This window comes from Callospermophilus lateralis, chromosome 5, assembly GCF_048772815.1.
Source record: "Callospermophilus lateralis isolate mCalLat2 chromosome 5, mCalLat2.hap1, whole genome shotgun sequence".
In the NCBI taxonomy this organism is placed as follows: domain Eukaryota; kingdom Metazoa; phylum Chordata; class Mammalia; order Rodentia; family Sciuridae; genus Callospermophilus; species Callospermophilus lateralis.
In genome coordinates this window covers 122,419,704-122,491,792 of record NC_135309.1, presented here as the reverse complement: position 1 = coordinate 122,491,792, position 72,089 = coordinate 122,419,704, and the positions used below count along the sequence as shown (strand labels likewise).

The window sequence follows — 72,089 nt, the reverse complement described above, 5'->3', positions numbered from 1 at the left end:
AGACAAGGATGCCTTCTTTCACCTCTTTTATTGAACATTATCCTTGAAACTCTAGTGAGAGCAATTAGAAGAAAGAAATTAAAAGGATACGTGCCGCAGTCTGGCTGGGCACAAAATCACGAGCCACCACACAGCTTGTAGATTCAAACAGCAACTCTTTATTCCCGAACTCACACCTCCACTCTACAAACACGTTCTGGGCAAAATCCACACTCTCCACCGGGCTCTGAATCCCAAATACTCTCTGAATCCCGCGAGAACTCAAGGCGCCTGAGGCAGCAGGATACGCCCTATTCCCAGCAGGAATCACCTTAAACCTGGAACCGCCCTAAACCCCTGATCAGCCCTAAACCAGGATCCACCCTAAACCCGGATCCGCCTTGGTCCTTGAGCAAGGTCACCTTTCATGCAAAGTCACTGCAAATGACCTGGGTCCACTATGGAGAGTCCTTCCTCTAAGCAACATGGGGTAGGCTGACAAAGAAATTGCCACATGTCATTCCTACTTGGCAATGGCTCTCAGCAGATACGAATAGGAAAAGAAGAACTAAAACTATCATTATTTGCTGACTACATGATTCCATATGTAGAAGATTCCAAAAATTCCTCCAGAAAACTTCTAGAACTAAGAAACAAATTCAGCCAAATAACAGGATATAAAATTAACAACCATAAATCAAATGTGTTCCTATACATTAGTGATGAATTCATTGCAAGAGAAATTAGAAAAATTTCTAATTACAAATTAGAAAAAGACTATTCATAATAGTCTTAAAAATAAAATAAAATATTTGGGAATCAATCTAACAAGAGGTGAAAGACCTCTACAATGAAAGCTACAGAACATTAAAGAAAGAAATAGAAGAAGACCTTAGAAGATGAAAAGATCTTCCGTGCTTTTGGATAGGCAGAATTACATTGTCAAAATGGCCATAGTACCAAAAGTGTTGTACAGATTTAATGCAATCCCTATTAAAACCCCAACTTACAAATCAACATGATTTTTGAATAGAAAAGAATGAAGACATCTAATTTTAGTTTATTCCCCTGGTTTAGTCAGATCAAAGATCAATAATTTCAAAAGCCACAAACATTAGGTAAGATAGGATTCAAGTCTCAGATGATGAATGTCAAGAACAATTCCAGGGGAGTAGAATAGAAGAACCAACATTGTACATGGTTAGCGTAAAAAAAAATGTGGATGTGGAGATTGATGTGCATGACTTACTTAATTGAAAAGCTTGTCTATGAGTGAACGTGAAGAGAAGCAACTAAAGGGTGCGTGGACCCAGAAAAAAGCTCAAATATTTAGCATGGCTTAAAAGGTTCTTCTCATGGTCTGGCATCTACTCAACTCTGGCCTCCTGACCTGTCACCCTCTCCTGACTAGAATATTTAACAGCCATGCTGTTTCTTAGTATAGGCATCAATATGGAAAAAAGACAAACCCCAAAAGAATGTAGCCAAGAGAGAAGGAATGAGGAAGCCACTGTCTTTCCCAATGACAAGACAGGCCCAGGGGAGGAGATATCCATCAAGTTTGCAATGACAGTTTCTGGGAAGAGGCCAAAGCATTGATCCCACCCTAAGCAAAGTCTTTCCCAGATACTGACACCACACCCTCCATCTGACCCAGTAAAGACAGACCAAACTGACATGCTCATTGAGTCACTTCTCAGTTTAACCTATAAGCCTAACCACCCACCTTTGGCTAGTGACTAATTTTCCACCAGGAAAACGGGTCCATTGGAGGCATTACTCCATTCCTGAACAAAAGCTGTGCTGAGCTGATCTGTGAAGTTTCATCCAGCCTGGTCCTTTTGTGATAACAAGGATGGTCTCTGTTGCCATCACATGCCTATACCAGGACTCCTGTCTCTCTTATCACCTGACTCCTTCCTACTTGTTCTTCAAGATTCACTCTTAATTCCTCTAGGAACTAACTCAACCCTACTCAATGTGAGTTGATCTCCTGTAATGCCTTGGCATCCGTGGGTCAACTGACTTGGTCCTTTCTCCACTGCACCATAATGTTGGGGCTACTTGTTTCTTACTCATGAAGCTGTGAGTTTTGCAGCTATAGAAACAGTATCTTACTTATTTCTGCACCCTCTGTGACTAATACAGAGACTGAAACATATTAAGGTTAGTTGAACTACATGGTAAGAAGAAACCATCCACTATAAATAGTAGTTGATTTCTAATATCAATAAAATATCTCTAGCTTAAATAACTGAAAAGATTTCTAACTGTATACTTTCAGTGGGACATAGTCAAAGTATAAAAATTGAAAAGACAAATTTGGCTTTGGTGATGGTATAATTTTGAAAGCATTTTGTGTATAGTAGAATAGAGTGAATAAGTAATTATTTTGGCATTTTGTGTATAGTAAAATAGAGTGAATAAGTAAATATACAGATGTTTTTGGGAAACAGGTTTTCTCTGTGGAAGAATAGGAGATACAAAATATGAATGTGAGAAGGTAAAGAAGAATCATATGGTATTTTAATTTTCAAATGAAGATGGACTGATGAATTTCAAAATATAGTTCCTGGTAACAATGAGCACACCTATTTCTTAGAAACTGGCTTCTAAGTAATAAGAAATAGGGCTCCTTATCTAAATAACTGTTCCAGGTCTGAAGCAGTAAAATATGAAGTAAGCCTGGTATATTTTGTAGTTCTAAAAACACATGGTACTCAAAAATTAATGGGAACATGTCAAAAGAACACAGCTTGATAAGACTTGTACACAGCAATTTGGTGCAATTTGATTCTCAAGTAGAATAATGCTAACATGTTGACTAAAAAAGACCCATGTGACAGAGATTCAAGATGGTGGATTAGAGGAAGGCTGCACTGCCAGTTACTCCATGTCTCAGGATTCAAGCAGCAGGAGTACTCTTCTCAAAAATATGGGTGAAAAAGGGAATTCACTGAAATCCAAGATCAGATAATCAGAATCTCATAAGAGATTCAGAAATTTGGGTGCACTGAACAAAGAACAAGAAACAATACTTTGGAGCCAAGCAGATTGTTCACAGCAAAGGGGTGGGATAATCCAAACAGAGAAATACAATGGACAAATTGGGCATGGAAAATTCTGTGGATCAAAAAAGCAGCCTGAACTTATCTGATCCAGATGCTACATGGCCACCTGGTATCTTTCAGTGCTCTGTGTTTCTCAACTGGTGAATGGAGAGCTGAAGTGGGGACCATCTTGAGGAGGCCATGCAGCAGCTTTCTGCTGCAGGAGCCCGGGAGATCATAGCTAACTGTCTTGGCAAGTGACTACCATACTGTCCTGGCAATCAACTACCATCTGGCCTCCAGTGTACCTAGAAGAATGTGAGTGAAACAGGCCCAGAGAAGATTGTTCTTGAGAAGAATCCAAGTCAGTAATACAGAGGAAAGTATGATTCACTTTCCCTTTGAGTCTAGCAGTTCACATATGAAGGACAGAAATCTGAACAGGCAGGTGTGAATACACTCGGGGACTAAAACTGGGAGGGCCATATTTGTGGGCAGCACAGTGTATGGAGAGTTGGCTTCCCTACTCTGCAAGCAGAATTCCTGAGATTACTAAAATCCATATTCCCAGTAGAGATCAACTTCTGCCTGACCTAAGGTTGTATTGCTCCAATTTTTTTTAGAACAAATACTACCCAACAGAGTCCCTAAGGCCTGATTAGACCTCAGCTGCTGGAACTCCATTCTTAAAAATCAGCAGCAGCCCCACCCTGGGAATGCATCCATTTGGTCTGTCCAAACAAAATCTCCAATCAACAACACCCATTCTGTTCTACCTTATACTGGTGAGAGGTGAGAGATATTTCAACCAGTTACAGTTTCAGATCACTCCAGTTAGCAGCTTGGTGAGCAAACACAAAGAGATGAAAGTAATTAACCACCCCAACCCTTGTGCACACATGTGAGCTGCTCTCTCTCTCTCTCTGCCCAAGACAAGCTCCTCCCCGCCAAAAATGGAAAAGATAATTAGGCATAGACAGTGAACATTCTCCTCCTTGACAGTTTTGACCACTTCGCTGGAGATGATGCTTTCATTTTTTATTTAAGAATCTTTTTTTCTTTAATTTTTATTTTTAGTGTCTTGCTGTGCTGATATATATACACAAATAATGTTCTTTTTACACACACATATACATATTTCTTTTTTTTTTCATGTTTAGCATTTTTTAAATAATAGTTTTCCCTGACTTTTCAGAGTTAGGGTTTTTTGTTTATGTCGGTATTATTTTGTTTCTGTTTGTTTCTCTTTTCTTCTTGGCTAACAGTCATTTTCTCTTTCTCTCTCTTTACTTTGTTTTTTCTACTTTTCTCTACTTTCTTTATGGCCATCACCTCCTACATTTCTTCTGCCTTGTCACTCACTGCTCAGATATTGAACATTCTAAACTTTCTTTTACCTTCCTATTACATTTGTTTGTTTTTGCTGTTGGCAATTGCTTACCCCACCACTTCTTTTTTTGTGGTAATTAGTGTTGATGTCATAGCAGGAACTATTTATTTTAATGCTATATATTGTTGGCACCCTAGGCTGTGGCCATATACTATACAACTCTATAATGCACACTGCAGTCCTACTAGATTTGTGTACTTATTATAATTATGTTCCAGTAGATGGCAGTAGAGTGGCAGAGGAAGAGGGGCTTTTGCTAATTCACACAAGAGCTAGCAGAAAACTCCCCCCCCCCCCAACCCCCTACCACCCACCCCCGACCCGTTTTGATACAATCTTAGGTCATTTGTAGCACAAAGTAACTTAAAAATACTTTGGTCTAATTTGACTAAAATTTACAATTATGAAATTCGTAGAACTGGCATTAACTTCAACATCAGATAAAATGCCTTTTCACCTACTTTCCTTCTTGAAATTTTGAATTGCACTGTGTTGTTTTAGAACAAATTTTCTTTTTTTATCTGCAGATCACATTACACTTTTAAAAATTATTGGTCTAGGGTTGTAACTCAATGGTAGAGCACATGTGTAGCATGTATAAGACCTTGTATTTCAGTCTTCAACACCAAAAAAAGAAGTCTTTCTAGAAAGTATCAAGGGTCCCTAGAGAATTTTTGTTTATATGGCTCTTATCTATTGATATTCACTGTTAGCATAAAAAAATGATAGATTTAAAAAATATTTACTTATTAATTATGAATAATAGTGAAAATGTATTACATATTAAAATGGATAACATATCTTTATGAAAACAGCTACATTCATCCCACCAAAATAGTGACATTTTCTTATATTTTCAAATCTGCTTAATTTCTGTGTTAATATTAAGACAGTTGGATTCTCATATCTGCTTTTGTGTTATCATGCAACCTCTGAAAAATCATATTTTACCTTTGTGAAAGAATAAGAGGAAAAAGAAACAATTTCTTGGTATTATTATAAAAGTAATTTTGTCCTTGTAGATTCCGGAAAAGATCCTAGGGACCTCTAGTGTCCCCAGGCCACATTCTGAGAACTACTGGCTACTGCTTATTCCTTCCATTCCACTTCTCTTCTACTTATTTCTCATTGAAACATTCTCTAACTCCATTCACACTAAAAATATTGATAATTAATATTTAATTTTTCTAAAGTATGTTTTCCCATTTAAACTATAATATTTTGAAGCCACATGTAGGCACACAGTTGTCAGTGAATAATTTTTTGCCAGTCATGTCAACCCTATTAGACAATACACAGCTATTCAAATAGTCTACAGAATGTCCACCATCTCTAAACATCATCTCTTCTCAAACATAATTGTGAAATTCAAGTCCTGTCCCTACTCTGCCTGTTTCCCTGCCTCCGGAGACACACACACACACACACCAACTTGCTTATTTATTTCTGGTACTGGGATTGAACCTAGGGGCGCTAACCATCAAGCTACATCCCCAGTTCTTTTTTTATTTTTGAGACAAGATCTTGCTAAGTTGCTAAGACTGATTTTGAACTTCCAATCCTCTTGTGTCTGCTTCCTGAGCTGCTGGAATTACAGGTGTGTGCCACCACATGCAGCAACTTTTTTTAATTTTAAATTTTTTACCATTTTTATTAGTGTATGATAGTTATGCATAATGCTGGTGTTCAATTTGACATAATCATAAAAGCAGGAAATATAGTTGACTCCACTTCAGGCCCCAGCATTTCCCCTTTCTTTTCCCTTCTCTCTCCCTTTGTTTCCCTTCCTCTAATCTATTGGTTTTCCTTCTATTTAACTATAATTATTTTTTAAATTAGTGCTTTATAGATATACATAAAGTTGAAAATCCCTGTGGTATATCCATATGTGTACATAGCACAGTTTGGTCAATTTCATTTCATGGTTCCTCTTCTCATGCCTCCTCTCCCCTGCTTAATCATCTTCCCTTCTTCCACTGATTTCCCTTCTCTTATCATGAGACACGCTCCCCATCTTTTTCCTCCTTATTTTGATCTAGCTTCTGTGTGTGAGAGAAAATATTTGACATTTGACTTTTTAAGTCTGGCTAATTTCATTAAGCATGATGTTCTCCAGTTCCATCCATTTATTAGTAAATGCCATAATTTCATTCTCCTTTATGTCTGAGTAAAACTACATTGTGTATATATACTACATTTCTTTATCCATTCATCTGTTGATAGGCACATGGCTGATTCCATAACTTGGCTATTGTGAGTCACACTGCTATAAACATTATAAACATTGGCTGTATCTCTATGATAAGGTAATTTTAGCTCCTTGGATAATTACCAAGGAGTGGGATAGCTGTGTCATATGGTGGTTCCATTCCTGGTTTTTGGAGGAATCTCTATTCTGCTTTCCAGAGTGCTTATATTAATTTGCAGTCCCACCAATAATGCATGAGTGTACTGTTTCTCCAACATCCTGACCAGAATTTATTTATTTGTGTTCTTGACAATTGCCATTTCGACTGGAATGAAATGGAATTTCAATGTAGTTTGATTTGTATTTTCATGATTTCTGAGGATGTTAAACATTTTTTCCTATACTTTTTGGCCATTTGTATTTTTATTTTTAGAAGTGTCCGTTTAGTTCTTTTATCCATAATTGGGTTATCTGGAGCTTTTCTGGAATGAGATTTTTGAGTTGTTTGTATATTCTAATATTAATTACCTGTTGGAGGAGCAGCTGGCAAAGATCTTCTCCCATCCTGTATGAGGTTTCTCTCATCATTTGATGCCATCCCACTTATTCTTGCACTTTAGGAAGTTTATAAAGGAAGTCACGTGCCAGAACCAAAATGCTGGCATGCTAAATCTGTTTTCTTCTAGTAGTTTCGAAGCTTCTGGTCTAATTTCTAGGTCATTGATCCACTATGAGTTGAATTTTGTGCAGGATGAAAGTTAGGGATCTAGTATTGTTCTTCCACATATGAATTTCCAGTTTTCCCAGCACTATTTGTTTAAAAAGGCTCTTTTTCTCCAGAATATGTATTTGAAACCTTTGTCAAATATCAGATGATTGTATCTACGTGGATTTGTCTTGACCATTCCATTGGTCTTCATATCTGTTTTGGCAGTAATATCTTGCTGTTGTTGTTACTAAAGCCCTGTAGTAAAATTTGAGATCCAGTATTGTGATGATGGTAGAATTGCTCTTCTTTCTCAGGAATGCTTTGGCTATTTGGTGGGGGGGGGGTCTCTAATTCTTCCAAATGACCATTGGGACTTTATATATATATGTATGTATGTGTATATATATATATATATATATATATATATATATATATATATATATATATAATGTCATTGGTATTTTGATGGTGTTTGCATTGAATCTGTGTAATACTTTTGGCAGTTTGACCATTTCGAAAATATTATTCTGCCTATTCAACAACATGGGAGGTCTTTCCATCTTCTTAGGTATTCTTCAATTTCTTTCTTTAATGTTTTATAATTTTCAATGTATAGCTCTCTCACTTCCTTGGTTATATTTATTTCCAAGTTTTTTGTTTGTTGAGATGATTATGAATGGGATGGAGTATAGATAAGTGATTGTTTTATGTATGCTAGTTTTGTATCCTGCTACTCTGCTAAATTTATCAACTCTAGAAGTCTTCTAGCAGAGTTTTTTTTTGGGGGGGGGGATTCTAAATATAGATAGGATCACATCATCAGCAAAGGGATAATTTTACTACTTTTCCTATTTGTATCCCTTTAATTTCCTTCTCTTGCCTGATTGTTCTTGCTACAATGTCAAGAACTATGCTGAATAGGAGTGATGGGAGTAAATATCCTTGTCTTGTACCTTATTTTAAAGGAAATGCTTTCAATTTTTCTTCATTCAGTATGATGCTGGCCTTGGGTTTGTTACATACAGACCTTACAATGTTGTGTTAAATTTATTCTATCACTGTTTTTTCCAGTGTTTTTAACATGAATGAGTGCTGGATTTTGTTGAATAGTCTTTCTGCATCTATTGAGTGGATCATGTGATTCTTGTTTCTAACTCTATTTATGTGGTGATTTATATTTATTAATTTGCATATATTGTATCCCTGGGATGAAACCTACTTGATCAGGTGTCCTATCTTCTTAATGTGTTTTTGAATGTGGTTTGCCAATATTTTATTAAGGATTTTTTGCATCTATGTTAATCAGGGATATTGGTCTGAAGTTTTCTTTCCTTCATATGTCTAACTGGGTTTTGATACTGGCTTCATAGATAAATGTGGCAGTGTTACCTCTTTTTCTAGTTCATGGAATAATTTGAGAATCGCATTAGTTCTTCTTTGAAGGTCTGGTAGAACTTGGCTGAGAATTGATTTGGTCCTGGGCTTTCTTTGTTAGATTTTCTTTTAATTGCTGCTTCAATTCCATAGCTTGGTCTGTTCACATTTTCCAATCCTCATAATTCAATTTATGTAGGTCATTATGTGTCTAGAAATTGTCAATAACTTCTAGATTTTGTAGTTTGAGTATAAATTTTCAAAATAGTTTCTAATGAGCCTCTGGATTTCAGAAGTGTCTGTGGTGATATCTTTTTTTTAATCACTGATTTTATTAATTTGAATCTCTATTTTTGTTATTTTGGCTAAAGTTTTATCAATCTTGTTTATCTTTTCAAAGAACCACTCCTTGTTGCATTGATCCTTTACACTTTTTTGTTTGTTTTTGTTTTCTCAATTTCATTAATTTCAGCTCTGATCTTAATTATTTCCTGTCTTCTACTGATTTGGAATTAACTTGTTCTTTTTCCAGGGTCTTGAAGTGTAATGTTAGATTATTTATTTAGGATCATTCTTTTTTTTTTTTTTTTTTTTTTGGTACTGGGGATTGAACTCAGGGGGGTACTCGACCAACCCTATTTTGAAAGGTCACATCCCCAGCCCTATTTTGAAAGATCACATCCTCAGCCCTATTTCTTATTTTATTTAGAGGCAGGGTCTCACTGAGTTGCTTAGCACCTCACTGTTGCTGAGGCTGGCTTTGAACTCAAGCTTCTCCTGTCTCAGCCTCCTGAGCTAATAGGATTATAGGTGTGTACCACACACCTGGCTGTAGGATCTTTCTATTTTTTTAATGTAGAAACTCAGTGCTATAAACTTTCCTCTGTCTTCATATACCTCCATACTGTCCCAGAAATTGTGATATATTGTATCCCTATTCTCATTATTAATAAAAATTATTTTTATTTCTCCCGATTGCTTCTATGACGCATTCCTCATTTAAAAATGTATTAGGTGGGCTAGAAATGTAAGATCAGTGGTAAAATCACCCCAGAACTGAAAAAAATAAAAAAGTGTTTTATGTAATCTGGGGGAATAAATTTTTTTTTAAAGAGAGAGTGAGAGAGGGGGAAAGAGGGAGAGAGAGAGAGAGAGAGAGAGAGAGAGAGAGAGAGAGAGAGAGAGAGATTTTAATATTTATTTTTTAGTTATCGGCGGACACAACATCTTTGTTTGTATGTGGTGCTGAGGATCGAACCTGGGCCGCACGCATGCCAGGCGAGCGCGCTACCACTTGAGCCACATCCACAGCCCAGACAGAATAAATTTTTTAATCATTTTTTTGTTTTCTAATTCAATTCCATTATGATCTAATAGGATGCAAGGAATTATCTCTATTTTTTTTTTTTGTATTTGCTAAGACTTGCTTTGTGCCCTAAAATAAGATCTATTTTAGAAATGTTTCACTGAGAAGAAAGTGAATTCAGTTTTTAATGGATGAAAAATTCTATAGACATCTGTTTGGCCCATGTGATTAATAGTATTTTTTTAGTTCTGAAGAGAATTCAACAAATTTATATCTGGATGACGTGTCTCACAATGAGAAAGGTTTGTTGAAATCACCCAGTATTATTCTATTGGGATGTATTTAATTCTTTTTTTAATTGGTTGTTCAAAACATTACAATGCTCTTGACATATCATATTCCATACATTTGATTCAAGTGGGTTATGATATTTAATTCTTAATATTGAGAAGAGTTTTTTTTCCATGTACATAGGTGCACTGATATTTAGGGCATAAATATTTACAATCATTTAAATGAGCTTCTTCAATTTCTACTTAAATTCTACATTGTCTGATGTGAAAGAGTTACTCCTGCTTGTTTTCAGTCTCCATTTGCCTGGTGTATCTTTTTTCATCCTGTCACCCTCAGCCTGTGGATGACTTTGCCTGTAAGATGAATCTCTTGTAATATCTTGGTTTGGATCTTGTTTTTAAATCCAATGTGCCAATCTGTGTCATTTGAAAGGTCATATAAATAAGAAGACAGAGATTGTGAAAAAGAATGAAATAGGAATCCTTGAAATGAAGACTCAAAAAATCAAAATAAAAATTCAGTGCAAAGCATCACCAATAGATAATTCTGAAGACAGATTTTTAGGCCTTGAATACAAAGCATATAATCTCAAAAATAAAGTACACAATAAAGAAAACATGACCAGAATATTACAGAAATCTGGCATAACAGTAAAGAAAAACAAATGTAAGAATCATTGATATAGACAAAGGCACTAAAATACAAATTAAAGTAAAACACAGTTTTTCCAATAAAATAATATAAAAATTCCCAAACTTTAGGAAAAAAAATGGGGAAATCTAAGAACAGGAGTCATACAGAATCCCAAATATGTAAGATCAAAAAAGATTCTCTCTAAGACACATTATAATTAAAATGTCTAATATATACAATAAGAATAAAATTTTAAAAATCACAAGAGAAGGGGCTGGGATTGTGGCTCAGTGGTAGAGCACTTGCCTAGCATGTTTGGAGCACTGGGTTTAATCCTCAGCACCACATAAAAATAAATTTAAAAAAAAAAGTCACAAGAGAAAAACAAGCAGGTCACACTTAGGAATAAGCTAGTTAGGATTTTAGCTAGTTTTTCAACCCAGACCTTAAAAGCCAGGAGGTTTTGAAATAACATATATCAAGCCCTGAAAGAGAACAGGTGCCAACCAAGATTGCTATAACCAGCAAAATTGTCTTTCAGAATTTAAGATGAAACAAAAACTTTCCATGAGAAGCAGAAATGAAAAGAATCCATAACCACTAAGTTTGTACTGTTTTCATTACGTTCTTTGCCATCTCCCTTTTATTTCTTGATGATATCTCCCTTCCTGTGGCTAAAGACTCTTAATTTTATCTCTAACTATAGCTTTGGAGCTCCAGATGTGAATATTCAATTAGTTATTTGACATTTCTTGATGGCATTTCAAAACTTCACCCCCTGCCCCCCGCCCCAACATCCAATCCATCAGCAAGTCCTATCAGTCCTCTTGCAAACTATATCCTAATCCATCAACTTTCTTCACCTCCACAGTTTCCACATGAGTACAAGCTGCCATCATCTCTTAACTGAACTACTGTATTAACCTCCTACCTGGACTTCCTGGTATAGTGTGATTGTCCACCTATTCTCCACCTGATTCTCCAATCTTTTAAAACTATGAATCAGATTGTATTACCCCCAGGCTTAAAATCCTCCGGTGGCTTCACATTACACTAACAACATTATACTTTTTTAAAATTGATTTTTAAAAAAAAATAAATGACAGCGGAATGCATTACAATTCTTATTACACATATACAGCACAAATTTTCATGTCTCTGGTTGTATATAAAGTATGTTGACACCAATTCGTGTCTTCATACATGTACTTTGGATACTGATGTCTATCACATTCCACCATCCTTGCTAGTCCCCCTGCCCCCTCCCTTTCCCTCCCACCCTTCTTCCCTATCTAGAATTCATCTATTCCTCCCATGTTCCTCCTCCCTACCCCACTGTGAGTCAGCCTCCTTATATCAGAGAAAACATTTGTTTTCTTGGGATTGGCTAACTTCACTTAGCATTATCTTCTCCAACGCCACAACATTATACTTTTAACTCCTCACTAGAATATACAGGATTTGGCCTCCTTTCTTTTACCTTGACTTCATGTTTCCCCTTTTCTTTACTTAGTACGTTCCTGTCACACTGGCCTTCTTTCTAATGTTTGAACATGTCAAACTCCTCTACCTTAGTGCCTTTGTGGTTCCTATCCACCGAAATCTTTCCAAATTTGGTGACTTCTTGTCATTTAGATCTCAGTCATTCTTATCATCACCCTATCCATATCATCACCCTATACCACCCTATTTCCACCTCAGCTGACCCATCTAAACAGAGTCAGGTCCAGCAGTAAACAGATGACACACAAAAATTATGACAATGTGAGAAAAAATGTATAATGGGAAACCACAAAAAGAAGGTACTGAATGATAATGAAAATGTAACACATCAAGATTCCTGGAATTCATGAGCTGGGGTTGTGGCTCAGTGGTAGAGCACTTGCCCAGCATATGTGAGGACCTTGGCTCATTTCTCAGCATTGCATATAAATAAATACATAAATAAATAAATAATAAAAGGTCTATTGACTAAAAAAAAATTTTAACTAAAAAAAAATTTAAAAAAAATGATTTCTGGAATTTAGCTGAAGAATGCTTAGAAGAAAATTTATAACTTTAGATGCTTATGTTAAAAAGCAGAAAGGACAAAATCAGTGACCTAATATTCTACTTTGAAAAACTGGAGAAAGAGCAAAATAAATCTATGATAAGTGGAAAATATGAAATATTAAGAACAAAAAAATCAACAAATAGAAAAAACTAATATGGAAAAAAATTAATAAAGTCAAAAGTTTCTTTGAAAACCCCCCAATGACACTGATGATGAAAGAGAATACAAATCACCAAAATCAGGAAAGAGAGGGGTTATCACCATAGATAATATAGACATTAACGAGTATTTATGAACTACTTCATGACAACAAAGTTGAACTGCACAAAATAAACAAATTTCATGAAAAATAAAAATTACCAAACTTGATTCAAATCAAGATGAACAAAAGTTTTGAATAGATCAATATCTTTAAAAAAATTAATCAAGAATCCAGATGGCTTCACTAGCAAATTCAATCTGAAATTTTAAAATCATTTCAAAATAAATGTAGAGTGACATAATAACATAGAAAAAGACAAAATGTATAAATCTGATAACTGCTGAGGGATCAGTGGAATTTCTAAGTATAAGTTTTAGTTAAAGGAAACTTTAGCTTTATCTACCATGTTTCTATTTGTTCTAAAAATATTTTCATAAACTTCTTAGTTAACTAAAATTAATTTTAATACCGTAAATCTAGTAAGCATGGGAAATAAATTTAAAAGTGTTCTTTTTAAAGACAAGTACATTACTATAGGAAAAAATTCAACAATTCTTTTTGGTTCTTTTTAGATCTGGACACCTTAAAGACTCTTTCTTTGTCTGAAGCTCAACTGACTCCATTTAGCAAATCAGGTAAATATGAAGAATGCCAAGTTACCAAGCAAAGAGTCCAAGGGAAAAGCCCTTAGACTTTGCAAACATCCTACATGATATTAGGATTGAAATAAAGAGAGATATTAGCAAATACTTTATTTCCCATTATTTCTTTTAGAATAGAACAAAATATCCCTGAGGCCACTGGCATCTGCCTGGATTTTCACTATATCTGAGATGTTCAATTTCAACTTTAGGTTGGGATTTACTCTCACTCTCAGGCAGACTATGGAAGCCAAGGAAATGGCATCAACACATTTATTAGGGAATAAATTTGAAAATGGTTAAGGGATACTTGTAGTTTGTCCCCATTTAATTGCTCTGTCCAAACCTGGTATTTGTGTGTGTGTGTGTGTGTGTGTGTGTGTGTGTTTGTGTGTTATGGAGAGGAGTTGTAAAAGTCTTTTCTAATATCACCTGTAGAGGGAATAATTCATCCCATTATTTGGTAAGTATTATTCTAAATACCAAACCTGAAAAAGGGCATTACAAAAAAAAAAATTGTGGTATATATGTGTATTAAGAATTGTAATGCAAAAAAAAGTACATGTATAAAGGCATAAATTGCTGTAAACATATTATATACAGAGATATGAAAAATTGTGCTTTATATGTGTAATAAGAATTGTAATGCTTTCCACTGCTGTCGTGTATTTAAAAAATAAAAAATGCAAAAATAAGCATTTGTTAAATGAAAATTAAATAAATGAATAAAAAATAAATTGAATGTGCAAGCCAAAAACAACAAAAAAAATCAAAACTTCTAAACAAAATCTTACCAAATGAACCCAAGGACATATTAAAAGGATAATGCATCATTATCAAACTAATCTAGTGACACAAAACAGATCAATGGTTGCTTGGAGTTTGGAAAGAGGGGCTGGAAGAAGGGCTTATAGAAGGTCATGAAGGATCTTTTGGGTATGATGGATATGCTCATTATCTTGATTGTCGTGATAATTTCACAGATGTGTATGTCAAAAATTTATCAAACTGATCCTTTTAAACGTGTGCAGTTATTCGAATGCCAACTAAAGCTGCTTTTAAAAAACCATTTGTCTATGTAGATTTGCCTTCGGGGTTTGGGGAGAATGAAGAGAAAAACTAGAGTGAAAACAGGCATCATCACACTTTGTCCCATTAGTTAAATTCATATACTCGCGAAATTCCCACATTGATAACTTTGTGGTAACGGGTTGGCTGGGATGGAAGGACCTGAGGTCTGCGGTACCACTGAAACTGGTTCAGGGAGGCTCAGGCTACTGGGACAGGAGCTTGCGGAACAGAGCAGACACGCTCGGCAAGATCAGCAGCCAGGACCAGCTGGACAATCCGTGAGAAAGAAACCAGGAGCCCACTCCTCGCACGCCTTCCTCCAGGGCAGGATGCCCCTTGGAACCCCGTGACCCTTCGCGCACAATCAGGTCTAGCGTGCGTGTTTACGAACGAAAATACACAATGGCTGGAGAAAGGGAAGGGGAACAGGTCCCCCTCCAGCTCCACGCGATTGATTCAGTGAGCTGGGTCAGTCAAGGGGCCGAACCCAGCGGGCAAGAGGAACTAGGCGGTGCCCGGGACGCCGAGGACGGAGTCCTGTAGGGCGGGACAGCGCACCCCGCTCCTCCCCAGGCCGGGCGGACCCGAGACCTCGACCCGCCTCTCCCGCGCGGTCCCCGTCACGGGTAGCCATGACGGGCCGCCTGCTGCGGGGCCTGTGGCAACGATGGCGCCGTTACAAGTACCGCTTCGTTCCCTGGATCGCACTGAACTTAAGCCACAACCCGAGGTGAGAGAGCGGAGCGGCCGGACCAGACGTCTTCCTTCCGCCCGCGGCGCCGCTAGGGCCGCCGGGCCTGAAGCGGGAGGAGCCTGAGCCTGAAGAAGCCGAGGCAACCGAAGGGCCTAGGGCTGGCTGGCCAGCGGGGCCGATCCTGAGGCCCGGTACTGGTTTGGCGGGTGCGAAGCAGAAGGCAGGCAGGCCGAGGAGGGCGGAGTTGAGGTCACTCGTCTGGGATTGAGAAGGGCGGAGCCTAGGTGGGCGGGGTCGGGGTGGGCGGGGCCTGCTGCGGGCGAGGCTGAGGCTAATTGGAGTACTTGGCGGGCTGGGGCTCTGAAGCGGGCGCTGGCCTTAGGAGGGCGGGACATGTCACCGCTTTCCCGGTAGGCGCCGCGTTGCTAGGCCTGCGAAGTCTGCAAGGCTGGCGTGGTCCGCGTCTGTGGTGGCGCGTATTCTTTTCTGGTGCGAGCTTGCTGGAATGCTGTATTTGGACAAAATTAGAAACTTAAAAAGTCTTTACCTCGTCAGAGTGCTGGCCTTTTCTCCGCCCGGGGATGGTTAGATTGCTTGAAATTCAGAAAAGCCCAGGTTATTTTGAATTCTCCGTATTAGTAATTTATGGGGTGAAAACAACGCAGCTGACTGTAAGGGTAACAAGCTTGGAGTAGCTAATGCATTAACAAGTGCACGAAGCAGCCGAAGACACGACGAAGTGTTGGGTTTATGATAGGAGGTCAGTCTTCATGGGGTCAGTGTGGTGGCTGGTGTTAAGATCGTCCTGGTGAGCTGCAAGAAGCAAGCACCGCGCTCACCCAAATAGGTAGACTGGTAACCGAAGGCCAGTTTCTGAAAAACTGGCGAACAGAGGAGCTTTCCCAAAGATTCATACTACAGAAGCATGAATTCAGGTGCATCATTCCTATAGAATGGTGAGACCAGATTTGATACATTTTTCTTCAGAAGTACAATTAGTACAAGAAACAATACAGTTGTGGAAATAAAAGTGATGTCATTAAAGCGTGTACTCCCGGAGGGAGTAGGACAAATGATATAAAGTTTGTTTTTGAAACTACAAGCCTGAGAAAAAAGCAGTTGCAATGCAACGATTCTTATAATATCCAAATGGCTATTGGGTGTAATGAGGAAAAAAAGCTGAGCTACATTTCTGTTTCTGACTCTGCACTCTCGGTAGGACGTTGGGAAAGTTCCCTAACATCTCCAAGCTTGTTTCTTTGACTGTAAAGATGGAATAAGGACCCAAAAGCCTGTGACACAGAATGGGCCTGTCATAAATATTGACTACTTTTATTGGAGTTAGGTAACTAGAGCTACCCCCCCAAAAAACAATTCTTTTTTACTTCAGTTGCATGCGAATAAGCTTGTAGTTCATTAAGGCTAGTAATTTAGAAAATAAAGTCAGTCTGGCTTCTGTCAGTTGAAGGGTAGTGAATGAAACTTTTCCCATTTTCAGGACTCTTCGATATGTTCCAGAGGAATCCAAAGACAAAATTATCTCAGATGAAGATGTCCTAGGAACATTACTGAAAGTTTTCCAGGCTCTATTCTTAAATGATTTCCATAAACAATCAGATATCTTGACTATCCTTCCAGAACCCGTTAAGTCAAAATATCAAGACCTGCTGGCAGTTCAGTATCAAAGGGTGAATCTACTTGAAAACAAACATCAACAGCAAAATATCTTTAAACCAGAAGAAATTCTTTATAAGACATTGGGTTTCAGTGTTGCTCGAGCAACTAGCTCACTGATTTCTGCTGGAAGAGGTGTCTTCGTTACTAAAGGATTGGTACCAAAAGGCGCAGTTGTATCTATGTATCCTGGTAACAGCTCAACTAGTACTGCCAAGAGTTTCTTATAGATCAATGCATAAAAGTTCAGCAAATATCTAGCCCTGTAATACTTAGAGTAGGGGGTTGAACTGGAAAGATTTCCATTTATTTTTAAAATTCTAATTTGGTAGTTAACTATTCATAAATTGTATGTTTTAGAAAGTATCCTGGAGTATCTGTTGAGATAAAATATTTTTATTTTAAGGAAATCTTTTTTTAATATTTATTTTTAGTTTTAGGTGGACACAATATCTTTATTTTATATGGTGCTGAGAATTGAACCCAGTGCCTCACGCATGCTAAGCAATCGCGCTACCACTTGAGCCACATCCCCAGCCCCTTAATGAAATCTTTCTAATCAGTGTTTAAATTTAAAACACAGTATGGCCCACTTTGACAAGTTACTTAGAAAGCATTAGAGAATAATGCAGTTTGACTTAATCGGTAACTATATAAGTTAAAACAAAAGAATTCAAACTCACAAATCACTGAATAAAGACTTTCCTACTGTTTATACCTGTGAAGTATACAAGTTAAAGCAGCTTCTTTGCAAAACATTATTTATTAGAATGATCAGTAGAATATGTTATTTGTTAAACTAACTTTCTCTTATTTGGTATATATAGTGAAAATGTGTGTGTGAATATTTGAGTTGGACTTATGTTTTTAAAAAGTCATTCTATTATTTTCTTACTTTATATCCCTAAACACACAAGTCTCAGTTTCCTCCTGTACAACTAACCCAGCTGTAAAGATTCAACAGAATAGGTCAACAAATTAATAGTAAAATAAATTTAATAGATTAATGTGACTGGCACCTAGGAAACATTCAGTAAATATTAATTTTCTCCTTTCCTCTTTTTTTGCAGTGGGGTTTACCGAGGATTGAACTCAGGGATACTTAACCACTGAGCCACATCCCCAGCCCTTTTTTTTTTAAATACTTTATTAGAGACAGGGTCTCACTGAGTTGCTTAGGACCTTGCGAAGTTGCTGAGGCTGGATTTGAATTCATGATCCTTCTGCCTCAGCCTCCTGAGCCACTGGGATTATAGGCATGCGCCAACACCCCCAGCCTCCTTTCCTCTTTTGCCAGTAAGAGGAGAAAAAGCCTGAATGTCAGATTCTTTTATTCTTGTATGTGTCTACCTTATTTATTAGCAAACTGTATTTCTTAAAATACCCTTTAGTAGATGTATCAAATCCCATTCTACTTTAAAATACATATTTATATATGACTTTGTAAAACTGAATCTAATATGTAACAGTTCATATTTCTAATTAAGCAAGATAGTTATATTTTTGTTCTGAGGTGTGGACTGTTGGTTCTGTGCTCCGCCTGTCATTGAGTGAAGTCTCTTTAAAGAGGGAAAATAACCAAAGAGAATGTGAAGGAGAAATTAAAACAGATTTTTCTTTCTTATGTTCATGTTCCAGAGAAAGGAAATCCTGCTCAGGATTTTTATGATTTTTTACATGTTGCTATAATATGTCTTTATTTTATTGCATAATAGGTACAGTATATCAAAAGTATGAGCCAATCTTTTTCCAGTCCATTGGAAATCCATTTATTTTTAGATGCCTGGATGGGGTACTCATTGATGGAAATGACAAAGGGATATCAAAGGTTGTGTACAGGTAGGTGATGCCCATATTCAAATGTAATTATAGGGTAAAGAACCACAATTACTGGCATAATTATAACCTCAGCATTTGTACTTTAAATGAAAATCTATTTGGGTGACTACTATGTAGCTACTCGGGTGTCTTGACAAGCATTTTTAACAGAGAAATTCCACTTGTTTAGTTGTAGTATTAATTTGGTATTTTATTTGAAGATACAAGAGTTCCTTAGCTGATGCTTTCACCTGTTTCAGATCTTGCAATGGAAGAGATCGACTTGGACCTTTAAAAATGAGTGATAGTACATGGCTAACATCAGAAATTCATAATCCACTGGCCATCGGACAGTATGTCAACAATTGTTCAAATGGTAATTTTACATCATGGGGCTATGAGACAAGGTACAGCAATGGCTAATTCTTTGCCAGATGATGAGTGCCAAAGGCATTTGTGGCATTACAGCTATTCAAAGTCCTTAAGCAAATATAAGTTTTCTTTTTTAAATATATTTTTTTTAAACTGTAGATGAACACAATACCTTTTTTCTATTTGTTTTTATGTGGTGCCGGGGAAGGAACCCAGTGTCTCACACATGCTAGACAAGCGCTCTACCACTGAGCCACAACCCTGGCCCCAAATATAACTGTTTTTAAGAGAAGATATCACAGAGAGAATTTGGGGAAATAATGATATACAGTATTTGGAAATCTTTAATTTATGATTTTTGTTCTGATTTTTCAGTGAACATAGACAATTGACTGTAACCTTTTGATCATTATTATTTTAGCATTTTTGAGTAGTTAATTTAGAGATTACTTTATCACTGTTGATATAGCCTTATTACTAGACCTATATCCCCCTTTTGTTGCTAAATTTATGAGTCACTTTTTTTAAGACTTAATTTTCTGGCTACAACTAGCATGTAGACTTTGGTGTATGGGAGACATGAACTCAGAGCCTGACTTCTTTGTTTAACCATTAACGATTTTGAGTGTTTATTTCATGATATTTTAAAAGTAAACAGTAAAACACATAAATATTATATAGGTTTATATATAAGATATAAATATATATGCTTTACTTTTAAAATTTTATTTTATTTCCATTATATTATTTATTCACTCCTTTTTCAATATTTATTTTATATATTATTTGTTCATATATATTAGATATACATGTAAAATCTAACAGTGCCTGAAACATAATAGTAATTATTATTTTGAGCATGTTCCAATAATTTTGAAAACCATACATTGGATATCATTAATCAATACAGTTTTCCCTGAGCTTGTATCATGCATGGATGGCTGTTTCTCAAAAATATGTGCCTGTTCCTAGACAGAGCAGCTAATGTCTGTTATCAGGAATTTGATGTGCCTGCAGTTTTCCCTGTAGAACTGAAGCAGTATCTTCCAAACATTGCCTACAGTTATGAAAAACAAAGGTTAGTATTCTAAGAGCATTTTCTATTTTCTTTCTTTTACTGTACTTAAATATAATTTATAAGAAAAAGCTATAAAGAATTTGGGGTAGAATTTTTTTTAGTGAAAAGTAAAGGACTGGAGATGTAGCTTAGTAGTAGAGCATTTGCCTAGCATGTGTGAGGCTCTGGATTTGATCCCTACCACCACTACCCCCCCCCCCAAAAAATATATATATTTTATACATATACACACATACATATACATTATACATAAATTATCTATATCAAAAATATATGCAGATGCTGGGCACAGTGACACATGCCTATAATCCCAGCAGTTTGGAAGGCTAAGACAGGAGGATCACAAGTTCAAAACCAGCCTCAGCTAAGCAACTCAGTAAGACCCTGTCTCAGAAAGCAAAATAGGGCTGGGAATGTGGTTCAGTGCCCCTGAGTTCAATCCCAATACTCCCCACTGCCCCCCACACACACACAGATACACACATATATGTAATTGATATTTTTATGTCCACGACACCTTAGTGTGTTAATGTAGGCTTATATAAAAGTAAAAACTTTTCTTTAACTTAGTTCATTCCTTTATTTTATTTATTTATTTTTATGTTGTGCTCAGGATCGAACCCAGCGTCTCATACGTGCTAGGTGAACGTTCCACTGCTGAGCTACAACCCCAGCCCCTCATTCTGTTTTTTATTACCCATTTTACCCATAATCATAAGAGTGATTATGCAGTACTTTACAGGTCTTATCCCTAGAGGTATTGTTATTTTCCTACCCACAAAATCTTCAAATATATATATTATATATTATTTTGTTTTAGAGAAAGAAAGAGAATTTTTTTAATATTTATTCTTTAGTTTTCGGTGGACACAACATCTTTATTTTATTTGTATGTGGTGCTGAGGATCGAACCCAGTGCCGCGCGCGTGCCAGGCAAGTGCACTACCGCTTGAGCTACATCCCCAGCCCTTAAAATATGTTTTTACTTTAATCTTTTTAAGCATCATTTGCTCTACCATAGAAAAAAGTTACTACCTGAAGAAAAGGGCCAAATTACACTATTGTTTCCTTTCTTCATTTCACAATTAAATCTAATTGTGAAAAAAAGGGTATATCTAGAAGACATATTTTTAGAGTAACATTTATTTTCTGTTAAGTGGGAATACTCAAGTTTAACAATTTTAAATATAAGTAATCTGGAGAGCTAAGAGTTCTTTTTTTTTTTTTTTGTAGTTGTAGATGGTCAGCGTGCGTTTATTCTATTTATTTATATGTGGTGCTAAGGATCGAACCCAGTGCTTGACACGTGCTTGGCAGGCGCTCTGCCACTGAGCTACAGCCCCAGCCCAGAAGATATATTCTTTGTCACTTCACTGAGTTGCTAACAACCTTTATTTTATATGAGACCTGTGTGTGTGTGTGTGTGTGTGTGTGTTACGGGAGACTTGAACCCAGGGCCTCATGCACAGGTTCTCTACCACTGAACTACATCCCTATCTCTTTTTTTAGAATTTTGAGACAGGGTCTCACTAAATTGCTCAGGCTGGTCTTGAACTTTCTTTTATACTCTTGCCTCATCCACCAGAATAGCTGGGATCGCAGGTGAGTAGCTGGGATTACAGGAGAACAGTTGAGATTCCAGGCATGTGTCATCACATCCAGCTATAATGGGACCTATTAAATTGTCCTTTTACAATGATGTTGAAAACTTGGACTGTTCACTATACTTAAAATTTAATAACTTTATGTCTTTACATGTGTATATTAGTGTTTAATAATTAGGTTTTCTTAGCCTTATACTCCAGGAGGTTTGAAGGCATATAAGCATCTTGTTGTTTCAGAAAAAAAGTATTTTAAAAGTTTCCAGTTATGTTTTTTGTTTTTGAGAATATGAGATACAAATTAATAAAAGAATGGCTAACTGTAATCTTTTTAAAAGGAGTAAAATCCTTTATGTGATACCAGTTTTAGAGACCCATAGAAACAATTTCAGAAGAGTTGGTTGGTTGTATAAACTTACTGATTTGTGGTCCTAAATATTATAGAACAGACATACTCTATTTTAGAATACCTGCATCAGGAAAAGCACTATTTCCTCAGGCAAATTGAATATATAAACTAAAATGTAAGGAATCTGAGAGAAAGTTATAATAAAAATGTGATCATACTTATTAATACTTTGTTTTTTTTGCTTATTTTTCTCTTTTCAGCCCACTTCGATGTGTTGTTCTTATTGCACTTAGGGATATTGAGCAAGGAGAAGAGCTTTTTTCAAACTACTACACAATTGTCAGCTAACTTGGCAAATTAGAAATTAGGTTTTTTACTTAGCTATTAAATCTAAGTGTATTTTTGTTAATCACTTCTCTGAGTTCTACCTGTAGAACAAATATTTTGAAACTTAATGGAGTATGTTTCTATTAATATATATTTACGTTCCATTTTCAATGGTAAAAGTTATTTGCTTCATTACAATTTCAAACTTGTAATGCAATTTGAGTTCTAATTGATTTTCACCTAAATACACAATAACTTATTAAAACTACTTGGACTTGTAGTTTCAATTTTTCTTGTATTTATTTTGTATACCTCTATGATGGTTTATAAAATTTAGCCAGGCATCAGCAATTCTTGTAGTACTGTTAATGTTTACAAACTTTTGTAAAAACATTTATTTTTATAGGACAAAGTAAAACATACCTTTGGTTGCTATAAGTAAATTGGTATGTACATGTGTAATTTTAAAGGTCGTTTCAGCTGAGTAAGGGGAAATGTAAGGTCATTATTTATTTTCTTACTGAAAAATTCCACACACACACACACAAATTTCTGGCAGTGTGCAAGAAAGATATTTTAGCCTGAGAATACAAGGATAGTTGTTAGGAATCTCTCTCTTCTGCATGGCTCATAGTTCTGTGTAGGGCTTCCTTTAGTAATGCTTCTAAATTCTTTCCACTCATTAGAGAAGACCAGTTTTCTGAGTGTCTTCTGGAGAACTAGGCACCCATAGCCCACTTCTTCAGCTCTTTCTTTGTGGAGAAAAAATGTAAGCCTGTACAGTTGCAGCTCTGAGGCCACCTGCCTGATTTTTATTAGTAATGTTACTTTGATCTTCATCCACCTAACTCCTGTTCAAACTATCAATTCCAAACTTGGGTAGGAAGGAGGATATTTATTGATCCCCGCAAATTCTCATGGAAACTGTATAATCAGATTCTGACCACCTTCACTGCTGTGCTTACCAGCTTTACTCACTAGTTTATTGCAATTTCAATGGCTTCCTAATTGGTTTTCCTTTTTCCACTCCTGCCCCTCACAGAAATCTCCAAGAGTGATTATTTTAAACCAAAGTCAGGTTTTTGACACACTCCTGTTCAAAACTCATCTAAGAGTAAATGCTGAAGTCCTTCACATACATGATCTAGCTGCTTATTATCTCAAATTTCATCTGTTCTTCCTCACTCATTCCATCCCAGCCACACCTGCCTCCTAGCTACTCCTTGCACCTTCCTCAGGGAAATTGTACTGTGCCTGCAGAGACCTTCCCCCAGATAGTCTGAGACCTTCCCCCAGATAGTCTTGTAGTTCTTTCTCTCCCTGTCACATTCTCAGTGAGGCTTACCTAACCACCTTATTGAAATTCACAACACCCTACTCCCATCCAGCATTCCCCATTTTTCTGAATACCACTTATGACCAGAAAGCTCATATTACAGTAGAGACACAATTAGGAAATTCCAGAAGTGGAAACAGGGAAGCCAGTTAGGAATATCTTGGCCATGAAGTCCCTAGAAGTTACTGGAGATTATTCTTTCACAGGGCTTCTCCTGAAATCCCATGTAGCTATCTTATAGCACTTGACATCATTTTTGGCTGTGTTCTAAATACTTGTGGTGCTTCTGTGCACACATGGACCACAAATCTCTCACAGGAAAGCCCTTTGGTGTCTAAGAATGAAAGAATGTAGTTCTAGACAAGTAACCAAGGCATAGTAGAGGTGTTTGCCTTCATTTGTCCCTTTCTTGACCTTGTACAAAATCTGTTATGTGCAATCTGATAACTGCATTGTAACACGGAGACCAGCTGGTAGGTAAGGGCATTTTAAGAATGGAACTATGGCACATGCCTGTAATCACCAGTGGCTCAGGAGGCTGAGACAGGAGGATCTCAGGTTCAAAGCCAGCCTCTGCAATGGGAAGGCACTAAGCAACTCAGTGTGGCTTAGTGCCCGAGTTCAATCCCTAATACTAAAAAAAAAAAAAAAAAATGGAGCTAGAGAAAGCTCTAGTCAGAGCACATGAAATACAGGGACATACATGAGAAATTAGGCTAAATGAGATCTATGGCTTGAAAATATGAAGGCTTAGGAAAGATTTGAGTTGATGAAACTGAATAGTTTAGATAAGGGAGAGTAGTCAATCATAAATACTAGTCTGCCTATCATATCTGATCAAATTTCAGATACTATGTTTTACAAAAAGGCACATTTGCCTAGAACAGTGTTTGAAACATGAGACATTCAACAAATGTTTTCTGAATTAAACTAAAATCTTTGCTTTGGGATAATTAGAATTTTATTATAGATGGAAAACTATTACAGGGAATTTAAGAAAAATTTATCTACTGATTTTATTACTTACCTATCAAATACTTCTTTACTGCATCTAAAATCAGTTTAAAACTGGTACAATCTACCTATTTTGGTGTAGCTTAGGATTTGTTAAAAAAAATTTTTGATAAGTATTCATTCACACGAACCAAGAAAAAAAAGATTTCCAGATTTTTATTTCTGGAACTGTACACCAGGTATTAAAGTACAACAAATACAAAATAATGCTCAAAAAAATCAGTGTTTATGTACAAATATTAAAATCAATGCAACAATAGCAACTTCCTCTTGAACATCGGATACTAAAACTTGTTCTGATTGTCACTAATTTATCTCTGACAGGGTACTTATTTCAAACTGGGACAATTGAAGCCACTGGTCATCTAAGAGGAATATTAATATCTACCATATTTAACAATAAAACTAATAGTTTCCTCCTTTTAGTGAAAAAATTAGGAACTTTTTAAAAAACATAGTAATGTCAATATTTTTTATAAATTATTTCAATTTCCATTTGTAGACAATGTGCTTTGAAACTCTGGGCAAACAATCTCCTTGGTGGTCAGGTTTATTTGTTAGTTTACATTCAAAGTTGAAGTATTTACTAGAGACTTTGGTTAAATTAAATAGTATCACTACGCTCTATTAGATCTGACGTTCTCAAATATTTATGACCCTCAATTTTAAAAATTAAAAAGGAAACGATTGCACAATTCTTTGACCTAATTGTACAGACTTTAGTATTTTTAAAACAGTATTCTACATCTTTCAAGTAATTCAGCAGTTGACCATGACAAGAGGAAAACTAAACATTTAAAAAGCTAGCATGGAAAAGATGAAATATGACTAACAAAAGTAAAGTATTGCTATAATCACAGCACCAATTACACTTCTAAATGAATCCACTGTCCTCTTCAAATTCCCTGTACATAAAAGATACATCAGCCAACACTGCAACTGCTCACCATGAATTTTTGGTTTGTTCATATGAAAATAATGCGGCAAAAGGAAAAAAAAAAAAGAATTTATCACAGTTTGTTATAAGAATTGTGCTTTTAACACTTGATAATAAAGGTGTTATTTCTTCGTATGATCGTAAATCAGATATTTTCATGCTTTGAAACGCAATTCTTTTAATAAACAGTAACAAATTCTCTGTTAAGATGCTTAAACGGAGAGGAAAAAAACCAGTAAACCCAGCTTTTAAAAGAAAGTTCAATAAATAGCTATTTTACATGAATAAAGTCATAGTGGTACAATTATGAATGTCACATCAAGCATGCACAAAATGGTATTATACATGACAGAAGTAGTCAGAAAATATTGAGTTAGATCTAAAAAGATATGAAGGATTTACACATATATACAAAAATCTTGCAAATTATTGCCTCATTTTAACAAGGAATTAAAAGTAAACGTTACCAGCTAGCTAGCACTCTCTAAGAGGCTAAAAACAGATTGGCATTTAAAAATCTATTAAACTAGCTGGAATTTATTTTTCTCTCATATCATTTTCTGGATTTTGGTCAAAAATATTTAAATAACTAAAGTGTCCATTCAACTTGCTGATAATCGAAACTTTAGATAAGAAACACTGTTTCCATCTTATATCAAGATCCCAGCAATGCATAGATAAACTGAATATATTACTGCATCAGCTAATGAGAATGGGCATGTTCATTTAAGTGCAACTGGTATTAGCATTCAGTCATCTTTGTGTAAATTATTTATACAGACCAGCCACTGTAAACCCAGAGTGAAAATGAAAATTATAACAATGGAAGATTATGGCCAGTATCTTACTAAATAATAGAAAGTATTGATTTTTTAACAAAAGAAATAAGGTTCAAAGTTTAGCACAACAACACAGCAATAAGAAGCTGATAACTTGGATACAAATATGAGAAAGCAACACAGAGCCCAGGCTACCCATTATTTACTGTGTGCTACAAGAATGCTAGACTTTAGATGTATAAATTAGAGACTGATTTTAAGTTATTAATTTAACTACTTTTGTCCACTGTGCTAAACTAAATTGTATAGTAAATGTGCTACTGCGTAAACACTTCAAAGCAATCTTCATTAAAATGCTGCAAAGAAAAAACAAGAATACACATCATCCAAAACTAAGGATGTCATTGCAGTTCACAGTTTGTATAATAAATACCCTCCCTTTCAATTTCTAAGACCACTACATCCTATCTACTCATCAGCACAACCTTGAAGCGATTTACACTTACAAATATTAGCAATGCAGCCAAACAATTTTTTTGCAAAGCGACGCGACTAGTAAAAATCAAAAATATTAGTTAAGACGGTGCAAATAAAAGGTAATTGTTCTAACTGTACTATAAAAGCAAAGCTTATTATATCCTAATACTGTATTACATATTGTCTGATTTACCTTATGACTTAAAGATGCATGTCCACAGAGCAAAAATGGCCAAAGTTTTTGACAATGGCTTCTCATTCACAATGTTTGGAATAAAAATAAAACCAAGTTTGAGATGCATCTGAACGTCTATCACTTTTTAAAACTTAAAAGTGTAACGTACCATTCTATTTCAGGTAGGCACTCACATTTTTCTTGCCAACTGCTTAATCTAAACCAAATAGCTTAAATATACTTCAAGGTTCTACTGCATTATGCATAAAATCTAGAAGTCCCTCTAAATATTAACACTTTGAACTGCAGTGCTACAAACTTAAGAGGTGTCCCAAAATGTAAACCATTGAGTGGCAACATCCTAGGCTTTGTAGACTGTGCCTCTGCAAGTCAACTGCCTCAGGATAAAATAAATTATCAGTGACCGGTATGGTTTAAGATTACAATCTTTACAACGGTGGACAAAACCCCATATGAATACCACATCTTCAAATGCCAAATTTTTAGCCAGTAAATGAAATTACACAGAAATCTCCCGGCAGTAAAATAACCAACTCTGTGTAAGGTAGCCCTGGTCTAGAATTTTTAAACAGGATCCAAGCAAGAGTCTTCATAATTTGCACGCGGTTCCTCATTCGTGCTGGCTTCCATAAAGATGTATTTGCTGTTTTGTAAACTGAAGTGCTCTAGTTGAATAACATGAGAGAAGTTTCCATTTTTAAAAAATCCTTGCATGTTTGTGCAGTTTAAAGAAACCTACCCCTGCTTTTATTAAGAAAGAAAACAAAAACCAAAAAAATGCTACATTGAGCAGGGACTGGGATTGGTACCTGTAAACATTGTTATTCCACTGCATCCATTACGGCAAAAGGAATTTACACGAAAAGAAGCCATACCATTCAGTTCAGAACATCTGTGCTGGTTTTGAGCTGGTGGCCTCTTGTCTACAGGTTTTAAAATTGGGTGTGGGGGCAGTGGGGAACAGAAAAGAATAGAAAAAATAAGGGAGAGGGGAAGAGGTACTAGGGGATGAGGAAGAGAGAAGCAGAGCTTAAAGCTGCACCACAGAGTTCAATCTTAGTTCCCAACTCTGCTGATCATAGTTCATTTCCACATTTATGGATTGAAAAATGAAAATACTCTTGATAAATCAAGATATAGTTCTATACATACTGACATCACTGATGTCATAGTGAAAAAGGTTCAAACTTCCAGTGAAAGACTATGCAAACCTGATAGCTCCCCTCAAGTTTACTGGTACTGCACACCCACTGTCTCTGGGCTCCTTGTGTCACTCGGAGTGAAGAGCAGCGTGCTGATGCAGAGTGTGGGCACTGATGAAACCATTGGTCTCGTTGGCAGACAGACTGCCAAAGTCAGCCACAGAGACTGCCATTTTGGCACTGGTGATGTGATGTGTGTGATTTTCAAAGTCCACACCCAAATTATTTACAGAAACCTCATTCATAAAGGATTCAGGGACAGCAATGCCCATTTTCAATCTCTTTGCTGGCCTTTCTGATTCTTCACTGCACATGTTCATAGGGTTTAGCTCCGAGTGATAAAATCCAGTCTCAAATAAATTAAAACAATCACTTTCCCCATTGCTAGGCAGGGTGAGTAACTCTTCCGTTACAACAGGCACATGATTTACTTGTCCACGGGGTGTGTTGCCCAGTGGAGGAAAGCTATCATCCAAACAATTCACATCCGTAGGGTTGCAGACCGTTGCTACACTGTTGGTCAAAGCTAAAAAGAAATGGAAAAGGTTTAGGTAAGTGATCCTTTGATGTGAAACAAACCGCATATAATTTTGCATCATGCTATCCTAAAGTACACAAAAAGACCTTCACTTTACCTGTCAAGTCGCTGGCAGTGAAGGAGTTGAGAATGTTCAGCTGTTGATCAGGAATAGGCTCAGGCCGGTTAGACGTTAAGGCTGAAGAATTTACTGTCCCACCAAGGGCTTCTGTTTCATCTACCAAACGATCCATATAGTCCCTGAAAAATACAGGTCAATAATTTTATGATTGCTTATCACAGTTAAAAACTACAAAATCACTGAAGTCAAGCCCATGATACTTACGTAACTCCAGGGTGATGGTTATATCGTTTCTTGCCAAATCTTGTCTGTTGAGCAAAGTAATCATACCGTTCAGATTTCTTCCACATATAATAGAACGCTACACATTCAGCAACTGTTCTAGTTCTCACCTAATGAAAAAAGGTAAAATTTTAAATAAGCCAATACAGCCAACTCTTTTTTTTAAAGCAACTTTCTCCCCCGCAATAATGAAATTTCCATTCATGGATTTTATTATGTTTCCTCCCAATTATGAAATTCTGAACACTTTTATTAGTGAAATGTCTTTACATGTAAAAAGTTTTCAAAGCCCAAGGCTATTTAAAAAAAAAAAGATGTAGTATTTTATAAAACAAGTGTGCATCAAGAAATTATCTCCTACATTTAATGAAAATCCTAAAATAGTATAATCCTTTACACCTTTCTTTACTGAATTCTATAATTCTGACTATAGCAGGAATTCTAAATCTTAGCATTAATCAATCCCCAAGGGTCCCATGAATGGTTTTCACTTGCATCTACTAATTCCCCAAATCATATGCAGGTGTACTTTGCTGGGGAGAAGGAACACAGCCTCATTCGATTATCAAAGGACTCTGTTATCCAAAAGAACCTTTGGCAAAGGGATAAGCAACATATAGCATCTGGAATTTAAGATGATTTCCTAGCTAAAGGATGTGCTTTTCCCCTCCAACATGTTTTTGGCTCTTAGCTCCAACATATTTTGGTAATAACTGTGTGTGTGTGTGTGTGTGTGTGTGTGTGTGTGTACACCAGGGAATGAACTCAGGTGCATTCGACCACTGAGCCACAACCCAGCCTATTTTGTATTTGATTTAGAGACAGGGTCTCACTGAGTTGCCTAGCATCTCACTGTTGCTAAGGCTGGCATTGAACTTGCAATCCTTCTGCCTCAGTCTCCTGAGCTGCGGGCATTACAGGCATGTGCCACTGCACCCAGTGGTAATAACTTTTAAGCCTTGCAAACTTGGCTCCATATCCAAACTAGGTCTCCTCTAACTGTTAGATATAGCTACAGGCAATGAATTAGATATATTATCAAAATTCATTATGCTTATCCAGTATACATTTGCTTTTTCCCTGAAGAAGAAATTTAAAGTACTCAATTAAAGAACTTTAAGATTCTCTATCCTGACTCCTGAGTGAATTGTGATTTTAAGATAACTAAAATAGGGACAAGCTTTTTAAACAAGATACTGTATACCTTTCAATATACATCATTAACTATAAGTCTTTGAAGAGAATGTAGGCTTCTTGGAGCCACAGACCTTTTCTGTCTTATTCACTGATGTATCTCTAGTGCCTAAGACAATATCTGATAAGTGGAAGGACATAATTGTTTATGAAATGAATGGACAGAATAAATTTCACAAATCAAAGGACAACCCAGAATTCTGTAAAAACATTTACTTATCCACTACATTAAAGACTTCATCTCATCTTTGAGAAAAATTAGACTTTCTTCTATATAAAAAGCATGAAATTTTCAACTCACAAAGAGAGGTGTAGCTAATGCAAAAAAAAAAAAAAAAAAAAACCAAGAAAAATAAATAAAAGGTGTACAGATTGGCAAGGTAGGAAAAAAAAAAACTGTTCCCAATGACATAATTATCTATATAGAAGATCCTAAAGAATCAATGAAAAACTGGAGCTAATAAGCAATAATAATAAAGTTGAAGGATTCAAGTTAATACAAATCAATTACTTTCCTACATAGTAATAATAAACAATCAAAATTTTAAAAATACAACATAGCTGGGGGCGGCGGTGCATGCCTGTAATTCCAGCAGCTTGGGAGGCTAAGGCAGGAGTATTTTGAGTCCAAAGCCAGCCTCAGCAACAGCAAGGTGCTAAGCAATTCAGTGAGACCCTGTCTTTAAATAAAATACAAAATAGGGGGCTGGGATGTGGCTCAGTGGTCGAATGCCCCTGATTTCAATCTCCAGAACCAATAATAATAAAAAATACAATACAACTTTACATTAGTAACCCCCACAAGTAAATACTTGAGTATAACTCTAACAAAATATGTTAGGATCCACATGAGGAAAAGTACCAAACTCAGATTAAAGAAATCAAAGTACATATTCTACGTTTATGGATAGGAAGACTGATCACAGTTAAGATGTCAGTTCTTCCCAACTTGATGTACTGATTCAGTGCAATCTCAATAAAAATCCCAGCAAGTTATCTTGTGAATGACGTACTAATTCTATATGGAAAATCCAAAGACCCAGAATAGCCAACACAATATTGAAGGAAAACTCAAAGAACTGACACTACCTAGTGTCAGGATTTATTATAAAGCTACAGTAATCAAGACAGTGTGGTATTGGAGAAAAAATGGACAAATACATTAAAAGAAGAAAAAACCTAGAATTATACCAATAAAATTTAGGCAACTGATTTTTGACCAAGGAGTAAAGGCACTTCAAGGGAGGAAGGATAGTCTTTTCTACAAAATGGTGCTAGAACTGGACAAACACATGCAAAAAAAGAAAAGAAAAAACAAACAAAAAAAGAATCTAGACACAGTCTATAGATAGAAGCATTAAACTTATGCTGAAATTGGGCAAAAAAGTAGAATTCCCATATCTCCTGCTTAGATACACGCATAGGTTCCCTCACTATCATAGTTTTCCTGCAGCTATCTCACACCAGAATGGTATATTTGTTAAGACATCAATGCATAATTGCCACCCAAAGTCTATAGTTTACATTAGGATTCACACTTGACACTGTATATACTATGGGTTTTGACAACACATGTGACCATTACTGTATTATACTGAATAGTTTCACTTTCTTTAAAATCTTTTGTATGATATCTATTCAAACCTCCTTTCTGCTTAACCTCTGGTAACCCACAATCTATTTACTACACTATAGTTTTGCCTTTCCCAGAATGTCATACAATTGGAATTGTGCAGTATGTAGCCTTTTCAGATTAGCTTCACTCATCTAATAATAGGTATTTGCGATTCTTCATGACTTCTTGTGGCTTAGAGCTCATTCTTTGTTAGTGCTGAATAACATTCCACTATCTGGTTGTGCCACAGTTTAACCATTCACCTCAAAGGAAATATCTGCTCCTTCTAATTTGGGGCAATTATAATTAAAGCTACTCTAAAGGTTTGCGTGCAGGTTTTTGTGTAGATAAAAATCTTCAATCCATATGGTAAATACCAAGAAGCAGGACTGCAAATAATTTAGTAAGACTTTAGTAAGTTTTATTTAAAACTATCAAATTGTCTTCCAAAGTGGCTACAGCATTTTGTATTCTCATCAGCAATGAATAAGAGTTCCTGTTATTCCACATTCTCCTCAGCAATTGGTGTTTTGGTCAGAATATATATTTAGTCGCTTTTAATAACAATATTTATTTCTTCAGCAACTGCAGTTCTCACTGCCAAACAGAAACATTTTTGAGGCCACAAACCTCCAAAAAGCTTGAAAGAAATAAGGAAAAATGTGGAACAGTGAGTCTTTCTGGAAAACATAGTGAATTCATTTTCTGTGAGTACAATATTATTTTAACTGTTTATACCAAAAGATGTGACTATACTATCCTATGAGCAGCTGTGGTACTTATGAGCAAATTTCAATCATATTTAGAGTAATATGAGAAATGTTACTATCAGGGAAAATTAACAAAATTGTTGTTTTATTTTCCCATACAAATGACATAAGTTAGCTGCTTATATTCATTCTAATTACTGAGTAAATTCTTTAATTTCTCTAACTTACCTTATTCTTCTGTATAAGATGAAAATCTTTTCCATAAAGCATGAGTGCATGTTCAAAACTTCGGCATTCTTCTTCTGTCCATGCAGTCATTCCTTCTAAAAAAATTTTTAAATGAAATTCACTGGTCTCAAAACTCTTTTATGTGAATCAATGATATATTTTCAGTACATTTCTCCTGTAAACAGGCCATAAGCTCACTCTTCTCTCATTTCTGAACACAAATTCTGTATGTAGGAAATTTCATGTAAGATTATAAATTCTTTTTTCCCCACTGCACCATGTAATAAGAATTTAATGGGTTTTAAAAGATAATTTTATGCTTTTCTAATTAAAAAAAATGAACATATAATGTTCTTATGAAAAAAAGGTGTTATTTTCTTTATGGAACATAAAAAGGCCTCATTCTGGTCTTAGTCAAAACCATATGTTTTTTAGAGACCATATATAAAGTACAATCAACACATATTTATTTAAAGTCAGTATGTGAGGGGTAGGCTTAGAAATATAAAGGAAATAAGAAACAGTCCACGCTCTCAAAACACTAAATCCCATTAAATTTCCTAGCAGATGCTAATGATGATGAATTAAAAATGTAGTTGGGCAAGAGACCTGGCAGATCTTCACAAGGTCACAGCCTATGCCTAAGAATTAGTTTATTATTCCCTTTTATTTCTGAAACATCTTACTTAATGGTACTAGGGACCAGTTCCCCAAAGCCATAAACAGTAATCTTACAGTAAAGGTAAAAAATAATTTGAACTAAGGAAAAAAACAGTATTTAGATTTTGAGAATTTTAATAGCTTAAAATAATTACTTTTAAAGAAGCAACTTTTACAAGGGAAATATTTCAATAGCTATCTCAACCTATAAATTTAAATGTACTATTTTCAGTTTTTCTATTTTTTCCAACCTGTTTATATACTATTACTTAGTATTACTTTCACTCTACATATACTTAGTGAAAGATATGGTAATGCTTATCCATTAAAAAAATTTAAAAATTCTGAAATTTTTAAAAGTTAACCATTTTTCTTGAAACACATGACACAAAACCTAAGCACTATAAAAATGAGATTACATTATTTACTAAAAATATATTTCTTGCAATAAATTCAAGGAACTATATACATCTTTCCTTTTTTATTAAATCCTCAATCTCCTTTTCATTTGCTGCCTAGATTTTAAAAAAAAAAAAAGAAAAGAAAAAGCCCAACTTTTCCTTTTAGTGAAATCAAAATCATTCATTTCAATTACTTTGGATATACTGTCATCTTTGGTGTCTGCTTTGTTCTGTAACTATTTCTTCAAGAAAATGTAAGTGATAGGGGGTAAATAATCTGTACATGAAAATCTCTAGAATGTCTCTAAAAATAGCAAGAAAAGGAAAAAATTATCTGCTACGAAGATGAACACAGATTTTACAAAAGTGTTATAAAACTGCTCCGCCCTTTACAATACTTTACTTATTCTAATCCCCAATGAGCATCGCCTCATTTCCATTTCCCTCTCTTGAATCAAAACATTTCTTACCATGAGATGCCTTTCCATTGCAGCAGTACCTTTCAATTGCTTCTTTTATATTGTGGTTACATTTGAGAAGTTCATACAATGCCTAGGAGAGAAGGAGGGAAAAACAAAAATCAGTGATAGCTCACATCTAACAGCATTTTAAGAAACAGGTATATTGTAAAAGTCTTAACAAACTCTGGCCGAAATACTTTCTAATTTCATATGACATTTGAAGATATGTAACTATCCTGCAATTTGATTCTGGTACCTTTTGCATTTATTCAGCCTTTTTCTGCCTCTCAAAAGTCATCTATCAATATCATTCTTGACTTTTTTTTTTTTTTTTTTTTTAAATTTCTGGGCCTTTTGAGCTGGGAAGTTCCCCTATTTTAGCTGAGTTTTTCTAGTTGAGAAAAATTAGAATTATGGTCTATGTCTTGATGTCATTCTCTGCCTTTTAGTTTTAATAAAGGGGAACAGGAGCAGGCCTGGAATAGGAGTGATACTTCAGTGACTGGGGTTTATAATGGGCTCGGTTATTTTCATCTAATATGAAAGGTACCATTTATTCCGATTAGAATTTCTATCTGTTGGAATTATGAATATAACAAGTAGAAGACGATTCAATTGAAGGTTTAATAATAACCTTTCCAAGTATGTTTCAAGAAAGGTAAGGATGGCTCAATAATAAGAAAAATTTTTTTAATATATCAGTAGATTGTATTAAAAAATAATCACTTCAATAGCTTCCCAAAAGCACCTAGGTCAACACCCATTTCTAATATTAAAAAAGACAAAAGTATTAGTTAAAAATAGATGGATATTTTCTTGCTATACACTGAACCAATATTATTCTTAATGAGAAAATTTTAGATACATTACTTCCTTGAAAAACAGGCCCCAAATCACTATTACTACTAAATGTCTCTGAGAGTTACTACTAATGCACAAAGACATGTAACAGGAAAAAAAAGAAATAAAATAATGGCAAGGAAGGAACGAAAGTATAATTTTATAGTAACTCTAAAACTAGAAAACCACCCACAAATGTATGCAATTATGATGCAATCAAAATAATTTCAATTTTCAAAGAATACTAGAAAAGCAAAAACAACAGAAAAATCAGTTTCACTAGCTTCAGATAAATTTTAAAAACTGGTTTGTCTATAAACAATACACAATTATAAATATAACAGATCTTGTTTAGATCAGCAATAAATAAAACACATAGACATAAAATATATTGAAGAATTATGAGATGCAAATTATATTCAAAAACAAAAATATTTGAGCAACTAAAAAAGTAAAGTAAAGGGAGACTCAGGTATTTTCTTGGAGTGAAAGGCTTAATGTTTTAAACTTAATAAACTATCAATACTAAATCCCAATGAGATTTCTTTTTGATAGCTGACAAAAAAAAAAAACTACTTTTAAGTTCAGCTAGTATAATTTCTTTTTGTTACTTAGAAATTCTTATTTGAGTCTACCTATCTCTGGATTCCCACTAACCAGAATCATCTGGTTTGTAATATAGAGTGAAAAAAGTATCCAAAGGGGCAAAATAATGTCAGAGAGTCAAAATGTGGAGTATTCAAAAAGCCCTTAATAGGCAAAACTCCCTTTCCCCAATCCCACATCATCATCGGCAGAGTTCTGCAATTATAGGTACACAAGTGTTTAGCAAACACTCCTAAATCAAATTTATACAGCTTTAAAAATTTTTTAATTATTTTTAGTTGTAGTTGGACATAAATAATTTTTATTTATTTTTCTATGTGGTGCTGAGACTAGAACCCAGTGCTTCACATATGCTAAGCAAGCGCTCTACCACTGAGCCACAACCCCAGCCCCACACAGTCTTAATAGACATTACCTTTCAGTCACCTCCTGAGTAAAATTCAAAAATAACTCAATATCTTTATCATGAAATCTTAAAGTCCAACTATAGAGAATACTTAAATAAGATATTAAAAATACAAGATGGAATACATTCATCAAGAATGAGGTATTAAAGAATTCTCAATGGCAAAGGAAAATACAAGTGTAAGTGATTAAAAGGATATAAAATGGTATATAAAGTAAGATATGAGTACAAGTATAGACAAAAACAGAAGACATAAAACTATTACATAGTTACCTCTTAAAATAAAGAGGAATTTTTTTTTAAAACAAGTATTTTGCAATCAAATATAAGAAATCAAGAAGTTAGCTGTTGTTTTGAACAGAATGTGAATTATACCTGTTCATTGTCCCTTGGGTGTGTTCCCACAGAAATCCTATCCATTATTTTTTCATTTCCAGTTCTTAATGAGGTCTCAACAAGATACTCCTTAACTTTGCTCTCCAAAACCACATCAGGACGCCAAAGTAACTGGTCTTCATTTTCATACACTGATAAAGAAAATCCCATTAACACATTAAAAATAGTGAACATATTAAAAAAATGCACACAAACTATTCTTCTGTCTTTATAGGCTAAACACAGGGACTAGTAACTTTGAAGACACTAGTAATTTGACTGTGAGACAAGAACTTTTTGCTGGTACCAAAAAAACCAACTTTAACTTTCTTATCTGGGTTCTGGGGCCAGAGCAAGAAACTATTTTTGTGGTTAGATTTACTGACCAATCAAAAGGTTTCCCATGCCTAGTAAAGTCTAATGTTAAAAACTCCACACTGGTATCTTATACTCTTCTTATAAAGAGGTAAAAATGACCTGTTAAATTCTTTAATAACCTCACTGGAATTTTCTCTTGAATTTTCTATATGACTGTATTATGAAATAAATAAAAATCAGATAATGAAACGATAAAAAAGTCACATTTTTCCTTTATTGATTTCTTCCCCCCAAAATAAATTTTATTTAAAGGAGGAATCAAGAGTACTTAAATCTTCCTATTTTGGGAAAGAAGGGCAAACAATAGTCAGAGAACTAAATGTTCTATACTATTTTAGTGACTGAAACATTAATAAACAAAATGTCACTAAAACAAGTTTCATATCTTATTAATGCATTCTACCACCTTACTCAAAGCTTCTACTTTATAGATGGCATATGTATTTACTTCAGTGCTTCAAGTGCAATTCATTCTTCAAGTGTATAATATTTTATAAACTTAACTAATAAAAGTAATTTGTCGATAGCTAATTATATACTTGGACCATGGCAAATATTTTACATTCACAACTGCCTAAGAAGGTACTCATTCCTAGTTAGCAGAAAACTTAAAAACAAAGTGTGCCTGTGCATGAAGACTGACTTTTTAGAGAAGTTTCTTGAACAAGTTTCTTTCCTCTTTGGTCACAACTGAAATATGTAAAATAGTTAAGATTAAGTCTCTTAACAGAGAAGGTACACCTTCCCTCCTCAATTTGCAAAACAGAGACTATTTTCTCCATTATGTTTGATCTAAGAACCTATGGCTGCTGAACAGATACTTGGTTCCCAGGTTACGTGTGGCTTGGGTGGAAGGCAAGAGGCTGGTACAGTAAGATCATCAGCTATTGTATGCTCCCTGATGGACAACTGTCTTCCATCAGTTTGAAAACAGTGTAGGAAAATGGTGTTGCTAGATAGCAGCCAAGGCTAAGGACCCCAGGGTAGCCTCCTTTAAATGGTGGATGATCTGGCATAATGGAAAGGAAGAAAGGAGAACCTAGAAGGCTTTGTGTTGACTATGTAGCTTTTGCCCTTGTGACTTCACAGCAAAGAATCGTCTCAATTGGGAAAGGACCAAATGCCCAGGGAAATTTTTCAAATCTACTTGGTTTCCAAGATCAACTAGGGAAGGATACCTGTATTTTTATTTCCTACTACCTCTCCTCTCCATACTTTTAGAACCAACTACAGTTGAAATCTACCAAAAATGTGAAGAAAGACTGACTGCAAAAGCAAAACAGCAAAATCCTTCCATTCCACCTCCTGCTCTTTCAGAGCTGAAGCAAAAGAATTTCTTCTAATCTCTTTTTATCTTCAAGAGTTTTCACTCCACAGACGGCATCTATAACATTCTCACTACCTCAGATGATGAGATTCTACCAACATATACTAAAGCAAGATACAGGTTAAGGTGCTAACCTTCAAAAGATTCTCCACTGTTTGAACAAGCATTGAGTCACTGGCTAAGAAGCCCCTGTACGTAGGAAGGGCTTTGAGACTCATAGTTGGTTACTTTTGATATATTTTCCCTAAGTGATGCCTAAATATCCTCACTCTAGAAGTTCCTCCAATCTTAAATCTATCTATTTTTGTCCAGGCCAGTATATAATCAGATATTTAAGTAAACACATTAAGTAGTAGTTCAGCCTACCAAACACTATTAAAATCAAAAGATTTTCTTACCTTTTTCATTACCATCATACTCTCCAAGATAAGGGGGAATCTCTGCCTGATATTGTAAACCAATCATTATTTCCTACAGGAAAATTCAGAAAAACAATGTATTATAAACACTTGGGGGGGGGGGAGTCTTAAATCACTAATTTGGTTTCTACAGGTCCAAAGAAACTTTCTCTTGAAACAACAAAATGACCATAAATCACTTCACAAATGTTTTCAAAAGGCAATTTAGCCCAAAATGGTCTAATAGATTATAATGGTAATTCAATTTACCTTCCTCAAATCTTCAGGTGAGTTACCACTGTCCGTTTCAACATCTTCTACCTCTGATTCCTTATCACCATCACATGTAGTATTTGCTTTAAAAGAAAAAAAATTTCAAGATTTTCATTGCTACCTTTTGTAGTAGCTTGGAGAATACCCGTTATGCTGTATTTTATAAAAATTGGTTAAATACTTTGTCAACAGAAAACTAATAAACTTCCACTATTTTCACAATGGACATTAGTTAAAATAGGATTGTGAAAACTCTAAATATAAAGTATATATAATATCCTTACAATTATTGTAGCATACCAATAAATAGATTGGGAGATAAAAAAGAAACTACTGTGATCAACTTAAAAAGACAGTATAGCACTAGAGTTCTGTCACATTAATTAGTAAATATATACAAAGAGCTAGATTGAGTCTATCAAAATGGTTTCTGTGTGCACACTCATATAAGTGCATTTGAACTTATTAATCAAGTAGTTTTTCTACCACAAATATACCTAAAGCAAATAGACTGCATTAAAAAATACTTATTTTAGTGTAAAACTTTTTTAATGTTACTGATAAACATTGAGGGATAACTCCGAGAACTAACAGGAAAAAAAGAATGAACCACTAAAAATAAAAACACTTTTTAGCACTGATAAGTTTTCAAAATCAGGAGAGCAAGAGCCTTTTAACAGAAACCGAAAATTTGTCTCTTAAAACTTCATGGTTGAACTAAGATAGAAATAGGTGAGCCTTGGGAAAGAATGCAGCCTTGTAAAACTAAGTCAATGTTTCTATTTTTAAACAGCCTTTAGTTTACTATCTCTATCCCAACAAAAAGGTGATAATAATATTGTTCCAATTATAATAATATTTTATTTAAACTATGTAAAACACATCATTCTAGAATAAACAATTAAACATAAATTACTGTACTCACACTACCATGGGTTCTGGAGTTTAATTCTCAGCACTGTGCATGCACATACATGTTTGCGCGCGCGCACACACACACACACACACACACACCCCCCCCCAAAAAAAAACCCAAACAGTAATGTCTGGGTTTCTTACATCTTAAAGGTCTAGGGAAAAAATCAGAAGTTTCATGAGACGTCACCGAGGGTGTCAGATCATCTGCAGAAGACTGAGTTTCCTCATCATCACCTGACAAGAGGTCTTTCGCTATTTCTTCCTGGAAGAATAGGAAGGCAGTACTAGTTAGAAAGGATTATATTTCATCAATTAAGAAAAATATCTTCTTATTTTTAATAAAATAATACAATTAGTAACCAGTTGATGTCTTATTAGTTTTGCAAAGTAATTTTGAAATCTCCTATAATTTACTTCATATAAATATTTGGACATTTAAAATTTAATTATACACTTAATAATATACTATTAATAAGAATAATACAAATGCAATTACACACTTAAGACAAATAATTTGCCTAATTTGTGAAATGTGGGGAGAACTTAAATAGAGTTACAGCTAATTTTCAACAAAAATAATCTGACTTCTAGCCAGGTATGGTGGTGTGTACTTGCAGTCCCAACTACATGGGAGGATGAGGCAGAATCACTTGTGTGCCCAGAAGTTTTGTGGCCAGCCTGAGCAATATAACAAAATCTCATCTCAAAACTAAACAAACAAACAAACAAAAAAATAAAGCTGGCATATAGCTCAGTGGCAAAGCGTCTGCCTTGCATTCGCAAAGCCCTGGGTTTGACCCCCAGTTCCAAAAAAGATTAAAAAAAACACACACACACACACACACACACACACAAAATAATCTAAGTGGTTAACAATTATATTTACTTTCCATCAACAATAAAATAAAAATTTAAAAATGTTTTCAAATTCCACTCTTTTAACAATTTTAAAAGTCCAACTAATGATATAATTTTAAAAGCAAGTTTGAATTAATTTTTATATAAGTGTACAGTTATCCTTATGCCTAGAATGCAGCATCACTCAATACTAAGTGATAATGGAAACTAAGGTTTGTGGTACATTTAACATCACATTTAACTCAAAATGGGAAAAACATAACTCATAGGACTGGTTCCAAAATGTATATTCCTCTCCCTGCCTAAGACCTGAAAGCCAAGGAAAGCTTTCCAGGGAACTGTTATGTTAGCAAAGCATAGGCTGTGTGGATTCTCCTCTGCAGGTAGTGAGCCTCACCACAACCAGGTATTGTGTTGTGTACCTATAGTCCCAACTACATGGGAGGGTGAGGCAGAATCACCAAGGTCACCACATCCTTGGCTACTATGGCTGCTGTCACTTCTGAGAGCCCAGAAAACAGAACTTTTCTTCAACTACTCCATGCCTAAGCAAGCTGGGTTTGAAGGCTTCTGGGGGTTTTATTAACCAACACATTCTTATGTTTGTAGATTGAAAGAAGTTAAAGCAAAATCTACTTAAATACAATATATCTATCTACAAAAGAAAAATGAAAAAAATACTAGAGAATAGTTAGGTATGCAATAAATTCCTATTTCCCACTCTTAAAATAGTAGGTAGTATTATTATATTATTAAAAATAGTGTGATTAAAACTATTAAACAAAGTTTAAATCAAAATGATAAGAGCTATGGGTCAATATAAAGTTTATATGCCAGCATTATAAAATGCTTTAAACAAAGGGAATTCTAATAAAACAATCAATAGAAATGGATCCTGAATTTTTACTTATTTTTTTAGTTGTAGGTGGACATAATGCTTTCATTTTTATTTGTTTATTTTTATGTGGTACTGAGGATCAAACCCAGTGCCTCGCCCATGCTAGACAAGGACTCTACCACCGAGCCACAATCCCAGCCCTCTGAATTTTTCTTTTAAATGTTTGTACTTACTTTGTCCAGTGTCATATCTGGTAATTCATCAGCAAGTTCACTTGGAGAGCTATTTGCACTGGAATTAGTAACTGCTGGAATTGTAGGTTCATAGCCATAGAATGCCAGTAAATCTTCTAGAGGCATGTTTCCTTCCTATTCAGGCCAGGACACAAACATGAACTTAGCAGATGTCACAATTATAGCACAACTTAGCAGATGTCGCAATGCTCTTAAGTTCATAAAGCACATTATCAAAATAGCAGTTATCAATCAAAACCAAGTTTTAGTTTTTCTTTTTGTATTACTGTCAGAAAACAAGACAAAACTTCTAGAGCTCTAATTAATTAATAACAAAAATCAGTTTTTATTTCCCTTTTTTTTTTTTAAAATATTTATTTTTTAGTTATCAGCGGATACAACATCTTTTGTTTGTATGTGGTGATGAGGATCGAACCCGGGCCGCACGCATGCCAGGCAAGCGCACTACCACTTGAGCCACATCCCCAGCCCAGTTTTTATTTCCTAACATCATTTCATTCTTTAAAAATTCTCCAAGAATCTGCTTTGGTGAAGATCTTTAACTTTTACATTATTATAAAGATGCATTGAAAATATTTTCATTCACTTACTTCATGTAATTTGTTGCTTGTTTCCTTGCAATTAAATAACATGTGATTACTTGTTTATTCCTCCTATTAATTAGAAGACACTGATAATAAATCTTTGACTGAACACTAACACTTGCAAAATTTATGTTAGCGTCCTTTAGCATTCTTATAACAACTGATATTTCATACCAGTCTGTCTGACTTCTTCACAAACATCCAATCAAGATTGTATTAATCTCTCTCACAGGTGAGAAAACTGAAGCTTAATTCTGGGTTTGAATCCCAGTCCTGCAAGTTGTCTTACTAATAGCTTTAATAAAATCACATATTCTGGCTCCAGTGCTACCCATGTTATAACTACCTATGCCATCACTCAGAATGACACCCAGTCACTGTTTCCCCCTCAACTAATTCATCTGAATATAAGTGTTATATTTCCCTTTTAAATAGATTTTAGTTTAAAAACTAAAGTATTAAAAAAACTCTTTATAATTATCAAATAAGTAACTTCAAAACTATATACTCATGAACTAATTAATGCATTAAACATTTTAAAAGATGTCTTTGTCCATGAATTTAAGTGACTTATTTCTATAGTTGCTTATTGGTTTAGTTTTTTCTTTTAGACAAAACATCTAAGTCATGAAGCATAGACAATGAAAATGTTAAAACCAAATGTATAAAACATGCCCACATGTGATCACAAAGTGAGCTGATAGTAGCAGTGATTACTCCTAGACAGATGCTGGTTACTCACCAGGGCCCAAAAGGGATAAAGGCTCTGAAGATCCCCAAAATATGGCCTTCACTATTTCAAGTATGAAACTTTCATACCACTGTGCTTGACTGGGACTGAAGCATTCTAAATGAACTTAGAATACGGGATATGATAGAATATGAATTCATAAATTTGCAGGAGACATATACCTTTCTTTGCAATTATCTCCCCCCACTCCACCCATAGTGCTAGGGATGGAACCCAGGGCCTTGAACACACTGGGCAAGAGTTCTATTACTGAGCTACAACCCCAACCCAGACATATGCCTTTCTAATGACTATAAAATCATGTCACTCATGAAATCCTTTCAGCTTGGGATTAAAATCAACTTAAACAAACAAACAAAACCCTGCTTTGGGAGCCTAGAGTCAGCACAAATCGAATTGGATGGTCAGGGCAGACATAAATTCACCCACTGTGGAAACCTTCAATGAATTATTCTTTTCTTAAACCAAAGAACCCTCAAAGGTGACCAGAATCCAATTTAGAGTCTCTTATGACATGGTGGGAAGATAGCAATTTTCACTTATTAGCACTGATGGTCCACCTTCTCATCATGTATTGACTTCTAGGTACTTTGCTGAGGGTTACCGTCTATGGATATAGAAATTCATAGTGAAATTCTTACACTAAAATAATTCAGTGCTGGTGAGAGAAACTGTCAAGTCAACAATTATAATACAATGTAATGGCTGCAATACCCAATTCTAGAATTAGTGCTATGAGTTTGTAAATACAAAGAAGGGAAACCTACACCCCAGGAAAAATGATATCAAAGTAGAGATATACAGAGAGGGAAAGCAATGAGTTAACTCTTAAAAAAAGAAGAGTCTTTTGACACATAAGGGACATGTCCAAGGGAGGTGTGTCCATGACCACTGAGCACTGAGTATATGCCAGAAGGCCATCACGCCAGATGCTGGTATGAAACACAGGCCTTGCTTGCCCTGTTATAGCTTATAGTCTAGAGGGTACTAATAATATATATGCATATAGAACTGCCAATTATGATCACTAAAAAGGAAACACAACAAACCCTGAGATACAGAGTAACATTAGAGGTCCATTTAATAGAGTAACATTAGGGGTCCATTTTATAGAGCAACAGAGAAAGACAGGAAAAGATCTTCAGATGAGGCTCAAAGTCTGAGTTATGGCCAATCTCCTAAAGAGCATTTCAAGCCAAGGAAAAGACCTGTGAAGCCTGAAGATAACTGCCACTAAACTGAGTGGCCAAAACTCAATGAGTAGAATGAAGAGGGACTCAAGAGAAGAATGGCAAAAGAGGTTGGGACAGATCAGAGGAAGACCTGTGGCCAGGGAAAGGAACTTGGACTTTATTCACAGAGCAATGAGAAACCCCTGGAGAATTAAAAAACTGGAGAGATATAACATTTCTTTTTAAAATACTGGGCAGCTACATGAAGAAAAGTCAACAGCGTGGGGAATGGAGAGATACAAAGATCACTTAAGGAGCTTCATGCTGATCTAAGGTAATGATATAGACACAAACAGAAATGAATAGATGAGATATATCCTGGAGTGGAATCAAACAGGTTACTAGATGTAGGAGTGAAGGGTGAGGGAAAGACAAATCTGCAGATTTCTATTTGAGCAAGTCTCCAGAGGGTAGTAACCTCTAGATAATAAGTGAGACAGAAAAGACTAAAGGAAGAAAAGGTTTTTGAAGAAAAAAAAAAATAAGAGTTCTGCAGAAGACACAAGTTAAGTTTGAGAGAACTGAGACATCCAAGTAGAAAAGTCAAGTTGGCCATGAGCCTGGAGCTTAGAGAATCAGGCTGGGCTAAAGATATAAATCTGGCATTCATTAGCATCTAGATGATATTTAAAGCCACAGGAGTTGATGAGCTCACCCACAGAGAGGGCAGAGAGAAAAGAGAGGGGATCTATGCTTTATTAGAAGACCTTTCAGACCTATTACTCTATAGGCAACAGGATATATGTCTAAAAAATCTTGAGCATGATTTGCATTTTGGAAAAAACATTCTAGGGAAGGAGAAGAATAAGAATCTGAACTAAGGAAGATAATTATTTTCTAAATTTAGAAAAAAGAATTGATTTCTTGACTTAATTGACAGAGGAAATGAAAGCAACATAGGAGTATAAAAGAACTGCAAGATTTCTGGCCCAGGAAGTTAGAGACCTGTAGCACCATTATAACATAGAAACACAAACTCAAGGGTTTGACATGGTAATGAGTTTAAGGCAAAAGCTGAAGCTGTAGGCTTGAATGAGATCACCCAGAAAGGGCAAAAAGCTAAGGGTTGGGAGAATGTCATCAACTACTATGTGGGCAAAAACAGACAAGTCCATAAATGAGAAAGGGAAATATCTGAGAGAAGAAGCAGAACTAGGAGAAAGCAGGATTTTATGAATAAGCAAGCGTGGAGAAACCAGGGATGGTCACTTGGGTCAAATACCAAAGAGAAATCAAATGAGATAGACAAGAATTCTTAGTATCTGGCAGTCAGTGACTTTATAGTGAGGTGGAAGAAGTCAAGGTAGGACTGGAATGGGAGGAGAGAGAGTACATATACATCTCTGAAACTGGAGAATGAGGGCAAAATGGGGTCAGAGATATCATCTTCCAAATGTGGAAAGCACATCAGTAAGGTTCTATGTTTAAATAAAAAAAAATTTTAAACTATAATAAACTAAGGGCAGGACGGATGTGATCTGGGACAGGAGGGAAAAGAATAAAAGTTTGTGTGGAAGAAAGAGGAGATTCTTGGTCGTCACTCGTGAAAAACCCTCCTTTCTCTGCAAAGACACAGGCATGATGATCTGTTGAAGGAGATGATAACCACCTTAGTGGTAACCTCCTTACTAAGTTCAAGGAATGCCACTCTGTAGATTCTCTAGAGGGGACTGGTTTTAAAATACAAATTATCTATTATAAAACTGTTAAAACTGGAAAACGTGAATCCTATCTCTGAAGCACTTAATATATGAACTTTCTATCGCAGTCTATCCATAATGTACTCAGTCCTCTGAAGAATAAAAACATTTTTTTTCAAAACTGAATTAGTATATTTCAAGGGCTTTAAGGATCTGTAGTGGTGAGATTCACTTAGAAGTTTTATCTAGCACCTCATCCCAAATAGAGATTTTTCTCTCCTTCCTTATTTTGGGGGACATTTTATTGAACCTACTTAATTCTAAGTGACACAGTTAGTCTAATCACAATTGTCAACAAACTTCTTTATAAGTGGAAAGTCTATATTAGAAAAGTGTAAAATTTAGAGACAGAGGACACAATAATTGCTAACAATTACCCTGAGCAATCACCTAATCCCTTTCACCTCCATTTTCTTATCTGTAAAAAGGAAAATACCATTATTTCCTTCATTCTATGAAGCACAGCCTCAAATTTCAGAAACTAGGATGCAACTCATTATCAACAAATTGTATTCTTCCTTGAACCCATCTACACTATTTCTAAAGCAATGGTACATCTTACACTCAATAAGGCCTCTGAGCCAAGGAAATACTGACAATACTCATCTGATATATCTGATGGCGTTGCTGGATAGGTCAAACATCACTGTGAGGTGCAGATCAATTTTAGTAACTAATGTAACATCTGTTTAATACCTTGTAAAACAGTACTTAATTTTCAACTTTTTAAAGCATCTATGCTAAAAAGTTTAAGTGGCATTAATGATAATTTTTTTTAAACTTTCTCATTTATTTATACTTTTCTGAATTTGGGAGGAATTTTTAAACAACAGGGAGAAATCTATATTTTTATTAAAGCAGGAATGGTTACGAACAATTTGTTCTAGATCCACTGGGCATTTTAGCTCACATCAGGGACTCAGGAGGTTGAGGCAAAAAGATCACAAGTTTGAAGCCAGCATCAGTATTTTAGTGAGACCTTGTCACAAAATAAAAAATTAAAAGAACTTGGGAGTAGAACTCAGTGGTAAAGTGCCCCTGGGTCCAATTCCCAGTGGCAAAAAAATAAGTAAATAGAAGTTCTAGATCTTACCTAGAACTATTAAATTAAAAGCATTCAGAAAGCAATAATATGAAAAAATTAAAATATATAAAATTATGATAAACCCTTTAATATTTTTAAAAATTACAATCTATTTACATAATCTAGTCACATACTTACCAAAGAGCTACTATAAGAAAACTGATTTTGTACCTCTCTTATTTTCTGTACCACATGATATGGAAAAATTTCCACAAGAGCCCAAAATTTACAAGCTGACAATCAAATTTATTTACCATGACATAAAAACTTATTTATAATTTATTTAAATATTCACATCATGCCCAAGACTGTTAACATGCACCAATACCTAAATCATTGTTCTAGTAATAAATTACGATATATAATCAAAATAAATAATTTCTTCTAAAAATTTAATACTCCTCTCAATATTTGTCTTTTATTCATGTTCATTTTCATTACAAATCAATAAAGAATAGAGATTACTGTTATGTTTACTACAGATAAGAAGCGTAAATCAGAGGAAGTAAGTAGAAAGTCACTCTTAGAAATAGCTCTTCTTATTCACTGCTCCATGAGAAGGATCAGCTTTCTGAATGAAGACACAGCTCTTGGGTCTTTCTAGGATTTATTTAAAGGTCATCTTATTTTGCCAAGAAGCTACTATCCAAGTACATACTGAGAAGCTAAAACACTTTAAGGACATAGGATTTTTCTGAATATATAAACTTAGTGACATTACAAAAAATTTAATTATCAATATTTACTAAACAAAATAAAAAACCACAGGAGGAGGGACAATAGCTAAGCTAGTAAATTTACTGTTGATTACTTCAATCTATCTTCTATTTTACTTTTTGTGTTTACCTATTCTTTTTTTTGAGACAGGTTCTTGCTATGTTGCCCAGACTGGTCTCAAGTGATCTTCCTACCTTTGCCTCTCAAGTAGTGGGACGACAGGCATGCACGCAATTCCCTTTTGAAACTCACTCAACACAGACCAAGGCATATATTATTATAGCCTCTCAAAGAATAAAACTTAAAAATCTAAAAAATAAAATCTTGTGTAGGGGTATAGCTCAGCTGGTAGAGTACTTGCCTTACCTTACATGTATAAGGCCCTGAGTTCAATCCCTAGCACCACATAAATATAAACAAACAAATAAATAAATAATCTTGCCATCCTATAAACATCATCGATTATCCATGCTTGAGTAGTAAGTAATTTAACATAATAAATGTAACACAGTTCTATTTTATTGACAAATAGCTATTTTTTTGCATACTAAAATGTAGTCTGACGTCTTTTTTTTTTTCCTGGTACTGGGTATTGAAACCAGAGGTGTTCTACCACTGAGTTACATCTCTAGCCCTTTTTTATTTTTTGAGACAGGATCTCACCAAGTTGCTAGGTCTGGCCTCAAACTTGGAATCCTCCTGCCTCAGCTTCCCAAGTAACTAGAACCAGTTGTGAACCACTGCGACCAACTGTATTTCTATCAAACATTTCTTACATGATGTTGAACTAGATTGCTATCTGTATGCTTTTAACAACAAACACATTATCATGAGACCACTTGAGACTTCTGCCCCATCCCCATAAAACATGCCCACAGCAGCAATTCTAATTTACAACATAGGAGAGAAGTATTATCTATGCTTCCCTGAACTTCCATACAAGGCTAAACATATTTTATACAATCTATACATCCTTCCTCCCATACCGCTCATTGCTTCCTTCTTCCATAGTTGTCACAAGGATATCATGTTAAAAATCTTGTTCCCACTGCCATCCTATACTAGATTGTAAGCTCCTAGAGTTCAGGAACATTGTCAAACTATTCACTTTTCTAACTCCAGGATGTACCACAGACCCTGACTTAGTGACAACATCAGCTAGACTGTTAATTCTCAGTTATTCTAGGCTGCCCATTCATAAGAAGTAAGAAGGAATTGCCTGAATAAAGGCAAGGTAGAGTTTGAGACTCTTTGGCATCTTTTGTCATCAACAGGTGACATTTTATCACCACACTGAAAGGAGAAGCAGGCAAAAGACTTCTTTTTCAACCAAGTATTTCATGGTATTTTTAGTTTAATACTCATAAATTTGGCTTTTATAGGATATACTATTAAGTGAATAAGTCTAAATCTGAGATCATGTTGAATAACTAAACAAATGACTGAATGTGTTTAGAAAATGTCAGGCCCTGAAGAATCTGCCTTCTGTTTCTCTGTGCATTAACATGAAGAAAGAAATGCAGTAACACCCCACCCCTGACTCACAAAGATACTAAGTAGAGGAGATTATATAAGAGGGTGCTTTACCTTCCATAAAAAAGAGAGATATAAGAACTTAGAAGAGCCAGGCACAATGGTGCACACCTGAAATTCTAAAAGCCCAAGAGGCTGAGGAAGGAAGATACCAGGTTCAAAGCCAGCCTTAGCAACATAGTGAGGCCCTAAGCAACTCAGTGAGACCCTGTGTCTAAATAAAATACAAAAAAGGGCTGGGATGTGACTCGGTGGTTTAAATGCCCCTGGGTTCAATCCCCCCCCCCCCCAAAAAAAGAGAGAGAACTTAGAGGATAGTATTATTCAATATTATTCCTGAATAATAATTTTTTTGAGCTAATTAGAAATTTTCAGTAACATTAATCTATAGGCAAGTATAATCCTAGAGTTTTCAAGCTGACTACTATGAAGGCCTTTCTCTATTGTCCTAGTATAAATATAGATTTAAAGTACAGCTCATTTCTTTGTATTGATTTTGGGTTTATAGAGTTATAAACCAAGCCAGGCACAGTGGTACATGCCTATACTCCCAGCGGCTCAGGAGGAAGATCACAAGTTCAAAGCCAGCCTTAGCAACTTAGCTAGGCCCTTAGCAACTTAACGAGACCCTGTCTCAAAATTTAAAAATTAAAATAGAAAGTGCTGAGGATATGGCTCAGTGGTTAAGTTAAGTACCCCTGGATTTAATCCCTGGTACTGAATAAATAAATAAATAAATAAGCTATATATACATTCAATCCTAACAACTTTTTAAAAGATGACTAGAGGATAGGGGAAGGCATATCACTGATCTACATTTGAAAATACAGTAAAATTTTTCCAGTGTCTTTTTAAGTTTTATGAAGAAAAAGACTTCTTCCTGTATCTACTATACTACTTAGTTTTACCCTCAACAGAATGGTATGGATATAATGAAAAGAAGGCTGGATGGGATTCAAAATTGAGTTTAGGGTCTAGATTTCTTATATTTCACTTTTCTCTTGTGTTAGAGGACTGCGTATACCTATTTCACTGTGCTGATAAGCTAAAAAATTAGTTTGACAGATATAAATTAACTTTGAAAAATTAAAAAATATTTATTATGATACTCTCAAAATGAGAAAACCACTGACATTCTAAAAAGTGAGGTTAAAAAAAGAAATATGCACATGCTACTTTTATTTCAGGTAAATTGCAAAATAATTTACAGGAGTATTTCAAAATTTTTACCAAAAGTTTGTGTTAAAATACTAAAGTAAAACCTTTACCTTTTCTAAGTCTTCAATTTCAGAACTGAAGTTTTTACCCTCATCCATCATCTCTTCTTCTTCAAGAGTTCTTTCATCATCATAGTCATGGACCAACATCTCAGCAGTGGGGTCAAAATCATGATCCTCAGAAGACAAAGACCCAACTGGAATAAAACAAACTGAATCACTTAACATATTCACAAGGTTATTTACAAAATAAAAATGCGTTCCTATAAATTTACTATATATTTTATAGGTTATAAAGTAAGACCATGTGATTCTGAAAAGATATTAAAATCAGGAAAAGAACAAGGCAGAATAATTTACAAACACTTTTACAAGGGGTCCAACTTACAATACCAGTAAAGTGATTTAAATGGCGTGGTCTTAAATAAATATTCCAACAGAAAAGCAATGAAACTTGCTTATTAGTTAATTTAAGACATTTGTTTTAAAAACAAAGGCAAATGTCAGAAGAATTAAATTTCCAAGAATGGAAAACTTCTCAAGAATCCACTAACCATGAAGTCTAACACTTCAGAAAAGAATGTAAATTTTACCAAATTTTAACCCTCAAATAAAGACACAAAACTCAACAGAAATTTTGCTTATAGGACAAAAATCAAATTTCTGTGAAACAGCTATTCAGAAATTTAGTTTTTAAAAGCACTGTATCATTTACATATGTATAACAGTATTTCAAGCTCCCCAGCATCAGTCAGTCAAGTATTAAACTACAAATCTATGCTTTACTTTAGATTATTAATACAGTTGTTAGGATTATACAAAGAGACCACAGAAAATCATTATCTGAAAGTTTTAGAAGACATAACCCATTGCCAGTTGTTTTGGCCAATTCACACTTATTTATAAAATTATAATAATTTTTAATAGCAAATAGGAAGTCAATTGAATATTCCAAAAACAAAAATAAATGAATAAAATCCATAATCCCAAGAGAATGAAATATGATTTATAAAAAACAGCCCTTCCTCCATGTTTTATTCTAACATCTAATTCAATTAGACCAGCAACTTTCAAGAATATGGAGGGAAAGTAATATCAGAATTTGGAGAAGAAAAAGTTAATCTACTTTGAGCCAAACTAATATTTTAAAATTTCAAACATTTAAACACAATGTGAGATCATTACCAAAACAGTGAAATAGGCTAAAATTTTTTCACTATGGAAAAACTACAGATAAAATTCAATGTTTCTGATTCTGAGTTCAGAAAACTCTATTAGTCCTAAGAAGAATACAATTTATGGTACTTAATTCTTTAGAAAGCTTACATTATGATGCTATTTCTTTGCAGTTGAAAATATTATCTGCTCATCTGAAAAACATGATGAAGTAGGTGTGGCTTAACTTAAAAGACAAAGATGAGCATTTATTAACTAGCTCAATAACAGAACATGCACCCATTACAGATTTTCTTTTCTAAGGAATTCCTACAAACTACTATTGCTTTGTCAAAGTGTCCTGCATAAAACAGAAGGGCCTGAGGACCTATTCCTGGCTTTGTCCTTGACTTTCAGGGACCTATTTAAATTTACTGGGTGTAGCTCAAACTTTTCATTTGTAAAACACATAAGGTTGGCTGAATTGACTTAAGAATTTCTTTTAGTTCCAAATTTCTCTTTAAAAATTGGTGAACTGATTAAAAACAGGTTATAAGTGTCTGTTTAGACATCAACAGCACACTGTGTTTTGCCTTTTTATTTAGATCACAACTTCTAACAAACAGTGATGCAAAATGGAAAATTTCCATTATCATCCAGATGTTTGGCATCATGTACATAAATATTCTTTCCCTGAAATCAGTCATAACAAAGAAATGTTTGTCTCAAAATTAGCAAAACTTTTGAAAACAATTTTTAATGTATAGATAGCTATTTTTAAAGTAATCATAAATTCCTTCAATTTAGTGTTAATTATAATACCCAACAGGATAATCAAGTAAGACCTTTGACTAAATACAAAAAGTAATATTGCAAAAACAATGAATTGTTCATTCTATGGCAATATGCAATGAAAAACCTGGGGGCTCATACACACTCCACTAAGTTGATTCCTTAGCAGCATGATTTAAAAGTCTCTAGGTGAACTAAGGGAAGTGGACAGATCCAGAGGTGCTTTCCCTGGACCCTATGACAGGAGAAAGTGGCAGTTAAGAGGGGAACTGTAAAGAGGATGAGAAGTTGAAACAAATACACCTTATATCTTAGCACAGGAGGAAAGTTCCTCGCCATGGATCAGCTTCAGGGATCCCACAAGCCCCCACTCTATGTATAACTATCCCTATCTAGAGCATTCAGGGAGAGTCCCTTATTTTTATCAAATCCTAACAAGAGCTTCTAACCTCAAAAAGATCAAGAAACACTTCCAGAAGCTCTAATGTTGTCTCAGCTAAAAAATCTTCTATCACCCGTCTTCTGTGCCAAATTTGGAATATATGTGTGTTTTAAAGATAGCTTTAACTCTCAGTTTTCACACAAACTATAGACATTTCTCAATTAAGAAAAGGAGACTTAGAAGAGATGGGGAGTTCCAGTTACCAATCAACCTAAGCAGCCACCAAATTCAGAAAAAGTAGAGCTCAATTTCTTGAACAAACAGAAACTAAAATCCAAACTGCAAAAGTTGGTGAAAAGTTGATTGGGTACTCACTGTTTTGGACTTGGAGGAAAACATATATGTGAAAATTAAAGACACTATTTAAAAGCTCACTTGTCTATCAGCAGCTTTGTAACAAGGTGTATTTTTCAACATGCAAGGGGGAAAAAAAGAGTATAACTGTTCCTTTCTCGAACAATTTAATTACCAAATGCACACTGAAATCCTTAATTATCAAATGCACATTGAAATTCTTAACGATGAAAAACTACAGTATAATTTTTCAAGCAGGATTCTTTACCAACATGCCTTCAAGACCCATTAACCTCTGGGACCCACTGAAGAGGTAAAAAATAAGACAAACCTGGGCTCGAACTTCCAAAAGAAGCCTAGGAGAGAAAGAGAAGAAAACGTGAGGTTAGATCGCGTAGCCAGGAAAAGAGGCAGCTTCGGCAACAGGGCGCAGAGGGGGCGGAGCCGAGCGCTCCTCCGCAGCTGCCAAAAAGTGCAAGACGTAGCTTCGCTCCGATCGCTCCCGGCCCCTTTCGGGCCCCCTCTTGGCTGCCTCGCCTTCCTCCTCGAGTCCCCTGTGTACAAACTCGCAGACCCGGGACAAAACCCAGAATCTAACAGGCAACTGAAAGCGGCTTTCTAAAGCTCAGCAAGTTTCAGAACGAAGAAGCAAAACCCAGAGAGTGGGCTCACGGCATCAGTCCCCCATCCCTGGCAACTTGGGAGTCCCCCAATTCCCACCCAGCTCTCCACGGCCCCAGGCAACTCCTCGAAAAGCAACCCTTTCCTGGAAGGGACTCGCCTTCTAAGAGTGTGTCTGCCCCTGAGGGCCCGGGAGCCCCAACTCGGGGGCTGTCCTCTGCCGGGAGCATAGGCCGGCTCGAACCGGACACTCGTCCCCAAACCAAAGCAGGAGCTCCCTATCCTCTTCCGAATCCCAAGACGCGGCCTCTCAGTCCGGGGGATACTGGTTCCTTCCTGGGTGTTCAGTCTCTCTCAGGGCCCGCCAGCTCGCCCCTCGGCCCAGCCAGCTCCTGCAGAGGGGCTCCTATCGCCGCCGCCCCCTCCCCCCAGCTCACTAGTCCCGGGGGAGATAGCCCAGGCAGTTTCGATTGCCCAGCATTCCCCCTCCACCCAGAAAAAGGGACTATATAGCCGCTCTCCTGGGGAGGGTGTCAAGGGTCCAGGTCTGCCCCCTTCACCCCAGGGGCGCTCGCACCTCCCGGGCTGCGGGGCGGGGAGTCCCGCTCTTCGCCGGTGAAGCCCGGCGGCCGCGCATCCCGCTCCTCTCCGCACCCGGAGCAAAGTGGAGCGAGCGGCTCCTTCGCGCTGCAGCCCGGGTCTGTGGGCTGGGGGCATAACGCACTCCTCCCGCAGGGCAGTGGCGCAGCCCGCTCCCCGCTTTGCAATCCGGCCGCGGAGGGGGGGCGGTCGGCCGGTTTCCACCCACCCCGGCTCCGAAAGGCGGCGCGGAGGGGCCGGCGGCCGCGTCAGTGACCCGGGACACGGCAAAGCACCGAGCCCGCACAGGGGCTCGTAGCCGACGACCGACGCCTCGGTCCGGCCCCATCGCCCGGCCGGGCTAGGGCCGGAGCCGCCGCGGCCTAGTCCCGGAGGGAGACCGCTCCCGCGCCCGCTCCCGCCCCCCAGCCGGCCCGGCCGCGGCCCGTTGCCGCCCCGCGACCCCCGCGTCGCCGCGCCGCCCCCCGTAGGGCCACGGGAGGAGCCCTGGGTCCCCCAGGCTGCCTCGGGAGTCAAAAGGGGCCGCCGGGTGCCAGCTCCAGCCCGGCCGCTCCTGCCCGGTTTCCCTGCTCACCTCCGCCATATTGGTACCTTTAGGGCGAACGAGCAGCGCCGAGCCCAGTCCCCGGATGGGGCGCCTGAGCCAATCGCAGCAGCCGCCGCCGCCGCCGCCGCTGCGGTCCGCCCGGCACCCGCCCGGCGGCAGAGGCGGCTCGGCCCCTTATAGGGCAGGGCGGCCCGCGACGCCCCCGGCCCGATAGCACGCCCACTCCGCCTGGCGACCCCTCGGGGGCCCGCGCCCGCCAGTCTCTGTTCTGGACCGCACCCACTCTGCCGTTCCTCTCCTCCCCTCCGGAGTAAAGTTCCTGCCGAATTAGAGGCAAACTGGGGACTGACGGACGCAGGACAGACCCACGTCCCGCAGTCGAGGCCCAAAAATAGGGGTTCTACGGGGAACCATCCACAGATACTTCCTTCGCTTTAGGGCGTGAGTGAGGCTGGTAAGATACTTTGGCGTGACTAGAGACTTAGAGTCTTGGAGGGACAACTCCACACACTTGCCCAAGGGAGAAGAGGAGGCGATGGATGGACTAGAGAAGGAATTGATGGACAGATGGAAGCCTTGGGAAATGAGAGGTGGCTGATGGGCTGCAGCGACCAAGCACTTTAAGTTTTCCCAGGGACCTGTAGGAATTGGGTATACAGACTGGTTCATGGAGTAGGTATGGAAATAGACTTTTGTCAAACAGGCTCTAGAAGGTAGTGATAGTAAAACAAAAGGCAACAAGGCAGGGAAATGATCATGAACATACTTGCATAGTTCAAAGAAGAGTCTCATAAAAATATTAAGCAATTATGAAAAAAATTAGACCAGTCCTAGGGATTGTTAATCACAAATAGTCTAGGAGATGAGCCAGAGGTACATACTGGATAGACCTGTTAAAAATAGGAATAGTGCACCAAAGACCTTAAACAGAATCTTAAAACCTCTACCTCCCACCCTAAAAAAAAAAAAAACCTGCCATTTGTTGAAGGTCATAAAAAGAAGGTAGTTCTGTGGGCAAGTGAATGGGCAGGAAGGGGAGGACAAGACTTAGGTGTATAACACGCTCCCACACATGCTTTATTGCTATTTGCCATTGGGGGAGCTAAGTCTAACCTCTGGTAGGTTCATATCTACACTGAACAACTTTGAGCAAAGTACACAAAAATATACACTAACACTAAACTATAAATATAACTGACTAGGTAGATTTTGCAAGAAGTTTAAGTCAGTGTGCAGAATTGCCTGGTAGATTTGGAGGATAAACAGTTGTCCTCACGTGGGAGCCCAGAAATCATGTGCATCACAAGGAGAATCTGCTGGAAGGTACGTGGATAAGTGATATGAAATACAATCAGGAAATTATGGCAGGGCCCAACAGAGATTTGAAAAGCATGACCTCAGACACCAGAGCTCTTCTCCCAGTGTTTGCTGAAACAACTTAATATTAAATAACAGAGATGAGGTATGTGTTGTAATCTCACAAATTTAGAGACTTTTTAGAGGCTAAAACTTTTCATACCATTAATCTAAATGTGAAATATTTGATTTTAACCTGGGATCCCCTCCTGGTCCTTCAAGCATTGGGTACACACTAAGAATGAGGCTGGAGACTGGATTACAGAAGGAGGGAAAAAGGGTTACTTTTGAAATTTTTGCCGAGGCATCTCAAAATTAAATTGTCCCACTGGTAAATTTATTTATTTATGGAAATTTTTGGGAAAAGTCACTTCAATTATTTCAAAAAGACATGGAAAATTACACTTTCCCTGCTGTGAAAGATATCTTTCGACTTTTTGTCTAGTCAAATAACTCAAAGACAGCTGAACTTTGAAACCAGAGGCTTGGTACACATTGTACTTACCGTCCTCAATGAGGCATTCAGAATTTTCAAAGTGAAAAAAATGACTTGAAATTAAGTGCAAGTGATTAACCTTAGAAATGAGGCAGTGAGCATGCCCTGTGGACAGAGCCATTAAACAGTACCCTGAGCCAGGGATCTGAGTTTTCAAGAAAGTATGTCCAACAGCTTGCCTCGTACCTTTACGCCAGGAAAAAAAAAAAAAAAAAATTTCTTCATAGAAAACTTGGCGAATTCAAACAATAAATGTGGACTTAGATTACATTTTGCCACGTCTAAGAAGTACACAGACTTGTGCACTTGCATGAACTTAGGCAGAGTTTCTACAGATTCTCCTTTGTAAAGATTTTGTAGAGGCATTAGTCATTTTGACAGTTTATGTCGTCTCCCTCATAGTACATAGTTTAGGAAGCCTGTGTCCATGGTATTAATAATTCATAGACAGATAAATGAAACTAAATTAATTAGAGGTTTAAAGCAGCAGAGCTACTTTCTCCCTCCTGATCACTAGAGAAAATGTTGATTACCCAGTTACCTAACACATAGATCTTTTGGGTTTTGTGTGTGTTTGTTGTTATTGTTTTTGACAAGCTTTCCAAGAGTTGTGGATAAAAATCCTTTTCCTCCAGAGAGTTGAAATAAAAATAGTATTTTTTTCTGCTGTTATCATCATCCTGTACTACGCAAAATAGAACACGATACAACAGGTAGCATTACATAGAGAGGAAGTCCTACACTGCATGCCAGACACTGTAGGACCACCATAAAAGTCCTTGTCCCCCAAAATTACAATCTATTCATGATAAACCAGAACAAGAGCACAGAAAACTCAAAATCACATAACCCCATAAGTAGAATCAAAATGTAATAGGTTCTCTAATCATCTTTAAAAATGAAGAAAAGATCAATAAATGTGTGATTTGAGAAAGCTTCAGTTAAATACATATAATAAGGAAAATGTGCATATAAAAAAATGAGGACCAATGAAACTAATAAGACCAAGAGGTCAACACTAAAGAAAAAGAACCAAAATATGTAGGTTACAATGTATAATATGAAATATGAGAGTTAAGCCATAAATTAAGTTGCTTGATTTTCATTGTCTTTAGAAGATATTTACAAATTTGTCAGTAGAAACAAAGGTTTTCATCAGATTCCAAGAGAAATGTCTTGCCTGAGCTGCGTGGTAACAGTCATGTAGAAATATGCCAGGTCCCCAAAAGCACAAGCATGTACAACACTTTATTTCAGTGACAATCCATGAAAGTCAAAGGCACAGTATGAATGTACAACCTATTGAATGCAGTTTTTAATAGGGTCACGATAATACAGTATGAATATTTAGGTTTCTGCAGATTCCTTCTTAACCCAAGGGAAAACAATTAGTTATCTACAGTTAATGTTTCAATCTCAAATACCTATAGAAGTCAGGCAGACATCATGAATGAGTAAAACAGACTAGTGTAGACAAAACCAGTGTAATAGCAAACTTAGAGACTTATGTTCTGCCTAAATGGGGCAGCGTCTGCTCTTGCCCAGTGAATATGTGGCCCAGCACTTCTAAACACTCCAGTTTTCCAAGAGAAGATGGAAATCTCCTGATTTTTAAAACTGGTCAGCTAGTTTTTAAAAATAAGAACAGTGTAGCTCAATTAAATCCCATTAAGTAAATCATAGTCAGCCCACGAGCTTCCCATTTGCAAACTCTGACCCAGAACAACCTATTAATATTACCTGTTGCTGGAGGTATATTTCAGTTGAGATTACTTGTCTAGCACTGAGTTCAATACCCTGTACCAAAAATTTTTTAAAAAATAAAGAAAATAAAATAAAAAGAAAAAAATTACCTCTTTAACATGGCTTTGGATAAGATTTTAATGCCAACAATTTGGCCCATGCATTTTCTAATTATGTTCATTTCTCTCATGTGATACTCAAATTTTTTAAACTGAAACCAATGGCCACTTGTCTAAAAAACTAATTAGTAATAATAAGGTTTGCCTAGACAAAGATTGCTAACCAAAGTGAAATGTTCTGCACAGTAATGAAAAGAAACAAGGGAAGGGAAGGGTTCACACAGATCAAGCAAGGTCTCTTCAATTCATTCCAAAGAAGAAAGGAACCTGGTCCATGGGGTCAGGGCTATCCTTAAAATAAGATGGATGCCTCAGTCTACATATCCTTGTAAGTGGATTCAATTAAATCTTCCAACTCAGTGACTCTACATTTAGGGCATATCCTCAAAAGAATTTTTAATAACTGTACCCTTTCCCACATTTTCAAGTTGACATCTACTTTTTTAAATTATAAGTTTAAATTGTTGTAAAGTAAAAATATTTTCTAAAATATTTTAATGATAGTGTTTAAAAATAAGGCCATTAGTCAGCCAGGCCCAGCCGCACCTCTCTATAATCCCAGCAGTTTGGGAGGCTGAGGCAGGAGGATAGTGAATTCAGAGCCAGCCTCAGCAACTTAGCGAGACCCTAAGCAACTAAGTGAGGCTTGTCTCTAAATAAAATGCAAAAAGGAGCTGGGAATATAGCTCAGTGGTTAAGTGTCCCTGAGTTCCATCCCCTATTCAAAAAAAAAAAAAAAAAGGCCATAATGGAATCTAAATACAGAGCAATTTGATACCCCACATGATGCTTAATAAAATACAAAACATGTTTCTTCTTTAACAGTAGGAAATTTTCTCCTTGAATTCATATTCCCATTCTGTTTCCTCAAAAGAAAAAAAAGCATAATATGCTTTATGCTTAGAAGCCTTTTATAGATAACTTACTTTCTCTGCAATCAAATATCTAAAAATTGACAGTCAAGATTAATAATTTTTCTCCTGATTGAGTTATCAGTAAAATTATTAGTAATTCACAATTAGCCAAAATAATGTACATATACTAAAATGGTTAATTACAGTTTATTGAACAAAAATCAATCTCTCAATAAGATGAAGAGGATGCAAATTTATGTACCCATGGTTGAATAATACATAATGCTAGAATGACAGTCTAATATCAATTCTATTAGTATTATTTATACAGAAGTAAGCTTTAAGAAACTATATTCATAAAGTAGAAATGGAAATGTTATTAAACCACTCAATTCATTGACATCCTTCATAATCTACCATGTTGTATCTTCTACCAACATTAGTTCCATACACTGATGTTTTATATGTCTTCTTTCAATTTTTTTGAAAGTAAGGAATTAAAAGCTAACTGACTTAGAAAAGAAATTATAATTGAGTCCTTTACTTTTTCACTATAATCAACTTCAATTTTGCTATTACTAGAGAAGACTTTGCCCAGATTAATCAAATAATTATTAATTGTTTTGCTATTACTAGAGAAGACTTTACCCAGATTAATCAAATAATTATTAATTAACTTGTTTTTTGTTTTCACTTAGAGACCCCTGTTTAACTCAACACACTTGTAAAATGGAGGGAAAGAGGAAATCTTACTCTCAGTACTCTCTTGCCAATATATTTCTTTAAGTAAAATGCTTATATCTTCGACACATTTAAAATATATTTTTGTCAAAACCTTGGAGCTGCAGATTAAACCCTTTCAGTTTATAGAAGATGTCTGCCACATAACTTTACTAGCAAAGTCTGTCTCCTTTATCAAACCAAACTGCCAGGTCAGACTTGCATTCTTTTACAAAAGTCAGATTTCACTTTTCAATTCTAATAACCTTGTTAATTTTTTTGAGTCATGTTTAAAATTAATGAGACATAAATTACAAAACATATATTACTGGACATTATTACCCTAGGTAAGTGTATGATTGCATGAATGGTGTGACTCTACTTCATGCACAACCAGGGAAATGAAAAATTCTAGTCTATTTGTGTACAACAAATCAAAGAGATTTCTATTATCATGTGTAACTGATTAGAATAAATAAATAAATCATACATTACAAGATAGATCGCTAAAAGCACACAATTCAAAATTAAGAGAATGTAAGATCTAATAGAATTAATTTGTTCATTTTATAATAAATTATAAAAACAAGAGTAATCAACATACAGTTCTTTGTTACTTAGTTCATTGTAATGTAATGTAATGTGTAGCTAAAAGTGATGTTATTCATTTGCAAAGAATAAGAAAAGGCACAGTTGGGTTTTTTGTTTGTTTTGGTAATCATGCGTTATGGATTGAATGTTTGTGTTCTCCCAAAATTCATAGGTGGAAGCCCTAACCTGCAATGTGGCAGCGTAGCTGTGCACCTAATTATGACATTTTGGTCAACAACAGATAGGATATATAATGGTATACACCATTTAGTTAGCCTATGTGTGCAGCAGGCTATACTGTTTAGGTTTGTGTAAGTACACACTGTGATGCTATGATGTTTGGACGACAGTGAAATTGCCTAATGTCACATGTCTCAAAATATGTCCCCATTATTAAGCAACAACTATTTGGAGATGGGGCCACTAAGGAAGTATTTAAGAATTAAATGAGTTCACAAGTGTGGGGATCTGATCCAATGATTAGAGTGTCCTTATAAGAAGAGAAACCAAGTGTCCTTATAAAAAGAGAAACCCACCCCACTATCTGTTTTCTCACTCTTCTACCCCTACTTCTTTCCCTGTGTGCATGCACCAAGGAAAGACCAATGAGAACACATAGAGAAGGCAATCATCTTTAAACCAAGAAGAAAATCCTTACCAGAAACTGACCCTGCAATAACTTGATCATGGATGTCTGGCCTCCAGAACTGTGAGAAAGTAAATCGGTGTTGTTTAAATAATCTAGTTTGTGATCTTTTGTTATGGCAATATAACATGTATTCATTAAACTCTAATATGTACTTTTGGAACAAAAGATAATTGTAAGTAAAATTCAGAAATTCTGCATTAATTTCTTATGTTCAATTTTTTTCTTATATATTTGATGATAATGAGAGGTATATGTTGTTAAGGACAATCAATCCAGGAGATACCCTATCATTTTATTTTTTAATAGAAAATAGAAAAATATTACAAATTAAATTGTATATGAATTATTACTTAAGTTCATAAAAAATGTGGAAGACTCTGAAAACATTTCTATTTCTTCTAAAAATTGTGACCTACAGATGAGTATTGACCTCAATTGAAAATACTTAAATTCCAATAAAATGTATTTTTCTACCAATGCTGGATTCTTTACTTTGCTCTTTCCACACCTTCTTCCAGGTGCAATGCATTCTCTGACAATAGTCAAGAGAGAGAAGAAGTCATTAAATGAAAAGATTTGTCCCTTCCACTTTCTTTATTATATATTATAATATATCTGATATCAGAAATTCCCAAGAAGGAACAAAATACTCCATTTCTCACACCATTCTTAACCTTTAACTGTTAAGATTTAGCATATAGTAAATAGGGTCTTAAAAGCTTATTATATATTCTTAATTTCAATATGCATTTTGAAATATATACTGTGAAGATTTTTTCTTATATCTTATTACCTCGGATTTTTTTTTTAATATTTATTATTTTAGTTTTCGGTGGACATAACTTCTTTGTTTGCATGTTGTGTTGAGGATCGAACCCGGGCCGCACGCATGCCAGGCGAGCAGCTACTGCTTGAGCCACATCCCCAGCCCCAATCTCGGATTTTTAAAAAAGAAAAAATGGTTCTCTTCTCTGAAATTGATCAAAAAGGTTGAGCAAACCAACCATAAGTAATTGCTTTGTAGTTCTATGTTGTACTGTATGAGAATGGAAGCTAGAGAGGGTCTTGAAAATGCTTAAATTTAACACAAAGGAACTTGGGGCAACCAGTTTTGAGGACTGGGCTTGCAAAGGACAAAGAAAAACAGGAGCTTCTCTTGATTAAGGGCCCCTAGCACTCCCAATGCAAGTATTAGCAGAAATAGTCCTATTGAATGGCTGAAAAAATTATATTGCAGAAAGAAGGCACAACTTATGGAATTTTCCATTCCACTCAATGAACATACTCCAGGTTTAGCCTGAGATGGGAGATGGGAATCTTCCATAGTGTTGGTTGGCTTCTCATAGTGTGAACATCTTGCTGCATTGAGTGTAATTCTGGTGTTTAAAGAAACACTTTTTTTTCCTTTTGATACCGCATGGTCTGTAAATTCAAGCCAAGTCCTTCATCTGGTATTCAACTAAAGAAAAACCCAATATTGAAGGAAAATTGGCTGCATTGGGTTTTTTTTGGAAACTGTATATCTATGCTCAATGTGGCACTTTCATAATGCTTTTTTAAAAGTTTAATTTCTTTTAAAATTATTATTTTTATGAAATAGTTCAGGAATATAAAAAAGTTTGCAATTTCTCTCTACCCTATGTTCATCCCTCATTGTTGTTATGCTGGAAATTAAACCCAAGGTCTCATGAATGATAGGTAAGTGCTCTACCACAAAGCTATACCTCCAGCCACCAAAACTATGCTATTTAGGCTTTTTTTTTCTTTTTTTTTTTCCTGTAGTTTGTTCAAACTAAATGTAAATACAATATGAGTCCAGTTATAAGCACTAAGTACATATTACTTCTTTATCTCCCAACTACCTTTGTGAGGTGATTGTTATCTCCAGTTTACAGATAAGAAAAATTAGAGAAATTAAAACCTTGATAGCTTGTAAATTATAGAGATAAATTTGAGTCTAATTCTGCTTGAATTGAAAGCCTGGACACTTTTCTTCATATTAAGGCATTAATGCTTGAACCAAGAACCACTTACAGAAAGATAACATTTAAGTGAAATCTTGATCATTATGAATGAGACTAAGTAATCTCACTTGAGGCAAAAAACATGCCAAACTAGGAGAACTAAGTTTTGGAATAACCTGGATAAAAGAAAAATATGTGTCAGATCAATTTTAATATTGCAATAATGCATTTAGATAAAATGATCAATTACACATTACTCCTATAGTTAGGACACAGTTTCAAGGTGTCTTCAATGGTTCATAGGTTGGAAGCTTGGTTTCCAGTTTGGCAATGTTGAAAGGTTGTGGAAACTTCAAGAAATGGGGACTACAAATGTCATTAGGTCATTAATCTCAGAAGACATTAATTAATGTCATTAAGACATTAATTAATTAATTCCATCATCTTAAGAACTCACAGAGTGAGTTCTTAAGATGATGGATTGTTCTAACAGGAAGCCGCCCTACATGCTTGACTTCTTCTGCACCTGTCCATTTTCCTTTCTGCTTTTCTGCTGCATTGTGATCCAACCAAGGAAGTTCCCATAAGAAGTCAAACAGATTGGAGTCACTGAATCATGGACTTTCAGCTTCCAAAACTGTGAGCTAAATAACTCTTTTCTTTATAAGGTTTTCTGTTTCAATTGTTTTGTTATAGCTACAAAAATTGACTGTTACCAGTACTTAAAAGATAGTAAGATGAAAGAGCGGAGAGTATGTCTATTTCAGTCCCTCATTACATACACTTGACCCAGCATAGGTGATTGGCAAATATTTGTTGAATAAACTAATCAGGATATAGTTCAACTGCAGTCATTTCTTTAGAGAAAAATGACCCAAACTGTATAATAATGTTAATGATAGGCAATGTGTTATATAGGAGCAACAGTTTAGTTATTAGTCCATTTATTAATAACTTCCATCCCTGACCTTTGGTTGGATTAGGTCTGCCAATGAAGTACATGTACCATGTACCAGACACAGACAACAGCCCTCTCTGTCTTCACTATACAGTCAGGAAGCCTTGCTGCTGCTCACGTGTTCTGGTCTGCTGTGATCTGCTATAGTTCTTTTATCTTCCCCTGCCTCAGAAACTTAGCTTCTTGTAAAGTCATTTACAGAACAGTATTCCTCAGGACCCCTTATTTGGCTCACTGGGACATGGTTCTTTGCTTTCACCCTCCACATTCTCTCTGAGACATCTCATATTCTGACATCTCCACTCACCCACAGCTGCAGATTTTGCCTGGTCCATCCAAGCCCTACACTGGCCATATCGGCTCTACCTGACCATCCCATCTGGAAGAGGAAGGAACAGTTGAGGTGACTGTACTAGGATCTATAAGTGGAGACATTCCAAGTGTACACGGCAAGGCAACTCTCCTCACTCACCAACTTCTATGACATCTTTTGAAGTAATTAAACTCCAACGCATTTATTTATGCAGAAATAAATCCATTTTGCCCCTCAATGAATTTCTCTTCAAAATTACAATGTCCAAGTTAAAATAAGAACAAGCCTACCTTTTGGGATAACTCTCTACATAGGAAGAAAGAATTTTAGGAACTGGTTGTATCAGAAATATTTTATGTACTGTATAAGTCTGATAGGGTTGCCATAACAAACTTCTACAGACTGTGTTAGCATAAGCAACAGAAATTTATTTTCTCACAGTTCTGGTTGCTAGATGTCTAATATTAGGTTGCCTGCAGGTTTGGTTTCCTCTGAAGCCTCTGTCATTGGCAGATGGGTACCTCTTACTGCTTCTTTACATGGTGGTTTTCTCTGTGCGTGTGCAGCTCTGGTGTCTCTCTGTGTCCAAATTTCCTCTTATTAGAAGCTAACACTGGGAGAGGAGGGAGGGAGAAAGTGCTAGAGAGTAGAAAAAGCAAGCAAGCAAGAAAAAGAAAAAGAATACCAGTCAGATTGGATACAGACCCATCCCAATGGTCTGATTTTAACTTCATCATATCTTCAAAGACCCAGTCTCCAAATGTGGTCACATGCTGAGGTACTCGAGAAGAGGGCTTCAACATAGCAAAATGGGGGTGGAGGTCACAGTTCAGCTGGTAACACGTAGCCCCTCAGATTTCTCCCATCCAAACATCTCCCTGACATGTACCCTCCACTGTGGATGACCAGCTCTATGCCCACAGCTGCTTGCTGGAGTGTGACTTCTACGTCTTCTCTGCTCAGACAATTCACCATCCTGCAGAGCATGGTATCTAGCTGCTTGAGTGATCATTGGAGAGGCTTGGCTGGTGTAAGCCAGAAATGTAGAGATGTAAACTCTGCATGAGGCAAACACTGATGAATGGGAAAATAGAAGGCTCAGGGGTTGTGGCTCTTGGGCTGGGGTTGTGGCTCAGGGGTAGAGCACTTACCTCGCATCCTCAGCACCACATAAAAATAAACAAATAAAGATATGGTGTTCATCTACAACTGAATATATATGTATGTATGTATGTATATTAGAAGGCTGGGAGTGCATGCAGTTTAATTCCTTGGATGGGTGCCCCTGACACTGTTTTACCATAAGCCCATCCTGAGATGTCCAGCACAGTGGAGCAGACGTACCTGCAGAGTGACCTGCTGTCACCTGTGGCTTTGTCACAAAGCAGCATCTCCCCCTGTAGAACTTTTCTTTTCCCCTTACATTCCCTGCCATGGCTTTGGGTCTCCCCAGAACGCCCAAATTCAACATCATCACTTAATCTTTGCCTCGGGCCCTGTTTTCTAGGAAACTCAGGATAGAATACTGATACAGTTGCCAACCAGAAAATGAGACTCTGATAATTAGAGATAAACACCGACAAGGAGACTTGGACTGATTCTGAACTGAATATCATTTTACCAATGATGGGCTCCTGCATTATATAGGTTGAGTTCAGAGGAATGATCAGTATGCTTTATGCAATATAAGTTTATAAAATGTATCAGTCAGCTCCAACTAGAAAAAGAGAAACCATTCTAAGAATTAAAACAATTTAATGTGTGAATTCATGAGTTGGTGACAAGGGTCATGAAAGGACTGAGATGCCAGAGGATGGTGAAGCAACCCAGATATCTGTAAAAGAAGAAAATTGTTACCACCCCTAAATTAGAGAGAGAAAAGGAGGACTTAGCATTAGCAGAGCCCATAGGTCAGTCAGTGGGGAAGACAGGAACTGTAAGATTCCTAACTTGCTGGAACTGAACATGGAGCTCTTCTAGAAATACAAATGGAGATAGAAAGGGGGACATATCCTGGCTTCTCTCTTCCCCTAAATTTCTGCTGGTGTTTCATACCAGGAAGAAGCTAGCTGACCTGGGAGACTGGAAATGCAGTGGTTTGGCACCTCTCCTACAGAGGAAGGTATGGAATGGAATTAATGCCACAGGCTGAGAACTGGTCCAGAAAACCTTGAGAAAATGCTAGCTGGTTCATAATTTTAGACCATTTAGAGAAAAAAAAAATAACACAATTATAGCACAATGGCATTGAAATAAAAATTTGAAAAGACCCAAGTTTAAAGAGAAGGCTTCCCTATATTTGGGCCATGTGACCTTGGATAAGTTATTTATCTGAACTTCAGTTTTCCCAAACTGTGTTTTAAGGGTTATGTGAGCTCATTTGCATAAAGGGCTTAACATATTACCTGGCATCTAATAAATGATCAATAAAAGGGGGCTTTTACAATAACAAGATAGAGACCAGTAGCCAATTATCTTAGTCTGCTCCCTCCAAAAGCAAAGAGTTGGATGAAATAGATTATTTGAAAGATGATCTCACTGGAAGGAATGAGTCCATGAAGGGAGTAAGCCAATAAAAGGCACATTGATGAGAATTTACTTCTATAGGCTACGGGGGTTCAATCCCACCAAGGATTCTCTTAGAAATGATGTATCATACTTCACAATTGTAAGTATTTTGAAGGGGCAAGGATGCTACCAATTTTTCTCTCCATCAAAGATAACTCCTGGCATTAACTCCTGGGCCAGTACAACATGAGACCTGAGCCCACTGTCTCAACCAGAGAAAACTTTGGTCAGATAGATAACAGAACCAGGTGTATACTCATGCCATCTACAGAGGACTCCAGGGTAGATAGAGGAATATGGCTTTATAATTGGCAGTTCCTGCTGCTGATATATAGCTGAAAAAGATCTGGAAATCATAGTGGGCCACGATCCAGCCTTAAATCAGCAAACTGTATTTTTAAGTCTCTCTAGGCCAGTTGTTTTCAGACTTTTCTGAACAATATCCACCATTAAAGAATATATTTTAGGGCTGGGGTTGTGGCTCAGTGGTAGAATGCTTGCCTAGCATGTGTGAGACAATTTATATGTGATTCAATTCTCAACACCACATATAAATAAATTAGTAAATAAAATAAAGGTCACTGACAATTTAAAAAGCATAAATATATATATTTTACAAAACTGTACTTAACATAAAATACTCATACTCTCTGCTCATTTGATTTTGGAAAAAGTCTAGCACATTGGTAATTTCAGGGATTTTGTTTAACTTTAAAAATACTGATATATTTTTATAATTTGGGGCTGATATAATAGAATTTTGGAAAACTATAAAAAATTCTTTATTGATATGTGTATTCTAATGTGAAACACATGGCTTCTAAAAATTAAAGAAATGCACATTCAAAGAGTGACAAAATTATAAATATATAATTTATAATTTTCTACATTGTGACCCAGTACACATAGGGTGGCTGTTTGTACATGTATATGTAGTAGGTATGTACTAAAGCAAAAGTTTCATAAAACAATACTTACTCTAAGTAGCTCATACTCTGATATTTCTTTATTCTCTTAGATTTTTTTTTAACTGAGAATTTGCAATCCCAAAAATTGATTTCTTGACCTCTTTGCTTATCACCCTAGCTATTCAAATTGTGGACTGCTGCAGGGATAAGTTGAGGAACTTGAACCAGAATGCAAATAAACCATGTCACTATGCATTGAAGTCACTAATTTCAGTTGATATGTTTTCATAGCAAAGCATTCTCAATAAAGGAAGTACTGTGTTGATTGACATTTTGACTCCAGCTCCTTATCTGTCTTTAATTTCCATTTGTACTCTTTCCTAAATTTGGTCTACCATAGTCTTCCAATTCTCCTTTCCCATTTCCTTTTCATAATGATCTTTCCTCCAAACCTTAAATAGACATTTCAAATATGAAAACTGCAGGGTGCCCAACAAGGAACAAGTTAAGAATATGTGGCTCTCTTGTGTGAAGAGGAACTGTAAGATAGTTCTCTGAAGGCAAAGCATAAATAAGAACCTTAGAAAAACATTGACATGGGTAGTGTTGTTTACCCAGGCCTCAGAGTCCCAGCAAATCTCTGAACCTTACTACTCTCCTATGTGTCTTAGAGTCCAAAAGCAGGAAACATTGAACATAGGGAGACATATGAACATGCTTACAGAAATTGATAAATGAAGTCAGGATTTCTCCTATTGAAAATTCAGTTTGGGTAACTGATTTGACCATGAGGACTGACTTTGCTAATTAGATTATATGGCAGACATTTCCATAAACTAAAATGGATAAACCTGTGGTCCGAGGGACACTATATAATATGACTTTGCAATTGTTTATATTAATGATAGAACATTATACATGTTCACTCAAAAATGTGAGAGGTATGATAGAGGTCAGAATAGTGATTACCTGTGAGTAGGAAGGGGCAGGTGTCAACAAGAAGAGAGTATGAGGGAGCCTACCAAGGTACTGTAAATGTTCTACATCTAGATCTTGGAGGTGATAAGATGAAACATTAAGCTCACCAAGCCTTACACCTAAGATCTGCATACCTTATATTTAAGTTATATTTCAATTTTTTAAATGAGAGGATTTTTCAAAATCCTTTTGGAGGAATAATCAAGCAAAAGTGTTCTAAGACTACTGCTTAAGAAAACTGAGAGGTCCATTGCTTCCTGGCCTCACATTCCTGTTTTCATGAACCCCTTGTTCAAAATATGTCTCTCCAGTCCTCCCTCCTCAGGGCTGCTTTATGCCAACAAGACTTGCTTTCCTCCCAAATCCTTCCAACAGGCCCTTGGAAATCACATTCTGTGATGTAGACTGAATGTGCATGTTCTACCCCAAATGCACATGTAGGAACTTAATCCTCAAAGTGGTGATATTTGGAATGGTAAGAGTGCTTTGGGAAGCCATTAGATCATGAAGATGGAAACTTCATGAATGAGATTCATCCCAGGTGCACACCTATAATCCCAGCTACACAGAGGAAGCTGAGGCAGGAGGATTGCAAATTCAAGGACAGCCTGGGTAACTTATTGAGACCCCATTTCAATATTTAAAAAGGGCTGGGAATATAGCTCAGTGTTATACTGGTTGTCTGACATGTGCAATGCCCTGGGTTCAATCTCTAGTACAGAGAGAGAGAGAGAGAGAGAGAGAGAGAGAGAGAGAGAGAGAGAGAGAGAGAGACTGAGACTCTAAGAAATTCCTTCCCACTTTCACCTGGTTTTCTACAACCAGTCAAGTTGGCATCTAAAGCTCACTGGACAATGAATCCCCTGATACCTTGAGTTTAGACTTTCCAGTCTTCATGTTGTGAGAACAATTTTATAGCAGCACCCCCCCTCCCCGCATCTCCTCCCCCAAAAAAGACACTCTGTGATCAATACACAGTCTACAGTACCTTCCTTGGGCATTTTCCTTTACCACCTGCCTTAATTAAAATCGGTCTTCTCTCTTTGATAGCCTCAGGACCCCTTCATTTCAAATTGCACAGACCCCAGTTCAGGAGACGAGATATATCTATCTACTCACTCCCCTGACACTAAGTCAGAAATACTCCATCCTTTGAGAATCCCATAATTCACTATAATACTTCCAATCGTGGTTATTGTCATTTATTGACTACCTGGCCACTGCCTTTCATCAACAAGGGTCTTAAGGCCTGGTGTGCACACCTTTCAGTTTTGATCCCTTTTCTTCTATTGGTTAAAGTTATGATTGCAAATCTAAATGTTTTTGTTTTGATAAGTCCTCTTTTCTTCTGATGATATCTCTTCTTTTTATTGTTGGTATGCTTTCTGTAGCCTAAGTAGTTTTTGCCTACTCCAAGATTTCTGACTACTCCAAGATTTCAAAGATTTTTCTTTTATAACTTTGTGATGGTAAATTTTAGATGTCAACTTGACTAGGTTATGGATGCCCAGATAGCTGACAAAACATTATTTGTGGGTATAATTGTAAGCGTTTTTTTCTTTGTTTGTTTTAAGCAATTGGCATTTTGAATCTGTGGACTGTGTAAGAAAGATAACCCCCAATTCCATGTAAGAAAGGACTTGCATTACCCAATCAGTTGAGGGCCCATGTAGAACAAAAGGGCAAAGGAAAGAAAGATTCTTCCTTCTGGAACTTCTTTTCCTGCCTTTTCCTGGACATCAGAACTCTAGGCTACCTGGTCCTGAGATTCTGTGACTTGTGCCAGTGGCCCCTAGGTTCCTAGGGCTTTGGAATTGGACTGATCCACCGGTTTCCTGTTTCTTCAGGTTGAAGTGAGCTATTATGGGTCCTAACACTTTCCATAATCTTCTAAGCCACTTCTCATAATAATCCTTAGTCTGTTTATCTATCTATCTATCTATCTATCTATCTATCTATCTATCTATCTATCTATCTATCATCTATTGCCTATCAATTCTATTTCTCTGCAGAATCCTGACTAATGCAATCTTCTTCAAGATGTTTTATGTATTTATATTTATATTTATTTATTTATTTCATATTTAACTTTGCCATTTCGGTCTATGACTGATTTTGAGTCAATTTTTATGTATGGTGTGAGTTAAGAGTCATGTTCATTTTTTCCCCATATGAATATACAATCATCCCAGCACCATTTATTGAAAAAAATAAATCTCTCCATTAAAAAAAAAAAAA

At 36.3% G+C, this 72,089-nt stretch overlaps 2 protein-coding genes across 8 annotated transcripts; one reads left to right on the top strand and one right to left on the bottom strand.

Annotated features, from left to right (window-relative positions):
* Positions 1 to 15,475: 15,475 nt before the first annotated feature.
* Setd9 (SET domain containing 9) lies at positions 15,476 to 51,336 on the top strand. 3 transcript variants are annotated; one of them, XM_076857274.1, is made up of 6 exons: positions 15,476 to 15,620; positions 17,083 to 17,450; positions 18,974 to 19,097; positions 19,337 to 19,452; positions 20,421 to 20,526; positions 51,245 to 51,336. In XM_076857274.1, exons 1-6 carry the CDS (start codon positions 15,523 to 15,525, stop codon positions 51,261 to 51,263), a joined length of 831 nt encoding a protein of 276 aa, XP_076713389.1. In that variant the 5' UTR covers positions 15,476 to 15,522; the 3' UTR covers positions 51,264 to 51,336. The 3 variants fall into 3 exon arrangements, with proteins under 3 accessions (XP_076713389.1, XP_076713388.1, XP_076713390.1); XM_076857273.1 differs by lacking the exon at positions 51,245 to 51,336 and adding an exon at positions 22,737 to 23,083; XM_076857275.1 differs by lacking the exon at positions 51,245 to 51,336 and having other exon boundaries at positions 19,337 to 19,483; positions 20,421 to 20,519.
* Mier3 (MIER family member 3) lies at positions 25,335 to 55,703 on the bottom strand. 5 transcript variants are annotated; one of them, XM_076857272.2, is made up of 13 exons: positions 55,679 to 55,703; positions 54,198 to 54,222; positions 51,235 to 51,380; positions 42,345 to 42,479; positions 40,557 to 40,677; positions 39,495 to 39,580; positions 39,225 to 39,297; positions 37,122 to 37,273; positions 34,904 to 34,985; positions 33,373 to 33,467; positions 29,608 to 29,735; positions 29,380 to 29,522; positions 25,335 to 29,270 (listed from the first exon to the last, which is right to left on the bottom strand). In XM_076857272.2, exons 3-13 carry the CDS (start codon positions 51,331 to 51,333, stop codon positions 28,813 to 28,815), a joined length of 1,572 nt encoding a protein of 523 aa, XP_076713387.2. In that variant the 5' UTR covers positions 51,334 to 51,380; positions 54,198 to 54,222; positions 55,679 to 55,703; the 3' UTR covers positions 25,335 to 28,812. The 5 variants fall into 5 exon arrangements, with proteins under 5 accessions (XP_076713387.2, XP_076713382.2, XP_076713384.2 ...); XM_076857267.2 differs by lacking the exon at positions 55,679 to 55,703 and adding an exon at positions 55,662 to 55,678; XM_076857269.2 differs by lacking the exon at positions 55,679 to 55,703 and adding an exon at positions 55,662 to 55,678 and having other exon boundaries at positions 33,373 to 33,464.
* Positions 55,704 to 72,089: the final 16,386 nt, after the last annotated feature.

Excerpts from the sequence above, each read along its gene's own strand:
- Mier3 (XM_076857267.2), bottom strand. Across the intron at positions 29,736-33,372 it reads ATCTTATACAGAAGAATAAG|GTGAGAACTAGAACAGTTGC; the intron begins GTAAGTTAGAGA and ends TTTTTTCATTAG. Across the intron at positions 29,271-29,379 it reads CACTGCCAGCGACTTGACAG|CTTTGACCAACAGTGTAGCA; the intron begins GTAAAGTGAAGG and ends ATTTCTTTTTAG.
- Setd9 (XM_076857273.1), top strand. The coding sequence starts at position 15,523 with ATGACGGGCCGCCTGCTGCGGGGCCTGTGGCAACGATGGCGCCGTTAC. Across the intron at positions 19,453-20,420 it reads TGTCAACAATTGTTCAAATG|ACAGAGCAGCTAATGTCTGT; the intron begins GTAATTTTACAT and ends GCCTGTTCCTAG. Across the intron at positions 20,527-22,736 it reads TACAGTTATGAAAAACAAAG|CCCACTTCGATGTGTTGTTC; the intron begins GTTAGTATTCTA and ends TTCTCTTTTCAG.